This window comes from Muntiacus reevesi, chromosome 18 (genome assembly GCF_963930625.1).
Source record: "Muntiacus reevesi chromosome 18, mMunRee1.1, whole genome shotgun sequence".
Lineage (NCBI taxonomy): Eukaryota > Metazoa > Chordata > Mammalia > Artiodactyla > Cervidae > Muntiacus > Muntiacus reevesi.
Window position 1 is genome coordinate 18852589 of NC_089266.1, and position 70845 is coordinate 18923433.

The window sequence follows — 70845 nt, forward strand, 5'->3', positions numbered from 1 at the left end:
CAGAAATTCAGGCTGCCTGCGTGCCAGGAGCCTGCTGTTCCAAGGAGCCCTGAGAACCTATTGAACCAGACTGCATTCTGGGAAACATGCAAAGCATTTTTAGCTTAAGGTCAGTGGTTATCAGCCCTGCAGCCTACTAGAAGATTCTACTCTATTGGTCTGGGATGGAGCTTGGGGATTAGCATTTTGCAGTAGCTCCCCAGGCATTATTATATGAAACCAGGATTGAGAATCTCTGGTTTAGGTGATGCAGGTCTTGTCTACCCAGAAATCACAAATAGCTGGTAATAGTCTTGGTTCACCTTACTCCCCTCAGCTTTCAACTCAGTTTAAAATACACAAGGATCAGGAAAGACATCTTGACACTCTCCCCTACACACTTACACACAGAGATACTCAAACACTCATCTTTCCTTGCATACACTCCTTTTGTAGCCCTGATCATACTGCGTAATTATTTGCATAAATGTCCCCTCTCTCTGACCTTGTGTTTTTTGAGGTTAGGAAATATACATCTCATTTCACCTCTGTATTCCTGGTGCTCAGCAAATATTTGCAGAAACAATTTTAAGAATGCTATATTAAAATCCCAGTTATCATCACCATTTTACAAAAGTGCTTTCCTGTGACAAACTCTAAATAGAACTCCAAAGAGTCTCTTAGGGAAGAAAAGTTAGCTCTTTAACATTAGAGAAAAGTTCTTATTTGGGGTGGTTTTCTTTCTCCTTAACATGGTCTCTTTGGTCATCCCTCAGGATAACTTTCCTTAAGTATGCCTCTAGTATTAAAACCCAACAAGGGGGAAGCCAGTTTTGACTTTCAGAAAATGAAATGAAGAGAAATAATACTACCTCTTGGAAAAATATTCGTTCCAGCAATCCACCTTGGCGGGGCCTCGGTGGGCATTGGCGATTTTTTGACACAGTTGCTTGTTTTCGTATTCAATTTTGTCGATTCTCTTTTGTTCACCCTGGTGAGAAACCCCACCCCACCATGGTGACATCATCGCTGCTACATGATGCTCCCTCTCACAATGGTTGAGCATCTCCCCCTCCTGTGGGATTATGCGAAAGGGGCAAACTGGGGGCCACAGTGGAGACTGGGAGCAGGGCTGAGGAATCCAGGGGTGGTGTATGGAAAGGAGGAGGAAGTGGTGGGTATTTAGAAGGCTCTGGGAAACTGGACCTCTTTGGGACATAGATAAGGTACATCTGCAGATGGCAAGAACAAATACCTGCAGTTTGCTCAATTTTAAAATGTGATGTGTGTGCGCTGCTGGAGGTTTGGTATCAACAGTAGGCTTCACTGGAGAGGAAGGAAAGAGAGAAATGTTACATCACAGGTATCCTCTTGGTAGCCTTCTAGAGACTCTGCTCACATTCTACACAATGACACTGATTAAAACATTTCTACACAATGACACTGATTAAAACATTTCTACACAATGACACTGATTAAAACATTACAAATTTGAATTCTGAACCAATTCAGTTCAGGGATTCTGGTTTAGTTGACTTTCCCAAACTGACATCTTTTGAACAGTTTTGAGCAGACATGAAAGCATGATAAGGGCTGAGAAAAATAAAATTTACAGACATAAATGTTCCTTGAAACTAATAAAAGAGACTTTCTCCCACCCTTTCCCAATATGACTAGCCTGGCTACTGGATACTGCAGTCTCATCCTCTGTCTAGATTTTTGGCTTTAAAGTGCTTAAATGAGTGTTTCCATCAAAGGAACTCCCTGGCGGAAGATAAATTTTGTCACTGACGCTAATGTCCTCTTGACCAGACTCAGCAGATAAGGCCATATCATTGCAAAGCTGTGTACTGCTCTGGTTTACCATCAATATCTCTAAGGTGAGCCCTTTCAGAATCCTAGACATAGTGTACAGTTTAAATTGCCCCACATACCTATTTGTATTCTATTCTTATGAAATGCGTAGTGGCCAAAATCCAGCTTCTTCCTGAAGGATGTACTCTGTCTATGATTAGAGACAATTACAGGGTATGCCAGATAATCCAGGGAATTGTTCATCTTCTCTTCCTAGTCTCACTTCAGAAATGAGGCATCCAGGCTCCTTCCTCTGTGAGGTACTTAGCGGTCCATGATGGGTTGTCATAGTTACCCAGTTATGACATCAGGGACAGGTCCCCAGAGAAGAAAGGGGCAGTGGAGCATGCCTGGTTGTCCCTAGGCTTCTCTTTTGAAAGTTAACCTAGGTTCAAGTCAAGATGAGGACCAAGGCTCAGATTTCCCACCTACCTGGAATGCAGGTGCTACCAACGGCAGCAGGAAAAAGTGTGTTGTCTGGAAGGGGTGGGAAGGCACGGGGAGGAGGGGTGGGAGATTGGAGAAAACCAGCCTTGGTGATACACCTTGGGCTGTAAGTTTAGTCTCCACTGCAATGGTTTCCCTGAAGGTGTGAGACTACAGCTGTTGGGAGATATCAATAGAAGATCCTTAATGATAATTTGATTCAATGTCTTCATTTTGCAGATGAGGAAACTGAAGTCCAGAGCAACAACCAAACTGCTCTAGAGAAAGTTAGTGGCAGAACTGGGCTTGGGATGTGGGTTTCCTGAATTCCCAGCACCACAGTTGCTCTTTGGAGGGTGGGGACATCTGCCATTTTCATGCCAGTGGAGGAGGATGGTCATTTGCTGGTAGGGGGACCTCAGTAAATGATGAGTTGCTGACATCATGTGGCTTGTAGTGGGCTGGCAGCTGCTCTAGGAGGTGCAGCACCTAGTGGGTGCGCTACACCGTTTGCTGATGAAGAGAGGGAGAACACCTCCCTAGTGCTCACTCTGTAAAGTTGGGCGCTTTCCTGGAATGTTATATTTAATCTTTCACAAGGCCCTAGGAGGTAGGTGCTTTTATTACCTCCATTTTTTTTTTTTTTTTTTTTTTCATAAACAGGCTCAGAGAGGTTAAGTCACTGCCCAGGGCCAGAATGCCATGTTTGTCTGCAAGCCCAAGCTTTAGGCACGATGCCGACTCCCATTGAAGGCAGGAAGAAATGTGTCCCCGAGTTGGGCTTCTCAGCCTTTAACCTTCGTAGGGATCCCGGGCTTGTAAAATGCACATCCTCACTTAGCAGGTCTGAGCTGGGGCGGAGATTTGGCATTTCTGACCAGCTCCCGGGTGAAGCCAACGCTGCTGGTCCGCAGCAGGCAGAGCTCACAATCGGAACCCGGTTGTCCCTGTAATCCAGAGAAAATTAAGCGACACTTGGGTGTACCCTCGGTCCAGAAAAACTTTTATTGCGCCCTGCATTTAGTCCAGTGGAGTTACTGAACGTCCATGCCTCAACGGGGGGTGGGAAGCGGACTTTCGGAAACTCCAGGGTGGCAGCATTCCGTCCCGGACTCAGGCCCAGAAGTCTTTCCCCGAGTCCCCCGGGTGCCAAGCAGCGCGCATACTTCCCTGAGCTGAGCGCGCCTGGGCGCCCGCGCTTCGCCGCTTCCCGCGCCTTGCGGGCCCGCCTCCGGGGCGGGACGGGGCGGGTCCCGGCTCCGGAGCCCCCGCCCAGCTGACCCGGCCGCTCTCCCCTCGCTCGCGGCTGCCCGGGCGTGCAGGGCCCTGCCGCCGCCATGTCGGGCCCGTTCGAGCTCTCCGTGCAGGATCTCAACGACCTGCTCTCGGATGGCAGCGGCTGCTACAGCCTCCCGAGCCAGCCCTGCAACGAGGTCACCCCCAGGATCTACGTGGGCAACGCGTGAGTCGCCTCTCCCGGGCCCCGAGACGCCCCTCCAGCCCCTCCCCGGGGCGCCCCGCCCACCCGAGGGCTGGGGTGGGGGCGTCGGCCGGCGCGGGTGGGGGGAGCCGGGGCGGGGTCGCTCCTCCGGAAGCCGGGGCCGGGGCTGGGCGGGGGCTGGAGTCACCGCCCACCTTTAGTGCGTGGGGCGGAGGGGCCGGACCCCGCCCCATCCCCGCTCTGTCCTTCCCTTCCCTGGGTGGTGGAGACCCGGGGCCGCTCGGGCAGCCGGCGTCCGGCCCGAGGCCTCCACCCTCTAGGTGCTCGGCCTTGGGCGGTGTCGGGGCGACCAGGTTCACTTAACAGGTGGCCCTCTGTCTCCCGACCGGTCTCCGGCCCGCGCGTCATGTGACAGCTGCCTGGTTCTGCAGTGAGGTCACCGCGGAATGTCTGCCTTCGCTGCCATGGCAACGGGCTGACGTCACAATTCGGGCGTGGAATTTTCCCGGCGAGGCAGGCTTAGATCGGAGAATTGACATATCCCAAACTTGGGGGTTCAGAGATCTGGGCCCAGGTTTCCTCGCTCCTCCCCCTACCTTCCCCTTAGGGTTTGATTTACCTACAATTCTAGAACGACCCAATGATAAAACCCCTGAGAACCTGAGCCATCACTTAGCAAAGGCTGCCGACCTTCTCGCCATCAGGAAATGCATTTATTATTTATCACTCAGGAGTTCTTACCAAATCGATTTTCTCATTTTCTCATAGTCAAACTACTAGTAAGAATTTCTCAGCAGCAGGAGAGAACTAGTGATAGCCATTCTGAGAGGTGTTGAAATCTAAGCCAAAAGTTAAAAATAGATTCCCATGCCTGTGTAGCCTCCGGAGGGCGCAGGTTGGGTTTTCATGAGACCCTGAGGCCCTAAGCTCCATGGGCCCAGAGACCACATGTCTAACCCGGTTCTCTCCTTTTTCACAGGAAGAAATGGTGGCCCAGAGCAGGTGAGGGCTTGTGAGGTTAGGGTTAATATCTTGTTCATGTCTGTATCCCAGGTCCTGGACTAGGACCTGATGCTTACTTTGCCAAGGACTGCTGCAAAAATGGGGGTCATCACAGAACTAGGGGGGGTCTAAAAGGCAGGTCCCAGTTTCATGGGGGCCAGCCGCATTCATCCATCACTCATTCACCATATGGAGCATCACTGGTGTCAGGCACTGAACAAGGTTCATTCACTGTGTGTTAATTGCTCAGTCGTGTCTGACTCTGCGCACCTATGGACTGTAGCCCACCAGCCTCCTCTGTCCATGTAATTTCCCAGGCAAGAATGCTGGAGTCAGTAGCCATGCCCTTCCCCACAGGATCTTCCCAACCCAGGAATCAAACCTGGGTCTCCCGCATTGCAGGCAGATTCTTTACTGTCTGAGCCACCAGACAAGCCATCATTCGCAGTAGCGATGGTAAAGTTGTTGAATGTCGACTTTATTCGAGAAGGAAGATGAATGGCAATGACTCTTCACAGTTAGTTATTTTAGAGCCTTTTTAATGAGCCACTACTTTACAGTTGCGTGCAGTGTCCTGATAGCTAACTAAGGGTACCAGAATCTCATCCAGAGTCCTCAGTAATTGCCGAGTTCTGAGAATAAGCCCCTCTCCCTCCACCCAAGCAGCAAGGGGCCTTGGCACTCTTGGAAACCCTGCTCTCTTGGGCAGTTTGGCTCAGTCAGCTGTCACCACTTACAAGGTGGAAAACAAAGATGTGGACGTCTGGTGGTGGTCCAGGGTGGCACGTGCCAATGGCCACGGTAGAAAACACATCCCTTGCCTTTAAGCAAGTCTGACCTTGACACAGACAGGGGCATGGGGAGTGCTCCACAGGGAGGATTGACTGAGTACCTATTTCTCCCCCACCCCTTGCAGTCAGGAGTGCTTTAACAAAATCAGGGCCCCTGATCAGGGCTCACAGGGCAGAGTGAAACCTGGAGGAGCCCTGTTTTCTGCCTCGCGAGATTTGTGGTTGATGTGGGCATGAGAAGCAGAATGAGGGGGAAGATAGAGCAGGCCTTGTGTCGGGAGAAAAGAGGCCTCCTCCCAGCCCTGCCATACAGCAGCCCTTGAGAGCATATGCATGTCTTTTGTCTGTCCTGTCAGGCCAGAGTGGAAGCTCTGTCCTTCCTTCCTCCCAGGGCTGATGTGACAGGCAAACAAGATCACGCAGGAGAAGGCCTTGTGTAAAGTGTAAACTGCTGTTTGAACTGGGATGTTGTTGTGAGATGAAATAAAGCAGCCCTTTGACTATTCAGATTGAATGTTTTGTAACCTCCACTGGCTCCCCAAGTGCTTACTCACCCAGGAAAGCTTCAGAGACGTGGCTAGTGGACTATGGCAGGAAGCATCCCTCTAGGGGATGGAAGGGGGCTGCTGCACTCTACAATCCAAGGAAGAAGGCTGCTGGGCTGTGCTGATTTCATTCTTCACTGATTCACCACAAATTCCTTCAGTACCTACTGTGTGTGCCAGGTACCAGAGCACGTGCAGGGCATACGGACATGAAGCAGACATGGTTCCTCCATCAGGAGCTCACAGCCTGGACATCTAAACAAATAAGCACAATTAAGCATTAGGGTAGTGGCCCTGACCACAGTGTCAGACTCTGTCTATAGAACAGCTCATTTAACACTAACAACAGCCCCAGGAGTAGGTACTGTTATCATCATCATTTTATAGACAGGGAAACTGAGGCATAGAAAGGTTAAGTGACTTGTTCAAGCTGAGTAAGTGACAGGGCTGTCTGGAGTCTGGCTCCATTTTTAGCCTCTTGGTGATACCACCACCACAGTATCGAGAGCATGATGCTGGATGAAGGGGAGATCAGGAAATGCTGCCAAGGGAGATGAGATATGAGAGGGTGCACCTTTATGAAGAAGGTGGAGAAGGGCATTCCAGGTAGCGGGAACAGTGTGGGCATGAAAGCACCCAGGCTATTTGTGGCAGGTAATTGGAGCTAGCTGGAATGAGGGCAGAGGGTCATAAGCTGAGGCTGGAGAAGCCAGCAGGGGCCAGAGCACAGAAGGTTCCGTTCTGAGCCAAGAGGCTTAGGGTCTCTCTTCTCCATCTTCCTCCCCTGAGGGCTGCCAGGTAGTCAGTTGATCCTCCCCTGCTGCTGTTTCCTGTCCAGGTCTGTGGCTCAAGACATCCCCAAGCTGCAGAAGCTGGGCATCACCCATGTCCTGAATGCAGCTGAGGGCAGGTCCTTCATGCATGTCAACACCAATGCCAACTTCTACAAGGACTCCGGCATCACCTACCTGGGCATCAAGGCCAATGACACACAAGAGTTCAACCTCAGCGCCTACTTTGAAAAGGCGGCAGACTTCATCGACCAGGCTCTGGCTCATAAGAACGGTAAGGGACCTGCCACCCAGGAAACGGTGGGAGGCAGCTTTTTTTAAAATCAATTTTTATTGGAGTCGAGCTTTATTGAGAGGCAGGTTGAACTTGACTCTTTTAGAAAACAAGCACATGACAGGCCTTTTCTTGGAAAACCTGATGTTTTCTGGCTCTTGTGTGAATGGCTGAGAGCTTTGGGTCTCTCTCTGCTCACCGGGCTGCCTGTTAGGTGACCACACGTGACACAGGTATGGCAGCCTCGGGGCCCTTGTGTTTACATTGACTTTGGTTGAGGGTTGATTGCCAGCCCCCCTCCCCTATTCAGATAGCTGCAGTAGTGAAGATTTATTCTTTTCTGTGATAAGAAATCCTGAGGTGACCAGCTCCAGGGCTGGTTGATGCCAAAGCTCTCGTGGCTTTAGGACTCTTCTTCCACCCTCAGTGCTGGGAACTCCCCTGATGATCCCAAGACGGCTGTGGTAGATCTGGTTACCACCTCCCAACAGGATAAAGTGCAGCAATAGATGACGCCACCATCTCTTCCTCATGTTTCTCCCTGTTTTTCTTCTTCTTTTAATATTTACTTCCTTATTTGCCTTCACCCGGTCATAGTTGCAGTATGTAGGCTCTTCAGTCTTCTATGCAGAAACATGGGGTCTTTAGTTGCAACATGTGGGATCTTGTTCCCTGACCAGGGATGGAACTTGGACCCCCTGCTTTGGGAGCACAGAGTCCTAGCCACTGGACCACCAGGGATGCCCCTTCTCTTTTCTTAAGAACAAATAAAGTAGTCCCTAGAAACCACCCAGTGGAGTCCCCCTCACCTCACTGGTGAGAGCTGGGTCATATGTATTGCCTGGCGAGGGGAGGGGGGCAGCCCCGATTGGCTTAGGCTGGGAGTCAGCAAACTTTGGCCCAGTTTTTAAATGCTTCCTGCGGGTCCAGAATATAAGGCAGGACCGAAGTAGAACTGCTGGAGTGCTGGCTGTCAGGTGAGGCATGCCAGAGAGAAATCCTAGAAGGCCAGAGGGCAGACAGCAGCTGAGCAGGCTGGGCTGCTTGCCCTTTCTGCTTTTAGCTTGATTCTCTCAGCATCTGCCTTTACCTTCCTGCCGCTTTCTCCAGCCCCTTTCTTCCTCCCGACCCAAACCTGGCCAGGGGGAGCAACTCCCACTGAGGCATGATCAGCCCTGTCCGCCTGATTCTAGCCTGTCTCTGCTTCCCTGATGCTACTTGTCCCAGCAGCCTCCCCACAGCAGTGATTTCCAGCGGACAGAGTTTACAAGCCACTGGTTATCACACAATTGGGGCCCAGGAGGGAGGTTTGATTGCCTGAGATATCTGTAGTCTTTATCATCAGGCCCGCTGTGGTCCTCCCCAGCCTCGTACACATCACATGCCTCCTCTCCAGCTATACGGAGCTCCGCTGTAGACAAGAGTGAGGGGCCCGGTTAAGGGGATGAATTTTGCTCTTCCTGTATATCCATTGGTCATTCATTCAGGCAACTTAGAGCTCCCTGACGGTTTCCTCTTTCCATGCAACTGGGAACATACTCTGACTTTGTGTGACCTCCTGCCTTAGCCCATGTGGGTTGGGTCATTTGTCTGGAAGGCTCTCTCTGCATCTTCCTGACCCATCCTCTGGCAGACCCTGCCTCATGCTTGAGCCCTGGATGTTGTGTCCATTCATCCATGAAGCCTGCCTGCAGTCTGAGTCCACTGTCTGTTGTCTGTCTCCCTAGCACCTGACATAGATCGGGCATGTAGCAGGTACACTGGAGTACTGAACCAGTGACAGGAAAAAATTCCATGGGTTTTAATGCCTAGTGGAAGTACTTATAGGATTGATTGGTCAAGTGAGCCAACAGAAATACACTGGCCTCCAACACTGTGCAGGGCTCGAGGGAGCTGGGGGCCCATCACTTTGGGGTGGGGGAATTGGCCAGGGACCCTCAGAGAAGGAAGCAGTCATTTCCAGCTGGGAAGATCAAGGGAGACTTCCTGGAGGAGGTGGTGTATGGGCAGCGCCTGGAAGGATGGACTTTGACCTCTCCCCTTGCTTATTGGCTCTATGAGTTCTGTGCATGCTGAGTCTGTTCCAGGTTCTAGGCAATGAGGTAGTTGCTCTGCAGAGGGTCCCATTGCCAGGATGGAAACAGGGAAAGCCCTACTCTGAATACTTTGGATCCATTGGCCAGAGACTGACTGGGCAGAGAAGTAGAGAACCCCCCCCCCCCCCATTTCTACCCTGAGAGCATTGGGAAAATAAGGTTGTGTTTTGGGGCTAGGGTCATGGGAATAGAAGAGACTGTTTGACTCTGGGTCAGCAGGTTTCCTTCACAGTAATGCCCATGCAGAAGTGTTGGTGGGGAATCATTCACTCAGCTGATCCGCAAATATTTATTGAACACTTAGTATATGCTGGGAATTGTAGGGTATCCAGAATCAATACCCTATAGTCCTTGCCTTTAAGGAACTCACACTCTGGCAGAGGAGGGTTGGTCTGTGTGTGACCAGCAGAAACACAGGGCTGGACTGCTATAGAAGAGGATGCCCCAGGTGCCAGCAGAAGGCTGGTAGTGTGGGCTCATATTTATTTATTGAATGTTCATGTCTACCAGGCACTAGTTTGAGGCTCTTATATATCTTTTCCCTGAATCTTCAGGCATCTTGGGCCATGGGTATATTAGCTTAGATGAGGAAACTGAGGCACAGTATTCTTAGGTGGGTCATAGGGTGATAACCAGGGTATTGGCCCAGGTTCTCCAGGAAAACAGAACCAATAGAATATACATATATTATTTATTTTAGGGGATTGGCTCATATGGTCATGGGGCTGGCAAATCTGAAATCTGTCAGGCAGGCTGGAAACTGAGGCAGGACTTCTGCAGACAGAATTCTTTCTTCTCCAGGAAACCTCAGTTTTTTGCTCTTAAGATCTTTAACTGATTTGATGAGGTCCATGCACCTTATCAAGGGTGACCTTTACATAAAGTCAACTGATGGGAAGTGTTCATTACATCTACAAAATCTCTTGTAGACTAGTGTTTGACCAAGCAATTGGGTGTCATAGACAAGCCAAGTTGACACATTTAACCATCACAACCAGCAAGTTAAAATTTAAACCCAGATTCCCATGTCTTCAAGGATTGGGGTTCTCAGTCCCTATGCTGACAAAGGAAATAGTTGAGCTGGGGTCTTAAGGATGAATAGGAGTTTGCCAGGTTTCCAAGAGGGAGAGGGTATTCCAAAAGGAGGAACAATATAAGCGAAGAGACAAAGGTGAGAAATAGCCTGGAAAGGGGTCGGGGCCGTGGGTGGTTAGCCTGGTAAGTGACAATTTGGTGACTATGTTACCTGACTAATGGTGACAGGTCACATTTATATTTGAGAAAGCTCCCTCCAGCTGTTGTGTAGGTTGGTGGAGGATGAGGGTGGAGGGAAAGCTCAGTTTGGAGGCGAAGGGGCACAGGTGAGAGATGAAGACCTGAACTGAGCACACTCTGTGTCAGGAGAGGGTAGGGATAAGAGAAGGCAAAGCTTCTTGCTCAAGGGGCCTCCCCACTTTGATAAAAGATTAGGGGAACCTTGTTGATGATGCTCTGGCCTCTCCTGACCATTCCTTCCTTCCTTCATCCAGTGCTGGGGATACAACAGGGAGCAAAACAGACAGGCATCCCTGCCCTTGAGGAGCTAACATTTTGGGGGGAGATGACAGTAAACAAGTGAAAAAGATGTGTGGCCTGTCAGGGGGTGGGGGAACTAAAGCAGGGAGAAAAGGGATGACGGGGTATAGAGTGGGATTGTGGCTTTAGAAGGTGGGCAGGAAAGACCTTCTCAGGACCCTGGAGCAAACCCCTGGGAAAAGAGGTGTTGCAAGCTGGCTCCAGTCCGAGGGGTCGCAAAGAGTCAGACAGGCCCGAGCAACTAAGACTTTCACTTTTCGCAGGCCAAGGGGCTGGCCGGCTGGATTGCAGGGAGGAGGGGAACGAGGAGATGATATCAGAGGCAGGGAGAGGGGCCGGACTTAGTAGTCTCCCTGGTGGCTCATGCCATAAAGAAGCTGTCTGCAGTGTACGCTGGTCTCCTACATTTGATCCCTGGTTCAGGAAGATCCCCTGGAGGAGGGCATGGCAACCCACTCCACTATTCTTACCTGGAGAATTCCACGGACAGAGGAGCCTGGCAGGCTGCAGTCCTTGGGGTCACAAAGAGTGGAATACAGCTGAACTAACACATACATACATTGTTTTGATTCTCTGTGTTTGTATTTGACATTCATGGTCCTTTTATTTTGAAATAGTTTTGTTGAGGCATTAATTGACATTCCCTAAACTACACATAGTAGAGTTTGGTAAGTTTTGACATATGTATACATCTGTGAAGCCATAAGTACACCCAAGATGGTGAGTTTGTCCATCACCTCACAGATTTCCTTCACGTCCCTTTGAGACCTCTCCCTTCTGCTCCTCTCTCTCCTCCATTCCCAAGTAACCACTGATCTGCTTTCTATCACTAGACACTAGTGTACATTTTTGTAGAGTTTTATGTAAATGGAGTTGCACAGTATGCACGCTTTTTCCGTCTGGCCTCTTTCACTCAGTGTAATTCTTTTGTTTCTTCCGTGCTGTTCCGCGTAGCAGGAATGACTTTTTAATGCTGAGTAGTGTTCTGTTGGATGGACGTTCCACAGTTTGTTTATCCATTTACCTGTTGATGGACATTTGGGTGGTTTTCATGTTTTGCTTTTGCTTGAAATAGAAAATTCATGTAGGTTAGTGCCCATATCACAGTGTGTAGATCAGCGCACTGCACACACCTGTGTTTTTGTTGTTCAGTTGCTAAGCTGTGTCTGACTCTTTGCAACCCCATGGACAGCATGCCAGATTTCCCTGTCCTTCACTACCAACCCCCAGATCAAGAAACTAAACCTGACCAGCACCCCAGAATCTCCACGTGTTCCTCCCAGTGTCACATCTCCCACCTCCACAGCACTATCCAAACTTCTAACCACATAGCCCAGTTTTGCTGGCCCTTTTTGTTTTTTTCCGGTTTTGTCTTTGGCCACACCTTGCAGCATATGGGATCTAGTTCCCTAACCAGGGATTGAACCACTGCCCCCTGTAGTAGTAGCCCCGTGTCCTAACCACTGGACCACCAGCGAATTCCCCTGACTCTTCTACTCTGTGGGATCATATACATCCTGTTTGTGTGTTTCATCCAATTTATATCTGGGAAGTTGTAGACTATTCAGACGTAGTATTTTTCTACTCTTCTGTTGATGGGCCTTTGGGAGTTTCCAGTTTGGGGCTGTTGTGACTAGTGCTGCCTATGACGTCCTGGTGGGATTCTTTTAGCAGACGTGTATGCAGTCCTATCTCGCGTGGATCTGGGATAGAATTGCCAGGCCCTGGGGGATGCACGTGGTCAGCTTGAGTAGATCCCACCACATGGTTTCCTGAAGCTGTGTGCCAGTTTACATCCCCTCCCCCAACCACGGTAGCTCAGCTGGTAAAGAATCCACCTGCAATGCAGGAGACCCTGGTTCAATTCCTGGGTCGAGAAGATCTGTTGGAGAAGAGATAAGCTACCCACTCCTGTATTCTTGGACTTCCCTGGTGGCTCAGTTGGTAAAGAATCTGCCTGCAATGTGGGAGACCTGGGTTTGATCCCTGGGTTGGGAAGATCCCCTGGAGAAGGGAATGGCTACCCACTCCAGTATTCTGGCCTGGAGAATTCCAGGAACTGAATAGTCTATGGGGTCACAAAGAGTCGGACACGACTGAGCGACTATCACTTTCTTTTTCACTTTCCCCAGCCACAGATCAAAGTCCTAGCTATGCTCCACATCCCTGACAGTGCTGTGTGTGTTTTGTATTGATCTTTTTCATCTTAGCCATTCTGGTGGGCCCAGGCTGGTCTGGCAGTGTTATTTGCACGTGCATTTCCTGGCAAGAGTTTTGACTGGAGTTGAGGTGTGGCGGGCCAGCCCCCGCTCACCGCATCCCCGTCTCTCACAGGCCGAGTGCTGGTCCACTGCCGTGAGGGTTACAGCCGCTCCCCGACCCTCGTCATCGCGTACCTCATGATGCGTCAGAAGATGGATGTCAAGTCCGCCCTGAGCATCGTCAGGCAGAACCGTGAGATCGGCCCCAACGACGGTTTCCTGGCCCAGCTCTGCCAGCTCAATGACAGACTCGTCAAGGAGGGAAAATTGAAACTCTAGGGCGCCCCCACTGCCTCTTCTCTAGAGGTCAGACGGGGGTGGGGGTCCCTGGTTGTGATGTCACAGGCTGCCATGTTTAGGAAACACAGTGTACCCTGCTCCCAGCATCACCAGGCACTTGCCCACGCGTCTGTCCCAACACGGCCCTGGGCCGCTTTCCCCTGGGGAGCATATAAAGAAGCTTGCTGAGGAGGGCGTCCTGCTCCCGGGCGTGTCCTGCGCCTGCCGTTTATGACGTCCTCGCCCTGAGGTGGGGCCCAGGGTGAAGGCCTGTGACAGGCGTGCTTCTCCTGGACGACCCAGGGCAAGAGGTCTGTGGAAGTGTGAGGCCTGAGATGCTCACGGGGGCCCCTCCTGACCTCCCCCGCCCCCCACTCCAAGCCCCCACCCCTGGGCCCTTCCTGAGGGGCCTCTGTAAAGGAACTATGCAAATGTGGGCCCCTCTCCCCCACTGTGTCTGTCTCCCCCTTATCCTCACAGCCGTCCACGCCCTGCTCACAGAGACACGTCATGAGGTCTGCAGCTGGCTGGGGTCAGTTGTCCATGGGTGGAAATGCTCATCAAGTAACTGCATTTTGACGATTTCCTTAGGATTAAAGATACCGAAACAACGAGGCCCTTGTGTGGGCAAGCACATCCCCCTCCTTGAAGGACTGTCCTAGATCAGTAGTTTGAAAAATGTGACTCCTTAGAAGGCTTGAGTTCAGAATCCGCCTTTTAGGGATACTTGGCTCTCAGTCCCTTGGTCCGTTAGAAGAGTAGTTCCTTAGGCAGTTTTATTTTTCTTTTTTAGAAAACAGGGTGTTGAAGTCCAGCCTATTTAAAAACCCCACCATTTGGAGAATTACAAGGGTTTTGTCCTAAATTATAGTGTTGGCGAGCCCAAGCCACTCGTGCTCACTGCTTTTTGTCTCAGTTGCTATTCCAAGAACAGGAGGAGGAAATTGGCCAATTATAGCACATGTGTTGTGCGTGTGTGTGTGTGTGTGTGTGTGTATGAGAGCAACATAGCCAGTGGCTGGACAAACGGGGGGTTGAACGGGCCCAGGCTCACACCCTGCCCACTCACAGGTAGGTCTTACAGCTCTCTGCTGCCAGAAAAGGTCCTGGAGCCTTGGGAGCAAAAACGACTCAGCCAGGCAGAAAGGGAACATGACAGAACATCCAAATGGCACCTTTATTGATGGTAGAGCAAAGAAACAAAAAGAAACAGCCTTTGCAAGGACTTTTTAGGATGATGCTGGAAGCTGTGAACACTCACACGTCTGTACACATTTGTCAGAATAGAGGAGTTTTGTTTTGAACACAGTCTTGTTAGCACTTGGCATGATTGTCATCAGGGCAAGCGATGCGGTGCCGTTGTCTTCAGGTTCCCTAATGGCAGAGAGGTGGTCCTCAGCTCTGCACCCTGGAGCTTAGCACATAGACGTCTGATAAAAGTTTGTGGAATTAAACTCTTTTTTTTTTCCCTTGAGCACCAAATATATGCAGGGCGTTGTTCTGGTGGGTCTATCAAGCTCCCAGAAGCCTGACTTGGTGGTAGGATCCCTTGCAAGGATTTGCAAAGGAGTCTTACCTGAAATGAAATATCAGGGACTTTTGTTGAATATTTAAAATTCAGTTTTAAGTTTCAATTCAGGCAGTGGTTCTGACCATGTGGAGGTGGGAAATATGCCTTTTCAAGAATTGACCAGAAGCTTCCAGCTAGGTGGAGGAGAGGCAGGTGTGCCTTGGGGCTTAACACCCAGGGGTAATGATCTCTATCTTGACAGAAGCAGCACCGCCCAGCCTGGATGTCCCCTTTACTCTGTGACTGCAGCCGCCCCAAACAGACTAGAATCTGTCTTCTTTTTCAGATACCAGGCTGCCCCCATAGACCCACCCAAGTGAAACAGCCTTCTTCCCCACTGTGACCCTCACAGAGGCCAAATAACTCTTCCACTTCATCTAACTTGATCCTCACAATAACCTTATTAACTTGGCATCGGGCTCATTCATGTATCGGAACCTTTAAGAAAAGGGACTGGGGTTCAGAGTGATTAGGGGTGGGGTGCTCAGGGCTGCCCAGCTCAAAGGCAGAGCTGAGGTGAAACCAGGCTGACTGCTCTCTGAAGCGGAATTCTTCCTCTCCTATACACTCCTCCTCAAGAAATGAGCCCTTGGGAAGGTCTTGGTGCGCTGTGCATGCTATTGACCCAGCCCCCGTGCAGGAGGGCCAGTTAGCTTTGTAGCCAGAGGACAAAAGTGCAAGCCATGGTGCCGGGGGAGGGGAGGGGGGCCTGCTGCAGGAAAAGGAAGAAATGTGGGTCCCCAATTGGGTTAGAATGTGTGGCTCTTCTTCTCGGAAACACAGAGCATCCTAAGTCAGAGCTTTCTGCTCCACTTCCGGAAGAGGCTCAGGAGCTGGGGCTGAGGTCCCTCTCCCACACCCAGGCAGTGGTCCTCACACGGGACAGCCTCAGCTACTTAGGTCTGCTGACAGGACCTCTTGAAGGCCTCTTTGTGGGGACATGCTGGAGAAAAGGCCATGGGGAGAATTACTGCCGTCACTTTGGGGCTACTTTTCTCCTGATAACTTGGGATTTCTTCATAGTCTTTAGTCCCAGAAACCCTATGTTTCCTTCATGAGCTGTGGCTCCTACTTCTTTGAGTAAAAACAAAATCAACTTCTGTCGTGTAAGAGCCAACACATGCCCATCTGAACAGCTTCCCCCTCTGCCACGGGGAAGTGATGGAACAGGAACTCAGGGTGCCTCTATCCCCTCCTCTGACCTGGCCTCTTTCTTTGACTGGGAGGCCCCCATCTAGACCAGATGAGAGCACCAAATGGTTTTCTTCTCAGTTCTGAAGCAGTACATGTTCCACAGGCTGGTCTGTTTCCCCGCCACTCCAAGTTAGCTGAAGAGCAGAAGTCACCATCTTTCAAGCAAGGGGACTAAACTTGAAGACCTCCAAGGTCCCTTTTGTCTCTGACACCATAGGGTTGTTAACAAGAATCCCCATTTACTTGGACCGCCACCTGGAAATTATAGGGTGTGTAACATGATGACCAGCAGGTGGCGCTATGTTCCACCCATGGTGATGGATGCTTGGGAAAATGTTGGTGCCTTTTGTGTCACAATGTTAAGATGCTAATGTTTTAATCGAAATAAGCACTGATCTTAAAATATGAAGATGTTAGCTTTTCTCACAGGAAATTTTCTGTCATAAAACCGGCATCAAGAATCACTGAAGAGCTGACAATGATGGTCCTTCCAAGTCAAGATTTTATCCTGATTGGAAAGAGAGGCCATCTCCGGTTGAGAGAACAGATTGGTTGGAAGCTTAACTTACCTGCTGTCAGCTTTTAGGGTAATTTGATTGTGAAAGCATCAATTTTCTGGACAGAAAAGGGAAAGGTATTAAACTGGTTTGAAAAAAAATAAGTTTACTGTCTGTCATATCACAAATCAGTGTTAAAACACTAAAACTGTAACCAAAATAAATGTCTTATATTATGAAGAAATGGTCTTTTTTTGTCCTTCTTATCATAGTTGATTTTCTTTTATACTTTTCTGCTTAGCTTTTATGTTTGCTTTTTCTAATGATCATCATTTAAAAATTTACCCTTCTGATCTAGTTATAGGTTCTGTGATGATTATATTCATGCAGTATTTATTGAACATCTTTCCAGTACCAGAAAATTATTGGCTTAGGAATAATCTTTTTATTTAATTTTTAAAAATTCCAGCTTTGTTATTGTGTAACTGATTGGAATATTCTTAATTGGAGTGGCCCACCACCGCCAATGAGGCAGGTAAGATTTATGTTCCTAAGAAAGGGGATAGGGGTGAGTCTCAGGGTCGCCTCACATGAAGATGACTGCGTGGCATTTTAGGAGTTGAGTGATCCTGCAAACAGGCAGTCCCTAAACATCCCCTGCCCCTAGATGTTTTATAAATTCCTCCATTAGCACTAACTCTTTTATAAGAAGCATTGCTTTTTTTCCCCCTCTGAATAAAAAACTGAGAGAAAACTGGGTGACTTTCCTCCAGACAGAAAGAGCCTGGGCAGAAAAAGAGCCTTTCTGATCTCCAGCTCACCATCTACAGCAGGGGGCAATTAGACTAGCTCAGTATTATCAAACCTCTTTGGCAACCTAATCTTCATATTTTGATACAAAAGCACTGATATATAAAATGGGTAACGTTTTTAAAGTGGAACTTAAACATTTAATTAAAAAGCAAATACTGTATAGGAACCGTAATAAATTCAAATAATACAAAAAGGCTTAGTAAACCTTACCCCAAACCTTCAATACCTCTCCCTCAGGGGAAGCCAGTTCTAAGTATATCCTTTTAGAAAAGTACCATGCATGTGTGCCATGCACACGTTTGGATACATGTGTGTATGTTGTTATTGTTTAGTCAACTAAGCTGTGTCTGACTCTTGCAACCCCATAGACTGTAGCCTGCCCGGCTCCTCTGCCCATGGGATTTCCCAGGTAAGAATACTGGAGTGGGTTGGCATTTTCTTCTCCAGGGAATCTTCCCGACCCAGGGATTGAACCCGAGTCTCCTGCATTGGCAGGTGGATTCTTCACCACTGAGCCACCAGGTAAGTACATGTGTGTATGTAGATATCCTTTTCCCCATAAATGGAAAATGTTCTACACTTTGATTTTTTTTGCTAAACAATATAGTGTACCCTCTGTTTCTTATATTCCCATTCATTTTACCAGCTACCTAGCATCCATTGTGTATGGACAAACTGTGATTTCTGTATACTGTCATTTTAAAGGTCCAGTCTGCTTTAATGAGCACCAAATATAAAATGAGACTCATGAATGATAATCACAGTGTTTTATCTGCTTTATATCCAGTTAATTTCTGTTTTCCGTTGGGGTGGAACAGTGTCAGGCACAGCCTGATACTCAGAACTAAGGAAGGATGTTCTGTGCTCCCTTGTTAATTTCATGGGTGTGGAAATGTCCAAGCTAACTTTTAAAAAAAGACAGTCTCAGAGTTATGGCTTTCTGAATTGATGATCCCATTCATAAGAAGTTCAAATGCACGAAGACTGCATTTTTTAAGTTTATATCAAAATGAGTTAATTTGCAGGCAATACGATGAGTGGGTCATCTCCAGTTCATTCAAAGCAGATGCATACCGCATTGTTATAATGTGTGTGTGTATTAATGTTTTTATTTATTTACTTAGGCTGGCCATGTGGTTGTGGGATCTTAGTTCCCCAATCGGGGATTGAACCTGAGCCCTTGGCAGTGAAAGCACCAATTCCTAACCACTGGACCACCAGAGAATTCCCTATTATATTTTTAACTAATTAAAATGTACATGATTTTTAAACCATGAGCCATCTCTGTGGAAGCTGGGGTTCTGGGGGATCTAGTTTGAAGGCCCATGAACCAGAAGACTGCATGTAGCGCCTGGGGGGCCACCCTGAGGAGGAGGAGGAGGGCAGAAAGAAGGGAAGGAATTGCTTCTGAGAGGATAGACGTTTCTGAACACAAAGGGCGACAGAGTCTTCTTTGGTCAACTTTATTAGTCAGGCCCCGCTGAACTCTTCTTCAGCTAGGCCTTCCTTGTCTTTTAGACTTTTATGGTCATCTCTATTATTTCATTTTAGCAAGAATCCTGCCAAGTCAGTTTAGCCTGAATTCCCTATCCTCCATATCTGGTCACCTTCAATACCTGATCAGGTTCCTCACCCCCACCATCCCCAGGTGATGTCTGACCACCCCTGCCTGCCTTCAGCAAGAATCTCGTTAGGTTCCTTTTACCAGAATCCTCCCTCTCCCCGGATGTGTCCTCTTGGTAATTTTCTATTCATTGACCTCCCCACCCTGCTGTTTGGCTGTAAATTCTCACTTTCCTTGTTATATTCAGAGTTGAGTCCAATCTGTCTTCCCCACCACACAACCCCATTGCAGTGGTCCCTATGCCTATTATGATGGTACCCCCACCTCTGTCTTTACCTTTCTTTCTTTTTTTTGGCTATGCTGGGTCTTCATTGCTGCACATGGTCTTTCTCTAGTTGCAGCAAGTGGGGGCTACTCTAGTTGCAGTGCACGGGTTTCTCATTGCAGTGGCTTCTCTTGTTGCATACGGGCTCTAGGTGCACAGGCTTCAGTAGCTGTGGCACATGGGATCAGTAGCTGTGGCACACGGGCTTAATTCCATGGGATTTTCCCAGACCAGGGATTGCACTGAGTCGCTTGCAAAGGATTCTTAACCTCTGGACCATTAGGAAAGTCCCTTATTTATCATTTGAAACTTCCTGCAGGCAGAGGGTGGCAGTTAGGTTCTAGGGATGACTCAGGGCCCCACCTTAAACAGCCTGGTCTGCCAGGCAGAAGGAAGTAGAGGTTTAATCGTGTTGGGGCTGGGGAGCCCTTGGCCTGTTCTAAGCAGGAGGGTAAATGACACAGGCTCTTTAGTGCCATCCCTCAGGAACTGCTGAATCAACAAGTAGATTTCCACCTGTCCGGAGACCCTGCCCTCTACAGAGAATGATTTCTCAACTGTGAATAAAGACAGGGTGATTTGGACTTCCCTCAGGGCAGACAACTGTCTATAAACAGAGATTTCCCTCCAAATACAGATCCTTCATTTTTACCACTGATCTGTGGCAGCAAAATCTGTTTAAAAATACAGCCAAGGGACTTCTCAGTGGCTAAGACTCCATGCTTCCAATGCAGCAGGCCCAGGTTTGATCCCTGGTCAAGGAACTAGATCCCACATGCCACAACTTAAGAGTTTGCATGCCGCAATTAAAGATCCCACAACTAGGAACAGAGATCAAAGGTCCCACATGCCACAACTAAGACCCAGATCAACCAAATAAATCAAAATAAATATTTTTTAAAAGACTAGAGAAACAGATAAGGAAAAAAGATTTTAAAAAATATAAATAAAAATGCAGTCACTAAGAGTCTTCAGTTTCCATGAATTGGAGACGGGGGCTTGGGAACCAAGTAGAAACTGAAACTAACTTAGCTTTGCCAACACTTTCGGATTAAACATTCTACAAGCCTGAGGAGTCAGGAGCATAACTTACTTTCCAAATTTGGCCTGTCCTTCAAAGTCTGGACCAAATGCCACATCTTCCCAGATCCACCCCAGCAAGAAGAGGTTGTTCGTTTCTCTGGCCCCAAACACTTCGTCCTTTTATTTTTTTATTTTTTATTTTTTTCACTTTGTCCTTTTAAAAGAATGTATCCGAACCTTTCCTGAGTGGCACCAATCACTTTCTACTTGGTATTGGGGTTATGTGGATGAAGAATTTATTCCTTCCCTGATCCTGGAGCTCCTGGGTGGGGAGTATATATCAGTTCATTGTGCCTGAGGACTTGCTTCATTAAATGTTTGACAAGTGAACTTAAGAATAGGTAGCTTGATAGAAACAAAAACCAGTAAATCATCATGTAGAAAAACAGCCTTGCTAGAAATTCAACTAATGATAATTGAATTTAAATTATTGAATTCAATTTATGGGACTTCCTTGATGGTCTGATGGTTAAGACTCCACCCTTCCACTGAAGTGGCACAGGTTCAATCCCTGGTCAGGGAACTAAGATCTCACATGTTGCATGATGTGGCCAAATAAATAAAATCAATTAAAAAAAATTTAACAGCCCATACTCAGGGTTGGCAGCCTTGTGGAAAAACATGCTGTTATGGATTAAATTGATTGACTATGAATCCAAAATTCGTATGTTGAATCCAAGGACCTCAGAATGTGACCTTATTTGGAAGTAGGGTTGTTGCAGATATAATTAGTTGAGATGAGGTCATCAGGGTGGGTGATAATCCAACATGACTGATGCCCTTATAAAAAGGGGGAATTAGGACATACACATGCACACCGGGAGAACAGCATGTGAAGATGAAGACAGAGATTGGGGCAAAGCTTCTGCAAAACCAAGGAATGTCAAAGATTGCCAGTGAGCCCCCAGAAATGAGGGGAGAGGCACAGAACAGACTCTTCTTTGAAGTCCTTGGAAGGAACTGATCTTGCTAATGCTTTGATCTCAGACTTCGGCCTCCAGAAACTATGAGACAATAAATTTCCGTTGTTTAAGCCACTCAGTCTCTGGTACTTTGTTTGAGCAGCGCTAGCAAACTAGACACATGCCCATTTGTATGTCACTGTTGAGACTGGGGACTGTTTATGCTCCCAGACACAGCATTCACTTCAGAAATAACCCTCCAGGTAAGAAAATACTTAATGGAATCAGTCATTCAGTTGCTCGGTCATGTCTGACTCTTTGCAACCCCATGGAATGCAGCACACCAGGCTTCCCTGTCCATTACCAACTCCCAGAGCTTGCTCAAACTCATGTCCATCGAATCGGTGATGCCATCCAACCATCTTATCCTCTCTCGTCCCCTTCTCCTCCTGCCTTCAGTCTTTCCCAGCATCAGGGTCTTTTCCAATGAGTCAGTTCTTCTCATCAGGTATCCAAAGTATTGGAGTTTCAGCATCAGCATCAGTCTTTCCAATGAATATTCAGGACTGATTTCCTTTAGGACTGATTACTCAGCAATAAAGAGGAACAGATTGTTGATACATGCAACAGTTCAGATGAATCTCCAGGGAATGAGGCTGAGTGAAAAAATCCAGTCCTAAAAGGTTACATCTTGACTGATTCCATTTATATACCTGAAATGACAAAACTGTAGAAATGGGGAACAGATTCATGGTGCCATAGGGTTAGAAGTAAAGGAGAAGGGCATGATTATAAAAGGGCAACAAGAGGCGTCTTTGTAGTCAGAGTTGTTCTTCGTCTTGACCATGATGGTGGTTACTTGAATCAACATAATAAAGTTGCACAGAACTAACACACACACACACACACACACACACACACATACAAATAAAACTGGAGAAATCTGAATAAGACTGGTAGACTGTATCAATGTCAGTATCCTGACTTTTGCAAGATTTTATCATCAAGAGAAAATGGGCAGAGGGAATAGGAAATTTGCTCTATATTCTTACAAGTACATGTGAATTTACCATGACTCCAAAATAAAAAGTTTAGCTCAAAAGATGACTTTGTCCAAGGATATTCATAGCATCCCTGCTGAGGACAGTGGAACATCGGAAATAACCTAAACTACCAACGACAGAAGTCAGCTAAAACCCTGAGGGTTTAACTCTGGGAAGTACTGTCTAGCTCTGAACAATGACAGGTCTGTGGACTGAATAAATATAAAACTGAATCAGTGTTCAGTGAAAAAGCAGATGGCATCACAGGAGGTTCTCACTGAGCCATTCTGTGAAAAGCATGGCTATACCTTGGCAGAGAGTAATTCAAAAGAATGGAGATAATTTACAAGTTCAAATCTACTGGATCCTTCTTCTCTTCCTTCTTCTTTTCTCTCCCTCTCACTCTCTCTAAAACGTTATTTCAGCTTCAAATCCCAAGCCTCGCCATCCTCTGATCGCTGGCTTCTCCTTCTATCTCCAGCAGATGGCAGAAGTGTTACAAGGATGGTTCCCTTGGTCTCCGTTTCCTAGGGATGAGCTGCAGATCCCAACAGCAGGTGGGGCTCCAGCATCAAGTCCCTCCAGTTCAAGGAATCCAGACATCAGAACTGCCCTCTCCGAACTCCAGGGCAAGAAGTCTGGCCACAATAGGGTTAACGGTCCACATTCCAGAGTCAGGGAAAAGGAGGCTGGAAGGTCACAGACAAGAGGAGAGGGTTCGGAGGGCCCCCTTCTCACAACACAGCCAGCTCTGTTGGGAGAGATAGATCACCCGCAACAATGGCCACAGCTGTTTTCGTCTGCCCTGAAGGAAACTGACTTAGGAAGCAGGTATCAGAGGGGGCCCTTCCTGCAGGGGCTTCTGTCTGGCTTGTAAAACTGTCAGAGCAGCTGCATTTATGTGTCGAGTGATGGATGATGGAAAGGAGGGACAGACGGCCGCAGATGGACAGTGACTTGCAAGTCAAGACAGGTGGCAGAGGCTCTGCAGGTGGGGTGTGCTGATTCATTGCCCGGTGAAAATACCAAATACCACCGTCCACTTCCCAGCCTCCTTCAGGGCCTGGAGCCAGTGTGCCTCCTCAAACAATCCGTCTGCCACGAAAGCTTCCGCGGGTGCTCCTTTCTCTTCCTGCACCTCAGGTGTGAATCTTCCTCCCCCTCCCCAGCCCCTCTTTCTTTTCCAGGGTGTGTGTGTGTGGCTTAGTCGCTCAGTCATGTCCAACTCTTTGCAACCTTATGGACTGTAGCCCACCAGGCTCCTCTGTCCATGGGACTCTCCATGCAAGAATACTGGAGTGGGTTGCCATACCTTCCTCCAGGGGTTCTTCCCAACCCAGGGATCAAATCCAGGTCTCCCACATTGAGGGCAGATTCTTTACTATCTGAGCAACCAGGGAAAGGTAGCAATTCCTTCTGAGCTCTCTGTAGCTAGCTGGACCTGGTATGGCTTCATCGAATACATCCATCCCATGCTCTGCACCGATAAGGTTTTCCACACAAGACTCAAAGCTGGTTTTGAAGAATGTAATGGGCTGGGAAACAAGAAAAAAAAAAAAGTCAGCACTAAAAATGCTGGCTTCCACTTTTGCTAAGAAAAGGGGTTTTGTGCTCTCCACTTCTACCCACAGCCTGGCCCGGGAAATAACTGCCTTTGGCACATCAGCCTGCCAAGAAGTGCCTGTCACCAAGCACAAGATCCCCAAGGAGCCTGAGCTGAGGTTTCCTCCTTGTCTCCATCACCAGAGCCTGTTGACCTCTCACCATGGCCTGGAAACCAGAATCCCTGCCCCCTCGGAAGTGGAAGCCCCTGCTGTGACCCTCCAGATTTCCCTCTTGCCTTCCAGAGGGATGATGACAAGCGGGGCCTTCTTGATCAGGATAATTGATGCTGAGCCACATGTAGCTGCCTTCTGCCTCTGCCTGGGTCCATGAGGGGGGCCAAATAGACACTGCTAGAGGCCGTTTTATTTTGGTGGGGTGATAAATGAACTTGGCCTGAGAGATGGGATCAGCAGGGCTAAGACCTGCGGAGGACTCAGAGCTGTAGTTTGCTTCATTAAGCTGGTCCCGAGTTTGTTTTGAAAAGCCCGAGGGGCCCGGGAAGGTAGAGATGAGGAGCTGGAGCTCGTTTTGATATCCGAAAACTGCAGCCGCCTGCACGTGGGAGGCGCTGAGAGCAGGCTTGCCTCACACGCCCCCCTCACCGTTGGTCACCTGGGAGCACCAGCAGCAATTTGGGAGATTTCTGAGCTCGAGGAGGAGTCTTTGGGGAGGGTTTGCTCGGAGCACACCCCGTTCCCTCCTCCTGGGCTGAGGGAAGCATGGGACCAGCCCTGCCCCAGCCTGTCCTCATTGGCTGGCATGAGGCAGAGGGGGCTTTAAAAAGGCAAACGTGTCCAGGCTGGGGACCGGAGCCTGTGCTACTAGGAAGGCCGAGTGCCCTCCCCCAGCTGGCACGATGCAGCTCTCTCTTGCCCTGTGTCTCGTCTGCCTGCTGGTGCATGCAGCCTTCCGCGTGGTGGAGGGCCAGGGGTGGCAGGCCTTCAAGAATGATGCCACGGAAATCATCCCTGAGCTGGGCGAGTACCCTGAGCCTCTGCCAGAGCTGAACAACAAGACCATGAACCGGGCGGAGAACGGAGGGAGACCTCCCCACCATCCCTTTGAGACCAAAGGTATGTGACGCAGGAGAGTATTTTTAGCATAAGGGTCCTGGGAAGGTTCTCTTTGGGACCGTTACCAGCACCAGTGGACGGACAGCTTTGCCAGGAGGCCAGGGAAAGATGGCATGTCAGCTGTATCCTTGGAACTCAAATGCAAGGGTGTGGGGCTGATAGGGTCCTGGGAGTGAAAGCCCAGAGCAGGAAGGTGCTGAGGGTGCAGCCCTGGGACAGGTTCAGGGGCTCAGGAGGTTTCAAAGAATCCCCTCCTGAGAAGAGAGGAGTAAGGTCCAACTGCTGACACAACTGGGGAGGGGACAGGCAAGGAAGCTTCGCGTCTGTGAGCACCTGCTAGATGCAGACGCTACACGGACTATGCCTGAACCGCACCCCAGGGAACTCCCAAGTTCCTCCTCCCAATGAGGCTTCAGAGATGAAGTGGCTTGTTAAGCCAGCTGAGATTTGAAGCCAGTTTGATCCAATTACAAGACAGCCCTGGCAGGGGACTGCCTGGGGGATGTCGGAGGCCAAAAGTCACAGCAAATCCTGGCAAAGCAGCGAGAAAGGAATGCCAGAGGGGCACCCCTTCAGCCCCTACCACCATGATCTATCCAATGAGCTGGCCCTTGAAGGGAGGGGCGCTGCAGCTACCTGGGTGGGGGCCCTGGAGGGGAAGCAGCATCCTTGGGGCCAGGCGTGGACACAGGTGGCACCCTCTGTCCTGAGTCCCCACCCTAGACTCAGCCTTGCCTCCTTCCTCAGAGGGAACCTGACCCTAGTGGAAGGGCAGAGACCCCACCTGGGTCCCTGGCTGGGTCTGCACAAAGAAGCCTGGGGGGCAGTGTACACAGATGGCTCTGCAGCTGGCAGGAATGGCTGGGGGCGGGGGCCAGAATGATGCTCCAGAGGAAGGCCCTCTGGCTGCAGTCCAGGTGGGAGAGGAGTCCACAGCCCCAGCCCTGGCATCCCATCCTGTCCCACCTCCCAACCAGCTAGGAATGGGGGCTCTGCAGAGGGCACCCCAGAGGAGCCTGCTCCTCCCCTGCTCATGCCCAGGGAAGATCAAGTAAACTCAAGAGATGGGTTGTAAGGAACCCAAGACGTCCACCTCTCTGGGTTCCCATGAAACCCACAGGCGCAGAGGAAGCCACGTGCTCCAGAGTCACCCTATGCAGAGGAAGCACCTCACCTATGGGTACTATTGGAAAGCCCCAAGCCTCCTTCCCTGGGCAAACAGGCCGTCCCCACGCACCACTCCTGCGGGCCTAGGAGCAGGGACAAGGGTGCCAGACCAGACCAGAAACCAAAAGGCTAGCCGAGGGAGGAAGGCAACCCCCTACATCCCCCACTGCTGTGCTTGTTCTCCAAGGTAGGGCATGGGGGACTGGCCTTCTCTGTCTCCTCTCTGGTTTATGGTCATAGGACTATTTTTCATCCCTTTGTGTCACATAGAAACTGACCCTATGAGACCCTTGGGGATCGACAGGTGCTCATATAAGGACCAGCTGTTTAAAAAAGCTCCTACCAGTCTAAGTCCATAGTAGGAGACATGATCAAGCTGTCTTCAGGCATCAAGCCAGACCTTAGAGCCCAGACTTCCCCTGCCCAGGGAGCAGGTCTATGCCACCATTGGGTGTCCACAGAATAGCACAGAAGAAGAGATGCGCCCAGTGCAGTGCCTGGTATACACCAGGTACTTAATAAGTGTTTGTGGCAACTGAAGCTTTAGGTTTTCAGTCAGATCTCGGCCCCCTGATAGGGAAGGAACAGTAGTAAAAGTAATGAAAGGCAGCCCTTTGGCCCCCCTCACCCCTCTGCCCAACATCCCCCGGTGCCCAGGCACACAACTTCCACTTTGCGGGAGCCTGGAGGTGCAGGGGCCTCAGAGGTGCAGAGTCAGGAGACCAGCTCTGCCTTTCCGGAAAGAGCTTTTCCTTCTCTGGGCCTCAGTAATAATGAGGGGGTTGGAGGTGCTGCCTTCGGCTCCTTTCAAGTCTAAGGACTTCAGTCTCCTCTCCACCTCCCCTTCCATCCCTCTCCCCCTCAGTAGCTGCTCTGATTTATTACCGTCAATTAACCCCTACTCCTTTCTCCATCCCCTCTGCACCCTGTCACCCCTCCCAACCTGCTAGAAAAGGAATTTGGGAGAAGTCAGAACCATTCGGAAGGTGTGGCTAATAACTACCCTGTTGAGGCCAGGGGCCCTGTGGGACAGATGTGACTTAAGTCTGGCGAAGAGGGCCCCCTTGGAGAGGAATAATAACTGTAATAGCACCAACACTTCCAGCTCTATGTTCCAGGCAGCGTCCCCTGAATTATATATGTAAAGGATCGGCTCATTGAAACTTCAAGACAACCCATTCTACAGATAGGAAGCGCACAGAGGTTAAGCAACTTGTCCAAGGTCACACAGTCATGGAACTGATATTCGAACCGAAGCAGTCACTTGGCTCTGCAGTTTTAGGGCGAGAGGGTGGACCAGTGATCTTGCCACCAGCTCCAGAGTATCTGGGCCCTTCCCATAATAGACCTCCAGGGGCAGAAGCGACTGGGGAGAGGCAGGTTTGGAAACGGCGGGCGGAGGTGGTTTGGGGGGAGCCGGGCCGGGTAGCCGCCCTCACGCGCGTCTCTCTCCGCAGACGCCTCTGAGTACAGCTGCCGGGAGCTGCACTTCACCCGCTACGTGACCGACGGGCCGTGCCGCAGCGCCAAGCCGGTCACCGAGCTGGTGTGCTCCGGCCAGTGCGGCCCGGCGCGCCTGCTGCCCAACGCCATCGGCCGCGGCAAGTGGTGGCGCCCGAGCGGGCCCGACTTCCGCTGCATCCCCGACCGCTACCGCGCGCAGCGGGTGCAGCTGCTGTGTCCGGGCGGCGCGGCGCCGCGCGCGCGCAAGGTGCGCCTGGTGGCCTCGTGCAAGTGCAAGCGCCTCACTCGCTTCCACAACCAGTCCGAGCTCAAGGACTTCGGGCCCGAGGCCGCGCGGCCGCAGACGGGCCGGAAGCTGCGGCCCCGCGCCCGGGGCACCAAAGCCAACCGGGCGGAGCTGGAGAACGCCTATTAGAGCTGACCCGCCGCCCCGCGGGCGGCCCCCAACCCAGGCGCCCCAGGTTTCCGCCCCCTGCGCGCGGTTTGATCGGTTGGGTTTCATTTTTAATACCTGCAACCCAAGGCCGGGGTGGGGTGATGATCCTTCCTGGCTGCAGGCCTTGTGGATCTCGGGGTCAGCAACCACCCCACCTCTCATCCGCGCCGCGGGGGTCCCGGGGGCAGGGGAGGGCGCTGAGAGTTACAGACACTGAGCCACGCAGCCCCGCCCCGCCGGGGCCGCCTACTTTTGATGGTCCCACTTAAGAGGAGGCGGAAAAGGAAGCATTTCATTGCCCAGGAACTGGTTAAGAGAGTTCGATCCGATTCCCCTTCCCCCAGCTCTCTGCCAGGCAGAAAAGCCTTGAGTGCCTTGCTGTGCCCAGAACACAAGGCTGGGTCCCTAGATGGGGTTTCTAGTCCTGCCCCTGCCCCCAGCGTGCCAGGTGATCTCGGACGGTTACGCTCTTGTCTTCCTGGACTTCGAGTTCCTCTTTGTAAAATGGAAGTGGGGGTGGGATAAGCATCTGGAGCAATCTGCTGTCACGTGATTCCACGGACTCGGGTGCCCTTTGAATGGGCAGAGGAGAGAGAGTTTGGATTGAATCATTGATGGGGTCGCTTCCAGAATTCGGAGTTGTCATCCTCTGATCTGACAGCCAAAGATGAAAAAAGGAAAAGAGTCTATTTATGGTTGACAGACTCGTGGGAAAAGTTGTGGTGTGTCCCAGCCTGGGATCCCAGATGTTCCGCTACCTCCACTTTCCACCATAAAGGACACAGAAACAGCACCATCCTTTGGGATAGAGAGGAAGGTTCCCAAGGGTGGCGGGAGGCACAGAGATTAGTCTCTGTACTCATAGAGCACCTCCCCCACCGTGCACCCATCATGGCCATATTTTATTTAAGGTCACCTTCTGTAGAGAAGCCCAAGGTCACAGCACACTGGGCTTGTGGGCCCAAGGGAGCAGCCACCACCCCTTCGAAGACCAGAGGGTCCCTTTCAAGACCCTCCTCCTGCCTACCACTCAAGGACACATTTCTGCTTGGAAAAGAGCTTCTTACTGCTGTTACATGTGATGGCATAGCTTACATTAAAATAATATTATTGGGGAAAAAATTACAAGTGCTGTATATATGCTGAGAAACCGCAAAGCTTAAGAGCTGCCATCCAAAAATCTTTTGGAAAATCATTTCCAGGCACCACTTACTTTCTGTGCAGTTTTTAATTGCTTAAAAAAAAATTTTTTTTTTTTTTTAAACAGAAGCGCATGCCATGTGAAAGCCTGCCCAGCTGGTTGTTTTTGCAATCTTTTCAAGTGGAATTTGTCCACAAGAATGAAAGTAGCAGTTTTTGTTTTTTTTTTTCCTAAAGAGTTAAGTTACATATTTATTTTCTCACTTAAGTTATTTATGCAGAAGTTTTTCTTGTAGAGAATGACAACGTTAATATTGCTTTATGAAATACCAGTCTGTTCTTTCAGAATCCAGAGGCATTGTTAATAAAGATAACGAATTGTTGCGGAGAGGATGTGGTCTTGTTTTGCCAACCACATGTGGTCATTTCTGTCAACATTAACATTCTTCTCTTGGTCACTAGCGCTCAAACCTGGGAGACACCTTTGACAGTGTTATGGTGGCCCTTGTGGCAATTACATCCTTCCTTTGAAAGGTCATGTTCATCCCTTTCTTTCCAAACCTGGACTTCAGATCCTTTCACTGCAGCCATTGTATTAACCTCAGCCTAGTTTCGCTTCCGCAGCCTGGCCCCCACACTGTCTTTCAAAAACACTGTTCTCCTCATGTCATACCTCTGTTCAAAAACTCCTCGGGACTTCCCTGGTGGTCCAGTGGTTAAGACTTCTGCTCCCAAGGCAAGGTGAATGGGTTCAATCCCTGGTCAGGGAACTAGATCCCACATGCTGCAACTTAGAGTTCTCATTCCATAACGAAAGATCCCGAGTGCCACAATGAAGATCAAAGATCCCACATGCCTCAACTAAGACCTAGTGCAGCCAAATTAAAAATATTTTAAATCCTTCAATAGCTCCTCCTATCCAGGATCAATTTCAGGCTTCTCAGTCTGACGTGGAAGACTGCTTGATCCCCATCCCCCACTCTCCCAAACTCCCTTAATGACTCCCAAGTGGCCCCAGACTGTCCTGACCTGTAATTTACTGCCCTCACTTACCACCCCCAACAACTTCTGTCTTTCTTTGGGGTTCATGTTCCTTGTCACCTCTTCCCTGAACCTTCCAGAAATATTCCAACTCCTGCTGATCCCCTCTCCCCCGATGTCCGGCCCCTTTGTCCCTGTCACTCCTTGGACTTCTGATCCTATGTCTTCCATTTAGCATTCCTTCATGGGTCACCTGTCCCACCCAGCCAAGCCATGTTTAGTACCAGAATAGACACAAAGTCAAGTGTCAGGACCAGCTCACAGGAGTTCAGTCAAGATTTTTCCCAAATGTGAATCTTATGCCTCCGTGATGAAAATGTAAACTCTTCACAAGCAAGGACCATGACTTGTGCTTTTTTCAAAACTCCTGTCTCACTTCATAGTGCTAGGCACTAACAGAGACTCAAGAAATACTCTCCCTTTGCCATAAGAAGGGATGACCCTTTGCAAACGTTTGAATCCAGCCCATCTTGGGGTAACCCCACCCCAAGATCTTCCTCGTAATTTTCCCCCTTAACTTCTAATAATCCCTCCTAAACCCATTATCATCATCCACAAGCCTTTGATAGGTGTCAGTGGATGTTGCTGCCTCCGGGCCCCAAGGAGACCTCAGTGAGACCCTGCAGAGAATTCATGCATCATGAGGAGAGTCCCAGGGCCCAGAACTAGAGCTCAAGTGGGAAATAGATACATCGCCGAGTCCCCCAGAAGCAATGTGTCACAGGTGGGTGGGCAATGGGCTCTGGAGCCAGGTTGGTGTTTGAATATGAGGACATGGAGGCACCAAGGGGTTAAATATTTTGCCCATAGCCAGCCGTGGGCTCAGATACTTACCCTGACACCCACTCGAGCTGCTCAGAGCCTGGTGGGCACGTGGGCAAATAATCAGGTCACACTGTTCTGTACAAAGTGTTATAGGGGCCAAGGATGGCAGCAATTTGCTCTGTGGTGGGTGGAAATGAGGGATCAAGCTTAGGGAAGGATTCAGGGAGGTGGATTAGCAGTTTACCAGGTAGAGAAGGGAGCATGGACATTCTAGGCAGAGGGCACGGCCCTAGCCAAGACACTGAGGCTGAAGGTTCATGGGTGGAGGAGACTCAATTCCTTAATGTGTACTGAGTCCTTGTCACGTGCGAGGCAGTGTTGGGGAACAGAGGATTCAAACCAACCCCCTAACCCTGAGTTAACACCTAGGGTCTGTTTCTGGGACCCAGAGATTTAGGAGGGATGACCCAGGCTATAATCCCATTACCACGAGGGGAAAAAAAACCCAAAGGCTAAATTGTAGGTCAGGTTAAGGGTTATTTATGGAAAGTTATATTCTACCTACATGGGGTCTATGAGCCTGGCGCCGATCAGAAACAGAACAGACAACAGGCTCAGTTGGGAGGGCAGCATTGTGCTGTGGGAGTGTTATGTTCTGGGGGTGCAGCCAGACATGGGGCTTGTATTAATAGTCTGAGAGTCAGACAGACAGAGGGACAGAGGGAAATATTAATAGGTCTCTCTGTCTCTGTCTCTCAGACACACACACTTCTTGCTCTACCTATATCACAGCTACAGACCAGACCACCTTTGCACAAGGAGGTAGAGTAGAAGAAACTCAAAGAAGTCACAGGAACCCGTTTTCCTTGAAGCAGGCAGGACTTGGGCAGCTGGGGAGAGTGGAGAACTTGCAAAAGCCACCTGCATGTGAGCTAAGCTCCCAGATGTGGCAGCTGGAGGCTGGTGCCATATCCCATACCCCTCCTACCTGATCCCAGACTCCCTAGATCCTGATCACTGAGCTCTGGGGCCTGCAGTCCTTCCTGCTCGCCCCTCCCCCTTTCTGTTGCGCATCCTCTGTGTTCTCTCTCGTCCACGGGCAGGCAGAGGGGGTCAGATCTGGCAACTTTGACCAGTAGCCAAAGTGCCTTTAGTGGCCAGAGGGGCAGAAGGCAGGGGGGCTGTTGCTCTTAATGCAATCATGTGCCTGGTTTGTCCAGGACACCTATGGGCTCAATGTAATTATTAATAGCTTCCCCTTTCAGTCTCACAAATATCCCGATTTGGACAATAAACTATCTGGCTCCCCTGCTATTAAGGGACACAACTTTCTGTGGAGTGACTGGGGTTACCCATTTCTAAATGCTGGTCCTTTCCCTGGGCTACTCCCTGGGTTCAGGGACTCTTTTGTCTGGCGTTGCTCCGCAGGGCACCCCCAGTACCTAGCATGCAGTAGGTGCCTCGTATGCATCATGGTTGCATAGTCGTTGTTCAGTTTCTATAGGATTTCTTTCCTCATGAGATTAGGTGGGCTTCCCAGGTGATGCTAGTGGTAAAGAATCTGCCTGCCAATGCAAGAGACCTAAGAGCATGCAGGTTCGATCCCTGGGTCTGGAAGATCCCCTGGAGTAGGGCGTGGCAACCCATTCTAGTATTCTTTTTTTTTTTTTTTAATTGAAGGATAATTGCTTTACAGAATTTTGTTGTTTTCTGTTAAACCTCAACATGAATCAGCCACAGGTGTGTATATATATATATATATATCCCCTCCCTTTTGAACCCCCCTCCCATCTCCCTCCCCATCCCACCCCTCTAGGTTGACACAGAGCCATTGTTTGAATTTCTTGAGACATACAGCAAATTCCCATTGGCTATCTTTTTTACATACTGTAATGTAAGTTTCCATGTTACTCTTTCCATATCTCACCCTCTCCTCCCCTCTCCCTATGTCCATAAGTCTATTCTCTATGTCTGTTTCTCCATTGCTGCCCTTCAAATATATTCTTCAGTACCATTTTTCTAGATTCCGTATATATGTGTTAGTATACAAAATTTCTCTTTCTCTTTCTGACTTACTTCACTCTGTATAATAGGTTCTAGTTTCATCCACCTCATTAGAACTGACTCAAATGCACTCTTTTTTATGGTTGAGTAATATTCCATTGTGTATATGTGCCACAACTTCTTTATCCATTGATCTGTCGATGGACATCTAGGTTGCTTCCACGTTCTAGCTATTGTAAACAGTGCTGCAATGAACAATGGGATACATGTGTCTTTTTCAATTTGGGTTTCCTCAGGGTATATGCCTAGGAGTGGGATTGCTGGGTCATATAGTGGTTTTATTCCTAGTTTTCTAAGGAATTTCCATATTGTCTTCCATAGTTTTCCACTTCAGTATTCTTGCCTGGAGAATCCCTGTGGACAGAGGAGACTGGCGGGCTAAAATCTATAGAGTAACAAAGAGTCAGGCATGACTGAGCGACTTACACACATGCTCATGAGATTAGGTGAATGAAATGGACTGGGATGTCTGGATGATGGTGGGAGGAGGGAGAGGCTTGAACCAGATTATTTCATGTTGGGTTTCTGAGGTTAAGACACAGCTGTTATCCTCAAGCAGTTTCTAACCTTGCTCAGGGTCAAGTGGAAAACGAGGGCACCAGTTACCAAGGTGGAGTATGTGACCAATTGCCACCAGAGTGGCAGAGTTAGGAGGGGGTGGGGGGCTTGAGGAAACCAGGCAGGGGTGGGCTCCCTCCGAGCTCTGAAGGCTGCTAGGACTCAGAGAGGACAGGCAGTAGAAGGCAAAGGAGCTGGGAGGGGAGCGCTGGTGATGCTGGCATAGGACCTGGCACACGGAGGGTTCTGTCTAGCTATGATTATTACATAAGGAAGCAGAAGCCAGGAAGGAGAGAAGGGTGGGGGCAGGGGTAGATGCTGTCTATCATGGCAGGAGAGAGGGGGCATCCACTGGCAAAGGGGAGGGGCTGAGTCCCCATAAGGGTGGCACTGACTCCCGGGAGAAAGCAAGGAGCTGAATTGCAGGTGCCAAAGGGTGCCCCAAGCAATATTCTGTTCACCAGCCTGGCAGTGCTGCTTTGGAGACCAAGTCCTGACTTTCTTACAACCTCCCTGGGCCCCAGTTCCCAATTTCCCTCCAAGCGCCTGGGTTGCCTGAGCTTGGGTCCTGCCCATCGAGAAGGCCAGAGCTGGCAGTGGGCAACTGCAGTGGGAGACTAGTACCCAGGAGGGACAGCAGGAAAGAGAGGTGGGAAAAGAGGAGCCCAGACCGCAAGCCTCCCTTGCTTGACACCTTTCTGAGGGCTGATCCTGCCAGCAGTTTGAAGGCGGAGGCAGGAGAGATGCGGACAGGAGAGGAAGTAGGAGAAAGGAGAAGATGGACATGGGAAGAAGAGAAATAATCATTCATTCATTCCACTGAAATTGACTGGGTGCCGGCAGCATGCCAGGCATCACCCTAGGTTCTGGGCACATGGTCGCCATCATGGAGTCTCTCGAAGTTCACAGTCTAGTGCTGGCAGGGAGGTGGATATTAGAGAACAAGGAAATACATAGCGTGATGCTCAGGAGTGAAAAGTTCTGTAAAGAAAAATAAAGCTGGTGAGTAGACAGAGCACCGTGGAGGTGGCCAGGCCAGGCCTCTTTGAGGAGGTGGTATTTGAGATGAAACCCAAATGCAGTGGGGGAGTGAGCCACACAAGGATGGGGTGGGGCGGGGAGGGATGTGTGTGCCTGGAGGGGAACGGCAAGTGCAAAGGCCCTGAAGGTATGGAGGGGGTGGAGAAGCGACACCACTAATTGCCTTGGGTGCCTTTCAGGCGTCTCCATCCCAAGGCTGCTAACCCCTGATCTGGAAGCCAGCATAGTAATTATAATTATAGTAGGGAGAGGTGTGTGCGTGTGTGTGTATAAAAAAGAGACTCTCTCTTTGTATGTTCTCCTGTCTCTGTATGTTAAAGACCAAGTGACTCCCAGAAAAGAATAATTTGCATATTATTAATAATGTAGTGAATTCTCTAGGGGTCCTGCGGTCTGAGCTTCCCAGGTGAGAGAGTGGTAAAGAATCTGTCTGCCAACACAAGAGATGCAAGAGATGCGGGTTTTATCCCTGGGCTGGGAAGATTCCCCTGGAGTAGGAAATGGCAACCCTCTCCAGTATTCTTGCCTGGAAAATTACAAGGACAGAGAAGCCTGGAGGGCTACAGTCCATGGAGTCGCAAAGAGTTGGACATTACTGAGTGACTGAGCACATACACATGTGGGACCTCCCTGGAGGTCCAGCAGTTTAGACTTCACCTTTCAATGCAGGGGTTATGGGTTCAATCCCTGGTCAGGAAGGCTAAGATCCCACGTGCCTAGCGGCCAAAAAGCCAAAACAGAGAACAGAAACAATATTGTAACAAATTCAATAAATACTTTTAAAATGGTCCACAAAAAATCTTTTAAAATTAATTATTTATTAGTTAATAAATAATTATTAATCAACTATTCAAGTCTATTCAAGTCTTTATTCTTTTTTTTTTCAAACTTTTATTCTTAAAGCATGAGATAGGTTGGATTAAAGTTGTGGGCATTGGACAGATGTCTTCTTTATAATCACACATATGTTATGGAATCCATATATAAGAAAGTCCTCAGCTTTCTTTTAGTGGATGCCGGCAAAATTCAGCTGGGATTGGAAGCAAAGACTAGCTCGGCTTGGGAAAATGCAAACATGTACATGTTGATTATTCTTTCCTGCCATGGCTCTAAGCCAGACATATACATATGTGTAGACATATACATGTTTATTCTGAGACCCTGGATCAGGGGATGGAGATTTGAAGGGGAAATAGGAGTCTAGAAATTAATTCCTTTCCAAAAGATTTGTTCTTACTTCTTGAAACTGGATGAGATCGTTCCCATCAAGGGGCACACTCATGTGGCAGCATCCACTACAAACCCCTTTCCTAGAAAACTGGCATTCACCCATGCTGGTAAGTGTGCCTAGGACACTCTCCTTCCACATCTCTGGTTTAGAAAGTCGTCTTGACCTTCAAGTCTCAAATGCTGCCTCCTTATGGGGGCAGACCACCATGCCATGTACACACCTCATCACAGAACATCACACGGGCTTAATCTGGCTACCTCTTCTATCAAATGTGAGTCTATGGGGGGCAGGGGCCCAGGCTTTGCACATTTGTAGCCCCAGTGTCTTTGCACAGGCTTGGCCAGAGTTGATGCTTAATACTTGTTTACTGAATTAATGGATGTTTGGACAGTAGAGCATCATCCGAGCAGCAATGAAAACTCCAGCATCCTTCCAGCTGAGCAGCAGGCAAGAGCTCTGGGCCAACCTTTTCCAAAGTATTTCCTTCATTCAAGTTCCGTAGCTTTGCAGTGTTGTTGGGGGCAGCAGGGCCCCTCCCAAGAAAACCAAGGCCATGGTTGTTTACCCAGGAAATTATCAAGCATGCAAATTACAGACACCTCTATCACTTGGCCAACAATTTGGTGTTGTGGTGTGAGGTTATTTCTATGTCTGAAGAAAACAGCTCAGCTCTGACTAAAGAAATAAATGATATCATTTTTCGTTCAGGCAACCAGATTCCTTGGTACAAAAGGCTCCCTGGGGAGGAACGCCGGGACAGCGTGGCTCCTCTGAGGCTATTTACATCTGTCAGCTTCTCTAATCTCTGGCCTGCCTTCCTCTGCCTGTTTCCTTCCTTCACACAGAGGTTGGTGTTGAGCCCTGTCCTCGCAAAGAGAATGCTGGGGCCACTGGTCCTTACGTATGCACTGAGGGTGGGTGGGGTGTGAGGTTTTGGCTGAGTGGCATTTGGGGTGTTTTTCCCCCTTTTTCTTAGAAAACAGCTTCAATTTAGATCATGACTCTCTTGGCTGGCTGGTGATCGCTGTTTGAAGGGACTTATTTTTCCCGGTTCAATTTGGCTGGGAGAAATTGGATCTGAAGATTAACATTTTCTAACAATGTTGCTGAGCAGTTTGTAGGGCACCAAGGGATGTTTTCCGGGTCGCCTGTTCATGATAGCCTGGGTGTCTTTGTCTTATAAGAAGAGCTGGAGCTGGAAACAGATTCCCAAGCCTTTTATGACCGATGGGATCAGGATGGTTCTCCAAAATGTCACTGACTCTGCAGTGACTTTAATGGGAAGGGAATTTAAAAAAGAGGGGATGCTTTATACGTCTAACTGATTCCCTTTGCAGTACAGCAGAAGCTAACACAACATTGTAAAGCAACTATACATCAGCAAAAATTAATTTAAAGAAAATGTCACTGAAATCCTGGGTAATAAAGGCCCTGAGAAGTCACTTGGTCCAGATTTGCAGACATATTCCCTTTCCTGCACAGCCAGCTCCCATCTCCTCTCCAGCTGTCCCTCACCTCCACCTGGCCCCCCACTCCACCCACACTGAATTCCTCAAAAGTGCCTGCCCATAGCTTATGACAATACTGTTCCCTCTGCCTGGAATGTTCTTCCTGAATTCTCTGCACTGCAGTCTCAGCTCAGATGCTACCTCCTCCAACGCCTGCCCTGACCTCCCCATCTGGAACAGGACTCTGCTGGTCTCTTTCCCACCCCTTCTCACAACGTGTCATTTTGCATTAGTGTCACGTTGCATCTGCTTTGGCTGCCCAGTTGTAAGCTCTATCAGGCAGGGGCTGAGTTGGCCTCCTCCCCGCCATGTCCTCTGCTGAGACCAGGAGCCTGGCACACAGCAGGGCTCAGAAAATGTTTGCAAATGAATGAACTGGCAAGGGGCAGGGGGACCGCCAGCATACACCCTCTACCACCCATGTTAAGAGGACTATTGAAGGCACTGTTTAAATACCGGATAGCTCACACAGCCTTCCTCCCCAAGAGCGGGTAAGAGACCCAGACCTGGAAAAATGTTTGAAGCTTTTCTATTTCTCATCCTTTGTTTCTTTAGCACAAGATGCTTTCCTTCCCTTAATCACTGTATTTCTCTTCCCCGTTACCAGTACCACTCCTTCATCAGACTTCATTTTATAACAATACCATTTATAGAATCCATTTCATGGTTCTCCTGGTCCTGTGTGCTGTCTGGTGGAGACCCAGGAGTACCCTCTGAAGTCAGGGTGGGGCTCCTTCACTCTGCAGTTTTTGCTTGGCTGACCAGCTGGGCATCTCCAGCACAGACCACTGGAATGTCCCTGCCCACTCATTCCCTCCATCCAACCCACGACCACCATGTATGTGGTTTTTACCTCCTTCTCTAGGCCTAATGGTTCTTGAATCCATTCATTTCTCTCCAGTACCACCCACCGTTTTAGCCACCCTCTCCCCTGTCCCCACCTCCAAGGTTTTCCAGGCCCCTGGCATTAACCTCCTCCAAGTCAGTTATGCGAAGGTGTGGAATCTGATCCTGCCCCTCCTCTACTTACCACTCAGGGTGGTGAGCCCTCACCTCAGCAGGCCCTGGGCCAGATTGATCAGACCTCCCAGTTCCAGCTCCTTCTCTTCCCAAAGCCCGGCAACCTCGAAGGTGCCTCGTTGGGCCCCTCTCAATAACCACCGGACCCACACCCTCTCACACCTCTGGCTTTTACATAGTTGGTCACTCACCTACATGCGTTTTCCTGCATCACCTGCTACTCTTGCCTCACGTACATCACTTTCTCCTGGAAGTTCTCCTGCCACCGAGTTTCTCAACCTGGGCCAGGACACCCCCCCACCCCTGAATTCTCAGAGCAGATCGCACTTTCCCTTCTTGTGTCCTTGGCATAGTGTCCTTTTATGGCCAATTTACTGCTTATTTTCTCTGTTAGACTTGAAGTTTTATGAGGACAGGGGCACATTGTCTTGCTCAGGGCTGCAGAGAAGACCCTGATTTGAAAATTCTGTGACTTGGACGTGCAGGAGCAGTCAAACTGGAAGGATATAAAATTGACCCAGGATTGCCTCGGGAGCCCAGCCAGGAGGCTCTTCTCGCCCAGAATCAGAGTCCTGAGATCCCTGGGAAAGGAGGAGGCCCAGGCATCCTGTCGTCTGCTCTTGTCTTCAAGCAGCATGACCACGTTCCAGGAAGAAAAACCAAGGGAAAGCTCTCTGAGACCTGTAAATAAGACCCGGAGCCGAGGGGCTGGACCCACCTCTCTCTCCTCCTGGCAGCTCTTCTATCATCTGAGTGTGACAGGGTTCACTCCTTCTCTAGCCCTGGATATTAAGAGGTCTACCCCAGGTGATGTGTGTGTGTGTGTGTGTGTGTGTGTGTGTGTGTGTGTGTGTGTGTGTGTGTGTGTGTGTGTTGGGGGAGATGCTTATGGAGATATTTGTTGCTGTTCTTAAAAAGGGACTCATGATAAAGATTGTATTGATCAGGATCCAGCCAAAGAAGCAGCATATATGGGAATAAGGGGTTTATTATAGGCCTGAGATCCCACAGTGGGAGGAGCTGGGGAAATGACGTTCTGAAAGGGAAATTGGACAGTCAGAGAAAATATCACTCACCAGTCTTGCCACCAAGACTGTGGCAAGTTTGAGTGGCTAACAAGTTTGAGCTTGCAGGGAAACTTGAGAAACCAAATATGTCCAGCCACCAAAGGGACTGCGATGTGAGCTAGTGTGGAAGTCAGTGGGAGCCGTGGCTCCACAAGGCCAGTGCTGGGACAAGGATCAGAACCTCTGGTCCCTGTCCCTTTTGTTTCTGACCGTCTCAGTGCTGAGAGTCACTGCCGCTTCACTGCACTTTTCCAAATCTCACAAAATTTTTCCCTTTGACCTACTCTACCCCAGACCCATATGGAGAAAGGGATTCTGGGAAATGTCATTCATTCCCAGACTAACCAAGTTGCCGTAATACAAGCCAGCATAAGGATCTGCCCCTCACCTCCCCAGCTTCCTCTCCTTCACCTCCTCCGGTGCCCTGGCCCCTATTTACATTTCCCCATCCCGCCCCTGCGGTGCCCTTGATCTGCAAAGCCCATGCTTGCTCCCTTCTTGAGCTGGTTCACTCTACGTAGACTGCAGGATCTGAAGATCCCTGAGAAGCTTTTCCTCTCTGAGATGCCTGCTTTCCTCCGGGCTCCCAGAGGACATTGGGACAAACCCATACACTGGGACAAATCCCATCGCCTGCAGTGTCTTCCTCATCCCCAGGTCACCGAGTTTCTAAGGAACAAGAAGCCTGCAGTGTGAGTCTGTGCCCAGCACAGGGTGGGGTGTGGGGGCGCTCCAGGGAGACGCCGGGCACTCCAGCACAGAAACCACTCAGCCACTGGTTGGTTTTGCTGTGCTTCAGAGTAACCTAGGGAGCTTGTTCAAAATTCAGGTTCCTGGTCCTCACCTCCTTGAGTTCTGACTGGGTAGCTTGAAGTTGGGCCCAGGAACCTGCATTTTGTAGCAAACATGGTGAGTGATTTTAATGTTGGCAGTACCACCACATGAGGTTGACTCTTTCTGTTTGGGGTGAGCTTTTTTGTTTTTCCTCCTTTTTGGCCACACTCTGCAACACATGTTGGATCTTCGTTCTCCAACCAGGAATTGAACCTGTGCCCCCTACAGTGGAAGCATAGAGTCTTAACCACTGGACTGCCAGGGACAACCCTGAGTTGTTTTTTAAAAAGAAGTTTGATTTTTTTATAGAGGAAAGTTCTGTCTCTTGTAACAGAAAAATAAACGACTATTACAGAATTTATTAACAATGCGTGTGTTAGTCACTCAATCGTGCGACCCCATGGACTGTAGCCTGCCAGTCTCCTCTGTCCATGAGATTGTCCAGGCAAGGATACTGGAGTGGATTGCCATTCCCTTTTCCAGGGGATCTTCCTGCCCCAGGGATTGTTTGAACCTGGGTCTCCTGCATTGCAGGCAGATTCTTTACCATCTGAGCCACCAGAAAAGCCACTTATTGTCAAAATATTTCTAAGTCCCTACAGGTCATATTCAGCTTTCATTGAAAGCATTAATGCCAGACTACGGGATTTAAAAGTTCCCACATTTCCTAAAGGGTTGGAGATGGGAGAGCCAAGGAAAAGGTGATGGGGGCACATGTAAAGTTTGTATGGAGTCCTACCAGGGTCCCAGCCTGGGCACAGAGGCCCAACAATATCTTGACCCCAAGAAAATCTTCCTACCGACTTGGGAACCGATGCTGAGACATTCAGAGAAGGCATCAGTGGAGAAAAGCTGAGGGGATGGTGGGTGGACTCAGGCCCATGGGTGGGGCCCAGAGCATGTGCCTTAGCAGCTCAGGATCTGAGGACCTCCCCTGCGGGTCTCCCAGGGAGCTGAAACAGGAAGTAAATTCTTTCCCTATCACATCAGGGATAAAGATCTGGTGTCCTGGAAGCACCTTGGGCCCAGTGGCTGGGCATGCGGACATGTGCCGGGTGGAGGCAGCCAGCCTCAAGGCTGCAGAAGATTGACAGTGAAGGAGCTGGCATCAGGGCAGGAACCGGAGCATGCTGGCTCCCACAGAGCCGGGCCTTGCCAGCTTCAACATCTGCCTGGTCCTTCAAAGAAAGTGATTCAGGGCCCCAGGAGAAGGGGAGGGGACTCTCTGCCCTTCCAGACCTTCTCAGCCAGGTGGTGGGAATTTGGTGTGTCCTCGGCTTCTTCCAGGGGGCTGCTGGATGGGATGCTGACTCATTTATCTCCCAACCTGGGCCATTATTTTATTTAAAATACAGAGCAGGGACTTCCCTGATGGTCCCAGCGGTTAAGAATCCACCTTCCAATGCAGGGGACACTGGTTCGATCCCTGGTCAGGGAACTAAGATCCCACATGCTGTGGGACAACTAGACAGTGGGGAAACCACAACAAAAGATCATGCAACTAAGACCTGAAGCAGCAAATAAATAAATTAAATTAAACACAGAGCAAATAACCCCACCCCTCCCACATACAAGCACAGCTTGCATTCAGGTGTAATTCCTTAGTCTTGCTTCTTGTGTATATGTTTTTATGGTTGCAGGTCCGTAAAGTTATGCATTCTTCATGACAATGTAAGCATTTTCCATGTTGTTACAGGGTCTTCTTTTTTAAAAGAATATTTATTTATTTGGCTGCGCCGAGTCTTAGTTACAACACGTGGGATTTTTAGCTGTGGCACACGAACATTTAGTCGCAGCATGCGGGATCCAGTTCCCTGACCTAGGATCAAATCTGGGCCCCCTGCATAGGGAACATGGAGTCTTAACCACTGGGACACCAGGGAAATCCCAATACACAGTCTTCATAACCATTACTCCTAATGGCTGCCCAGACCATTGGGATGGTGGGCAATGGTTTCCTTAAGAATCAACTATTGTCCTCTGACTCATGCATTAGTCACAATGTCCTATCTGTTTCTAGCCCCAAACCCTGGTCCTCTCAATCTGGCCCCTTACCTCCCGACCTCGTCCTGAATTCTCACTCCTAGAGACTTTTCTCTTTATCTCCCAGTTGGTATGTCATGTTCAACCCTCAGAACTGACAACTCAGAGAATGCCATCTCAAAGACTGGAAAAACCTGAATTCCCATCCATTTGAGACTGCTAGTATATTATAAACAGAAGCTATGACACAAGAGGATTATGAAGATTGCCAAGTATTTGAAAGTTTACACTGAACAGATTGATACTTCTATCAGGTAATAATATGCTGGGACACTGTCATGAAACTCACAAGGAATGTACAAATCCATAAGGCATCACAGGTGGTACTGACTGTCCAGGGGTGGAAGACAAGATTAAAGCCAAGTGACAAATGTTCTCTATCAGTCTTGTCACAGTTGCTCTCTGGGACTGAGCATGAAACTGCATTTGAAAATAATAGCAGAAGTCTAAATTTGAGACTTACTGAGAATATTAGACCTTTGACAACAGCTCTCCAGACAGACCCCATGCTCATACACAGTTTAAAAAAAAATAATAAGGTAACTCAAAACGCTTCTCTATAACTGGCCTTTGACTTACCTTCTCAGGCTGACTATGTTATCCATCCTCAGATCTCATGCCTTTTTGCTTGAGTACCTCCCCCATCAGGCTCAGATCCTGGGATGCTGCCTGGGTCACAACTTTGATTGTGCAAGTTAGCATTTGGAACATCTGATACTTTATAATATTTTCATTATTATAAATATGGTAGATGGGATTCTCTGGCCCTGTCAGCCTCTTTCCCCTCTCTGTCGTCATCCCTACTGAAGGGTGAGTCTTTTATTTTTTGTTTTTAAAAAAATTGTTTTTAAGTCATTATTGAATTTGTTACAATATTGCTTCTGTCCTATGTTTTGGTTTCTTGGTCAGGAGATATGTGGGATCTTAGTTTATCAAACAGGGATCAAACCTTCACCCCCTGCATTAAAAGATGAAGTCTTATCCACTGGACCACCAGGGAAGTCCCAGAGAGAGAGTCTTTTAACATCATAGACCATTACAATGATACCTTGAGAATCTACCATAATCAGAGAGTATGATTATGTTGAGGGTCCTCCACTCAGAGGACAGAGGGAATGTAAGGCAGGTGGTCGTGCCCACCTTGGACATTGAACATCTTCGCCCAGGTGGGTTTTTCTCTATTTAGGATTTTTTTTTTTCAGGAGAGGGATATTTCAGTGGTTCCCTGACAGATTGCCTGATTGCTTTCCAGCTGACAGGAACCAGTTTACAATCCCATAACCCAAACAGACCGAGAAAAATGTTCCTGTCCCGGCACATATTAATATGCAATAAATAAATGTTTAATAGCAAGCAGAATGGAAAATCCCACAGGCAGTGGGGCAGCATGCTGTTCCTGGAGAGAGAACATCTGGATTTGTAACCCCTGGGGCCACTTCAAATACATTTGCACAGGATTTAAAGGTCATTAGTAGATGTTGCTAAACAAAATCGATAAAATGGATACGGCACACTCTTCAAAGGTCTTAGAGCAGGGGCAGATGGGGTTTTATTCTCAGAAATCCCACAAGGCCTTGACGTTGATCCTCGTGGCAGGAATTAATTCAGGGCCCTGCCATCAGAAGGCTTCTGTGGCCACTGCTCTCCCCCACTGATGACTTCTTCCGGATTCAAATTCCTGGGGTACAATTCTGATTGCTTTAGCTGTTTATATAAACAAAAGGTAGAATACAATGGAATATTAATCATCTTAAAAAGGAAGGAAATTGTCACACACGCTACAACATGAATGAACCTTAAGGATAGGTTAAGTGAAATAATAAAAGAACAAACACTGTATCATTTATTTGAGGTACCTAGAAGCAGTCAAATTCATAGAGACAGGGAAGTAGAAAGATGCTTGCTGGGGTTCAGGGGAGGTAGAAAATGAGAAGTTATCATTTAATGGGTATAGAGTTTCATTTTTGCAGATGAAGAGCATCCTGGAGATGGATGGTGGTAATGATTGCACAATGATGTGAGTGTACTTAATGCCATAGAATTGTACACTTAAAAACAGCTAAGAAACTTACCTGACAGTCCAGTGGAAGCTCCACCTTCCACTTCCACCCACAGAGGGAGCAGGAGTTCGATCTCTTGGCAAGGAACTAAGATCGTGCATGCCGCAAGGTGTGGCCAAAATGAAAAGAAAATGGTCAAGATGGTAAAATTTATGTTATAGGTATTTCACCACAATTAAAACATTTTAAAAATCGACTGTATATATATGGGTTTATATTTATATATAAGGACTTCCCTCGTAGCTCATTTGGTAAAGAATCTGTCTGCAATGCAGGAGATCCAGGTTCAACTCCCGGGTTGGGAAGATCCCCTGGAGAAGGAAATGGCAATCCATTCCCATTCTTGCCTGGAGAATCCCATGGACAGAGGCCTAGCAGGCTACAGTCCATGGGGTCACAAGAGTTGGACATGACTTAGCAACTGAAAGAAAAAGTGAAAAGTGTGTGTGCCATATGACCCAGCAATCTCACTGCTGGGCATATACACCGAGGAAACCAGAATTGAAAGAGACACGTGTACCCAATGTATGTGAGACAGCAAAAGAGACACAGATGTATAGAACAGTCTTTTGGACTCTGTGGGAGAGGGCAAGGGTGGGATGATTTGGGAGAATGGCATTGAAACATGTATATTATCATATATGAAACAAATCACCAGTCCAGTTTCGATGCATGGGACAGGGTGCTCGGGGCTGGTGCACTGGGATGACCCAGAGGGATGGGATGGGGAGGGAGGTGGGAGGGGGGTTCAGAATGGGGAACACGTGTACACCCGTGGCAGCGTCGTGTCAATGTATGGCAACACCAATACAATATTGTAAAGTAATTAGCCTCCAATTAAAATAAATAAATTTATATTTAAAAAATTTTTTAAAAAGAAAAAGTAGAAAGTGAAAGTGCAATTGCTCAGTCGTGTCCGACTCTTTGTGACCTCATGGTATGTAGCCTGCCAGTCTCCTCCATCCTTGGGATTTTCTAGGCAAGAATACTTGACTGGGTTGCCATTTCCTTCTCCAAGGGATCTTCCCGACCCAAGGATTGAACCCAGGTCTCCTGCATTGCAGACAGACTCTTTACTGTCTGAGCTACCACGGAATCCACTTAGCAACTAAACCACCACATATGGGTTTATAGAAGCTTTCAAAGAAATACTTCAAAGGATGCCTTTCAGATGTACAAGGAAAATGCTATCCTTAGTTCAAAATAAATCACAAGAACACGTCTAAAGTGAAGTTCTAGAACTGTGGTGGTACTTTCTAGAACTTTACTTTCAGGGTTGCGTTCTTGTCACCTTCCCAAGGCCTACCTGTTGGAGACTTGTTGTTTAAAGAGTAGTTTCTGGACCAGCAGCATCAGAATTACCTGGGAGTTTGCTAGAAAATCTTTGGCCACAATCCTGTTGCAATGAATCAGAATCTCTGGGGCTGGGGTACAGGAATCTGTTTCACCAACTCTCCAGGTGATTCTTTGATCACCAAAATTTGAGAGGCAGTGAACTTTTCCTGTAAAGGGACAGAAAGATCATTGATGGAATCAGAGTAAATATTTTGGGTTTTGTGGGCCTAGAGACAAAAATCAAGAATGCTATGTGTGTACTTTTGTAACAAGAAAGTAAACAAATTTTCCACAAATTTTTATTGACAAAATTTAAGATATAATCATAATATTCTGGAACAATTTTTTGTAATACAGGTTTACTAATGAGAAGAATGGATTTTGAGGGGATAACTTTCACTGAATTGGAATTCATCAGATCAATTTCAAATGTTCATCTGTATAAACCATTCTTAGCTCACAGGCTGTTAAAACAAACAAAAAAAAAAAGCAAAAAATAGGCCAAGGCTCAGATCTAGCCTGTGACCATACTTTGCCAACCCATCCTAGCACATGGTAACCACTGGTGTGTTAGTAGTTTGGCTAGTATTGCTTGCTTTCTTCCAGTTTTAATTTTTTTAATTAATTTATTTATTCATTTTTGGCTGCACTGTGTCTTCGTTGCTGCACACAGTTCCTCCTCTAGTTGCAGAGAGGTGGCTACTCTCTAGTTGCTGTGCTCCGGCTTTGAATTCATCTATCCATCTGTCATTCATTTTGTTTATCCATTTATTTTGTCTTCCCATTCTGTGGGGTGCATTTTCACTCTGTGACCTTTGATTCACTTAAATTTTTAATTTTGATGTAGTCCAATTTATCAGTTTTTCTTTGTTGCCTGTACTATTGGTATCATAGCCAAGAAAATAATCATTGCCAAATACAACGTCATGAAGCTTTTCCACAGTGTTTTCTTCTTAGAGCTTTATAGTTGTCATTCTTATGTTTAGGTCTTTGACCTGAGTTAATTTTTGTATATAGTATAATGTGAAGGGCTTCCCTGGTGGCTCAACGGTAAAGAATCTGCCTGCAGTGCAGGAGACCTGGGTTCAATCCCTGGATTGGGAAGATCCCCTGGAAGAGGGCATGGCAACCACTCCAGTATTCTTGCCTAGAGAATCCCATGGACAGAGGAACCTGGCAGCTGTAGTCCATAGGGTTGCACAGAGCCGGACTCGACTGAAGTGACTAAGCAGCTGCAGCAGCATAATGTCAAAGTCCAACTTCATTCTTTTGCGTATGGATATCCAGTTTTCTGGATATCCATAGATATCCATGGAAAAAGATTTTTCTTTCCCCGTTGAATGATCCTTGCTCCCTTGTCAAAAATCACTTGATTATATATATGTATATGAATTTGTTTCTGGGCTCTCTATTCTATTCCATTGGTCTAGATGTCTGTGCTAAATGTCTTTATGGTACTGTTGGATTACTGTAGCTTTGTAGTAACTTTTGAAATCAGGAAATGTAAGACCTCCAACTTTTTTCTTTTTGAAAATTATTTTGGCTATTCAGGATCCATTGGGATTCCATATGAATTTCTGGATGGATTTTTCAATTTCGGGAAAAAAAAAGCTATTGGAATTTTGATAGAGATTATATTTAATCTATGGATTGCTTTCAGTAGTGTTGACATCTTAATAATACTGAGCTTTGCAATCTATGAACCTTAGATTTTTTTAAATTTTTCAGTGTCTTCCCTTCAGCAACATTTTGCAGTTTTCAGTGTACAAGTTCTTGCACCTCCTTGGTTAAGTTTATTCCTAAATATGTTATTCTTTTTGATACTATTGCATTAACTGATTGAGAAGGGTGTCAAGGCTGTTTACTGGGGGAAGAATAGTTGTTTCAACAAATGGTGCTGGGACAAATAGATAGCCACAGGCAAATGAATAAATTTGGACCCATACTCCATGCCATATACAAAAATTAACCTAAAAAACGGATAAAAGACCTAACTGGAAAAGTTAAAAGTATAAAATTCTTAGAAGGAAACATAAATGTATATCTCCATGACCTTGGATTAGAAAATAGATATCTTCTTAGATATTATACTAAAAGCACAAGCAGCAAAATTTTAAAAATAGATCAATCATACTTTGCCAAAATTTAGAATTTCTGTGTATCAAAGAACACAATCAAGAAAGGGAAGAGACAGGACTTCCCTGGTGATCCAGTGGTTAAGACTCTGTGCTTCCTTTGGAAGGGGAACAAGTTTGATCCTTAGTCAAGGAACTAAGATTCTGCATGCCACGTGACACAGCCAAAAAATTAAAAACACACACACACACATTTTTAAAAAAAGAAAATGAAAAGACAAACCACAAAAAATATTTGCGGGCCACGTATTTAATAAGATTTAGCATCAAGAATATATAATAAACTCTTAAAATTCAAATAAATAAACAACCCAATTTAAAACTGAGGAAAGGTTTTGAACAGACATTTTTTTCCAAAGATACACAAATGACCAATAAGCATGTGACAAGATGATCAACATCATTAGACATTAAGTAAATATAAAACAAACCACAATGATATACCATTAGGCACATACTTGGCTCTCAGACAGTAAAGAATATGCCTGCAATGCAGAAGATGTGAGTTTGATCCCTGGGTCAGGAAGATTTCCTGGAGAAGGAAATGGCTACCCACTCCAGTATTCTTGCCTAGAAAATGCCATGGAAAGAGAAGCCTAATGGGCTACAGTCCATGGGGCTGCAAAGAGTTGGACATAACTGAGCAGCTAACACTTTCACTTTTCAAGATGACAATAATCCAAAAAAAAAAAAAAAAAGGATAATAATAAGTGTTTTCAAGGATGTGGAGGAATTAAGACTCACACATTGCTGGTTGGAATGTAAAAGGGTAAACGCAATCACTGTGGAAAGCAGTTTCACAGTTCCCCAATAGAGATTTGTGTTTCTATGGAAGTGTCTATTAAACTTCCTAAGCTTTGCTTTTTATTTAAATTATGCCCTTGTGTCGATGTTCTATTAAATTTCAGTTACGCAAAAGAAAAAAAGAATGTCTACAAAATTTACAGTCATGTAGGGAATTCTCTGGTGGCCTAGTGGTTAGGATTCGTTGCTGTCACTGTGGAGGCCCACGTTTAATCCCTGGTCAGGGAACCATCTCCCATGCCACTTGGCACAGCCAAAATAAAAGAAAATAGTAGTAGTTCAAGCTACTTGCTGGAACCAAAGATGAAACCATATAACAGATAATCCCAGTTAAGTTTCAGCATCTGTGTGTGCAGAGAAAAAAAGACTGGAAGAAAATACACCAAAACATTATGAAATTATAGGTACTCTGTGTTCTTTTCTCTAAAGTCCATTATTTGATAAAAGTATTAAAAAAAAAGACTGCTGCTTCTTTGAGCGCAATTAAACTCTTTCAATAATATCTCTCTCAACTTTTTCTCCCTCATCAAAGTCAATGGGAAAACAGAACTCACGAGAGAAAAAAGACAAAAACTGCTGCTAAGTTAGGACGGAACACGGTCAAGGACACCACAATGGGGCTCTTGGGATTAGTGACCGACCTGAACTGGCTGTTTTGACTGGCTGACTTATCAAGAAGTGAATAATACCAGAGACAATCAAATACCGCATGGAAAAGAATTTATAGCACCTTTTGTGTTTGTGGTTGGAATGACCGCGGATGTGGTGAAGTCGGAATGTGTATCAGCGACCACAAAATAGATTTAGGTTTTTGTCTTGCAAAATCCATCTGAACTTCATGGCTCCAGTCAGGCAGCCCAGGGATTAAGTCATCACCCCAGGTAGGGCTTCAGTGAAGGCTAAATCAGATCCAGAGAGAAAGAGCACGCAACACCGGGGGTGTGCAAGAAATGTCGAAATACAATTTCCCAGTGTTTATTGCTGGAAGGAAAAGCTGGAGAGCACAGGAAGCTTTAGAAAAGGGGCTCCAGATGCCTGATTGTCTGCAGAGGGTGAACCAGGAAGAACCAACTGACCTTTTGTTCCCGGAAGTGAATATTTTCTGCAGCTCCTTGGCTGCCTTCTTTGAGATGGCTTCAATCTTACCAATATATGAGGGATGCTCTCTGGTTGCTCTTTCTCATCTTTGGTGCCCAGGATTACAGGTCATGGTTGAAACTGAATGGCCCAAGGGTCATTGGAGTCAGGGACTGTAGCCAGTCTCCATTGCTGCTGCATTATTCTTCCAGAATCCCAGTTACTCACCCTGTCATTCATTTTCTCGTAAACCTTCATTTTAAAAACTAAAATGAAACAATATGCGTAAAGTGCCTGGAACAGCATCTGGCAAAGAGCAAACACTCATTGCATATTAGCAATTGATTGCCATTAACTGTCATGATGAAATCTTCCTAGATATTTTGTGTACATTTTAAAGAATGTGCCAGGTAAATGATGTCAGCTTTTAAATGAGATTTGAACCCCAGGTTTCCAACAGATATTTGGAAGACCAGGAGAAGCAAGTATTCATAAAACATACAAATGACTCATTATAAATCTTCCCCAAGAAATATTCTATATGAAGACACAGCACAGAAATTTGATTTATTTCTACTCTCTCTGGAAAGGCATTATAACACAAACTCCTGAGAGTTGTTTGGAAGCCCCACTCTTTTCCAGTCCTAGGGGAGACTGTCTCTCCCTCTTTCCACTCTAGGGTATCATCTTCCTGTTTCCTTGTCTGTTTTCAGCCACTGTTTAAAGCAAAGTGCTAAATCTCTCTTAACAGCTCCTTTTCTTCCGATTATTAGTTTCCCAATGCTGTTGTAACAAAGCTAGTGGCACAAAATAACACAAATCTATAACCTGACAGTTCTGGAGGTCAGAAGTCCACAATGGATCAGGATGCCGGCAGGGGAGCTTCCCTGGTGGTCCAGTGGTTAAGAATCTGCCTGCCAATGCACGGACACGGGTTCCATTCCTGGTCTGGGAAGATTTCACATGCTCCGGAGCAACTAAGCCTGTGCGCCACAACTACTGAACCTGTGCTCTGCAATAATAGAAACTGTGCAATGAGAAGCCTGCGCACCACAGCTGGAGAAAGCGCGTGCACAGCCAAAAGTAAATAAATAAATTGAATCAATTAATTAAAAAATAAATAAAATTTTAAAAAGATGCCGGCAAGGCTGTATTCCTATCTGCAGGCGAACACTTTTCTTGCCCCTTGCATCTTCTAGAGGTGGCCTCTATTCCTTGACTCATGGCCCCTTCCCTCTTCAAAGCCCGCAATGGCCGTCTTGAGATTTCTCACATCGCATCCCATGACTCTCACCCTTCTGCTTCCCTCTTTTACACACTGAAGGACCTTTGTGGTCACTTTGGGCATCCTGGATAACCCAGGATGCTCTCCACATCTCTAGATCCTTCCTCACATCTGTAAGTCCCTTTCGCTATGGAAGGTAACATATTCACAGCTTCCAGGCATTAGGATGTGGACCTCTGAGGGAGGGGAACTACTCTGCCAACTACATCCCTTGATCTTGAAATGTTCCCAGTCTCTGTCCAGCCCCACAGTCCTCCTCATCACCTACCCGGGCTCTGCTTGCCCTCGCCCTCTCACCTTTCTGCAGGGTCCGAATGGCCCTTCCTGAAGTAGAGGCACGGACTCCTGAGCTGGTTCTGGAGTGTGGGGAGGAGCAGGGATTCTGAGGCCAGACTGCTGGTGTCTGTGGGCCCCCGGGGAGCTGTGGGCTCTTGGGGACAGCTCTCAACCTCTCTGGGCCTGCTTCCTCACATACACAATGGGGACAAGAGGCGCACCTTCGTCACGGGGCTATGGTTCACAGGCACAGAGAACAGTGCCCGGCACTCAGTGCTGTTCTGAGTTAGGCACTCTTTTGTTTTCTTTTTGGTGGGGAAAGGCCCCCTCAAACCGTGCAGCATGTGGGATCTTAGTTCCCCGAGCAGGGATCGAACCTGCAGCCCCTACAGTGGAAGCTCGGAATCCTAACCATGGGATCTTCAGGCAAGTCCCTGGCTGCTACTATTAATGAGCTCAGAGGCCCACCCTCCTTGGGAACAGCTCTTCTTTCCTCCAGTCTGCCTTTGTAAAGGGTGCCTACTTGTTTTTCACTTTGAACAATTCAAAGACACCCAGAAACTTGGAACATCTTTCTAGCAACTTTGTCAACCAGTGTTTCTCCAAATGTCTACTTGCATCAGAATCCCTTGGGGTGCTTTTAAGAGTACACGTCCCCTGGCGGTTCAGTGGTTAGGACGCAGCACTTTCACTGCCATGGCCTGTGTTCAGTCCCTGCTTGGGGAACTAAGATCCCACCATTAGCTGGTGGCACGGCCAAATAAATAAAATAAAAGTACACTTGATTCTTCTGCACGTTGAAGTTGGAGAACCCTAGTGTGGCATTCCAGAACAGGAGTTTACAACTTGTAATCAGAACAAGTGGGAAGAACCCCAACTTGCTGCCCCATTCCACCCCCTACTGCTAAGAACAGCACTGGCCACAGGGTCAGGAAGAAAAGTCCTCTAGGAAGGATGTTTAGCAAGGCAGGACCTTCTTACGGACCTGCCATTGAGTGCCAGGGATGATCTTGACCCAAAAACAGCACTGAAGGGCAGGAAATAGGGAGAAGGAGGGAGACACTGACCATTTGGCCAATGGTGTTTATCCTTCTGGAGGCCCAGCTGGTCCCTACGTCCATCATCAGAAGGGGAGGAAGCTGGAGCCTCCAGCCAAAGCAGAAGTTGGGAAAACTGGGAAGAAGCCCAGGTCATGTCAAAGTTTCAGGTCACCAGAAGTAGGAATTGTTGTCAGTTCAGCCCCTCTGCTGGGATCCTGCAGCTGATGTTAGGGAAGCTTCCAGAATCTTCTAGAACCTGCAGAAACCCCCCCCCCCCCAGACTTTTCTAGTCAGTGAATGGGAAGAATCTCTTCCCCACCTTTGAGACATTCCAGGCCTTTCCAGAGCCCACCCAAAACTTAAATAAGCACCCCACTGAGATGGTGAGACTCCAGAGCTAAAATAGACTTAAATAATATCCCAGAAAACTGTGTATTTTAGAAACTGGAATGTATGAGGCAGGGTTTTCTCTCCCTCTATTACAGCTTTCATGAAAGGGAAACAAATAATAACGCTCCCCCAGGCTAAAGTTAGAGTTGACGTATAGTTTACACCAGAAAATATACAGTTAGGTGTCAATTTGGAATGCATGTACTTCCAGTGTGAAATCCTCTCTGTGACCACAGGCTCCTTAAAGCCAAAGTCAAGGGCAGGGGCGGCCTCTGTGTGGTCCGAAAGCTCAGGAAGGGAGGGAAGTTGAATTTATTGAACGTTTACTATCTACCTGGCATTTATCTCCTTACAATGTTTTTACAACAAAACTGTGAAATAGGTTTTCTTAACCTCATTTTACAGGTGGGGAAACTGAAGTTTGGAATGGATCAGTAATTTGCCCAATATCATGAATAGAGAGGGATCGTTATCCTGAAACCAGTTTGTCTAATGATTTATTTGCTTAATCACCTGCATGCATCTTTGAGTGTCCTAGTTCTCCCTGTCCTTTGAGTATTCTAAGGGCTTTGTTAAAAACTCATCTCAGAATATATTTCAAAAATAGTCTGCTGATTATTTTTCAAAGCTACTGGGTCCCACTGCTGGTAAGTAGCAGAGTTGGGACTCACATCCAGTCAATCTGAGCTCCCTGCCCATGAGTTTAAGCTCCCCTTTCAATGAAAGGAGGAAGACAGGATTCCCCCTGATATCTGACAAAGCTGGAGTTGGGGCGAGGGCAGAGGCAGAGGCTAAATGACCATACAAGATCCTCCCAGGGGAGGGAAGACTTAAGCCTGTGCTGATGATTGCTTCTCTGGCTTCAGTTTTATCTTCTGTCTGCCGAGGGCACAGGAGAGTATTCTCTAAGGCTCCTGCTGCTGCTGTTAAGTCGCTTTAGTCATGTCCGACTCTGTGCGACCCCATAGACGGCAGCCCACTAGGCTCCTCTGTCCCTGGGATTCTCCAGGCAAGAACACTGGAGTGGATTGCCATATCCTTCTCCAATGCATGAAAGTGAAAAGTGAAAGTGAAGTCGCTCAGTCGTGTCCGACTCTTAGCAACCCCATGGACTACAGCCTGCCAGGCTCCTCCGTCCATGGGATTTTCCAGGCAAGAGTACTGGAGTGGGCTGCCACTGCCTTCTCCAATTCTCTAAGGCAGTGGTCCCAGATGCTGGGGTATGTGTGCTGTGCATCAGAACACCAGGAGGAGCTTAAATCTAGATGCCTGGGCTTCTCTCCAGGCCTACTGAATTCAAATCTCTCAGTAGGGGCAAGGGCAGGGATGGGGAGCCAAGCATTTGATCTGTTCTCCAGATGCTTCTTCCATACCCCAAGGAATGGAACTCACTTCTTTATAGCATCTCCAGGCTTCCCGGGTGGTGCAGTGGTAAAGAATCCACCTGCACATGCAGGAGACGCAAGAGATGTGGGTTTGATCCCTGGGTCTAGAAGATCCCCTGGAGGAGGAAATGGCAACCCACTCCAGTTTTCTCACCTGGAGAACCCCATGAACAGGAGGCCGGCAGGCTACGATCCGTGGGGTTTCAAAGAATAGGACACGACTGAGCACCCATGGTATCTCCAGGAGACTCTGGGTGTTCTGGGTCATCTTCCAATGCTTCCCCCTTGGCTCCTGGTCTCTTGATACTAAGGCATGGGTTGGTGGTCCCAGTTGTTGCCTCTGGATGGTGATACCTCAGTTGGCCATTCATTCCTCATTTAACAGGTGATGAGTGTGGCTGCCCAGGAACTTGAAGGTGATTTAGGAGCCCTCTCCATCCTTCACAGTAGAAGACTACCTCCTGTTGGGAAGATGGAGTGACTCTGCTGGCTTCAGAGGCACCCCTGCCTTCTCAGGGTTGTTGCTGTTCCTTTAGGGGTTGCCAGTCTGAGGGCACTGGCCCAGATCTCTCCCACTTAGCCAGTTGCCTTGGTCATCTGTGCCTCTGCTTCTCTGGCTGGTGAGGCATTTACTCAGGCTTCTCTTCAGTCTGATATCTCCTTTGCTGAGTAGCCTTGGGAAGGCCACTTAACCTCTCTGAGCCTCAGCCTCCCTTTGCAAAAAAGAAATGATAGTAGCCACTTCAAAGGACTTTATGAGGATGAAACAAATCTCTGCCCAACTCTCAGGACACCCCATACTTTTCACTCAAAGTGCATGCATTAAATAATTGTTTAATGTTTGTCTCTTGCTGGACTATGAGAACTGTGAGGCTCCAAGTCTATGTTCATGTCGTAGAGCCCAATGGGGCCTAGCACTTAGCAGTTGTCCATGTTGAATAAATGATATGAGGATGGGCAGGATCAGGAATGGAGTTTGTTGTCAGTGAGTCATTATTCCTTTCCTTTACTTCCCTAAGATACTGCCAGGATCTCTTCTCCAGAATATATATTCTGTCTAGAATATACATTCATTTGTTACCAGCCATACACAGTAACAACTTCATTCACTCAAGTTCCCTAGAACAAGGGTCACCAGCACACACTCACTGGCCTTTTTAATGGCCTTCTGGCAGGTTGGCTTAATGGGTGGTAGAGGCATAGATATCAGAGCCTAGGGGATCCTACACTGTTCTAGTTATCTATGGCTACATACAAAAGCTCCCAAACGTGGTGGCATAAAACAATACCCATTTTATTAGGCTCACAGATTCAGAGGGTTAGGAACTGGATTCCAGCCCAATGGGGTGGCTTGTCTTGGCTCTACAATGCCAATGGCCTTAGTTGGGAAGACTCAAATAGTTGGAGGTGGCTCAAAAGTCTGAGGTCTGAAGTCATCTGGGGGCTTCTCTCACATGTCTGGTTCCTGGGCTAGGATGATTCAGTGATGACAGTCAGAGTGTCTACACAAGGCCTCTTTATATGGTTTGGGCTTCCTCACAACATGGTGGCCTTGGGATAACTGAACTTACACAAAGTCTCAGGGCTACAAACACAAGGGTTCCCTTTCCCAGTTAACAAGGCAGAAGCTGATGGCTTGTGATGACCTAGACTCAGGAGTTACATATCATCGCTTCTCTATACTCTTGGCTGAAGCAATCACAAGCCTGCCAATATTCAAGGAAAGGAGACATAGACCCTACATCTCAAGAGGAAGAGTGTCAAAGAATTTGCGGCCATGTTTTAAGACTCTTGTGCATATCCCATCAGTTGCAGTAGCTTGTGATAGAACCTGGGATGGGGCTTGGTTCAGGAGGAGGGTTCAGAGGTGGTTTACCAAGTCCCAGGATCTTGGCCTGATACCGCTACTCACTCACATTACATGGAATCAGTGTGAGTCTTTCCCACTTTTTAAATCTTCCGTTTGCCCCTGTGACATTCAGGGTATAAAAGGCGTCAGGATCAAACCTCCTCCCTTCTTTGTTGCTGGTGACCCTCCCTTTTATGTGCGGACACAGCTCACAACAGGGACAAAGGTCAAAATGGCGTGTGGGCACCAACCAGTTTGGAAACTACCAGAGCAGAGGGGACTGTGCATCCACTATGTGTTGGGAACCCTGCTTTATCACGGCGTCCAGAGGCAATGGGAGCCTCCCTGGGCCCTGGGGATAATCAGGGGTCACCTGGCTTTCCCAAGGTCCCAAGGAGGCCAAGGGAGATGCTGGGCAAGGCAGTGGTCCTGGAGAGTCTTGTGGGCAAGACTGTGGGAGGCAGAGTTCACGGACTGATGGTCACTGAAAAAAGGATGTGGACTTAGCAGACACCAATGAGGTGGAGTGACCATGCCTCCAGAGCTGATGAAGACAGATACCAAAGGCTGTGGCTCAGCACCGTCTGTCCTCCAGCTCCCTGTCCCAGGCCACAGAAGCCCTTGGAACTAAGGCGCTGCTCTGGGGAGATGGATGAGAAAATCCTGAATAGGTGAACTTAAATCTGAAATTTCTGAGTTCAGCTGAAATTGATTATAAATAAATTAAATTTGCTGCTACCAGGTGGGATGTGCTCTCAAAGAGAGATATAGGAAAATAAAGCTGTGTTTTTTGAAAGCATCTTCCCCTCCAGTTATAGCTAGTTCATTTCTTCTTTCTCTTCAATCAGGAGCTGGTTGAGGTCTCAGGCCTTTCCAACGATCACATTCGCTATGGGTCTGACCTCCCAGACTTCGTGACTTTGTAGCTGCCACTGCTGCTACAGCTGAAGGAACTACCTAGAGGAGCACAGGGCATGTCTAGTGGGCTTTTGCTGGACCAGATCTGGAATGTGAGGCCTTCAGCCAACAGATCCTGTTAAGAAACCACTGTGTGCCACTATGAAAATGATATGGAGGTTCCTCAAAAAACAAGAAAGACAAAGACCACATGATAGCACTTATATGTGAACTTTAAATGTGGACACAAACATATTTATGAAACAAAAACAGACTTACAGAAATAGAGAACAGACTTGTAGCTGCCAAGGGGGAGGGGGTATGGGGGAGGTAAGGACTGGAAGTTTGGGATTAGCAGATATAAACTATTATATGTAGAATGAATAAACAATAAGTTCCCACTATATAGCACAGGGAACTGTCTTTAATATCTTGTGATAAACCATAATGGAAAAGAATGTGAAAAAGAATATATATAACTGAGTCACTTTGCTATATGGCAGAAATTAAACACAATGTTGTAAATCAGCTATACTTCAATAAAATTTAAAAAAAGAAAGAAGACCCCAAGTCCTGGGCTGGGCATCATGCCTCGTTCTGGGGACAGCCAGTTGAATAAGACATAGGCCTTACTTTCAGCACGTTTATAATCTTGTGGCTTCAAACACAGAAGACACTGGCTCTAGGACCTTCATTATGAATTGCTCCTGATTGCTGCTTTTGTGAAGAATTGGCATCAACACATCACTGACTGATCAGTCAACAAGTATTTATTGAACACCTACTATATGCCAGGTTCTTAGGTGCTAAGGAAACATCAATGAACAAACAATAGGAATATAAATAAATGGGCCTTGAAGGCCTCTTTTTTATCTTGGTCCTGGCAAAGCAGGAACTGGTGCTTTGAGCTGAATGACCAGATGTTAAATTTAATTATAAGCATTTCCCACCCCCATATTCACAGCCTGAACTCCCCATCCCCTTTTGATCCCCAGTCAAGGCCAACTTCAAAAATCCCTTGGTAATCAGCTGGGAGCTTGCAGGCCCCAGACAGTCCTTCAGTGACCTGTGGGAATATCCCAAGAGAAATAATTTTTCTCAAAAGAATGCCAAGAGTTTAATTACTGTGTGGCCTGTCTTGCTGATTTCTATTTGACCAAGCAGAGCCCAGAGAGTTCCTAGGAAATCCTGTTGTGAGAGGCTGAGGCCTCCAGGGCCTGCTCTAGCCAGGGCAGGAACGAATCTGTGGCCTGTGCCCTGAGCGGGGGCAGCAAAAATAGTTTGAATGCCTCCTCTGCATGTGGCCTTGGGTTTTACACTGGATACTGGGGGCAGTTTAATTAATAATGTCCACTGCTTGTCATTCATTATTAGCCAAAGAGAAGGGGTAGAGGGTAGGGGCAGCCAAGAGGGCAGGGGAGGCACTCTCCAAACAAGTTGCATCCGTAAATTAAAGTTATGCCCATCCATCTCAGGGGGCAGCTGCCACCCAGCTGCCCCATGTTGTTCTCTTGTTCTGAGGCCAATCTTGTCTTTCTGCCAGGACTTTGCAGCAGCTCGCAGGGGTTTGCATCAATGATTGTGATTCCCCTGTCACATCTCAGCAAAGGATTGTATAATGTGGTACCCATGGGAAGGAGAGAGAACGGAATGTGTCCTGGGTATTGGTTCCCATTGGGGCTGCAAACCGGAACTCTAAAGTGGGTTAAATCGTGCACCTTAGACTCTCAGATCCCACTATGCCCATGGCAGGAGGGCTCTTAGTTTCCTGACCAAGGATTGAATGGGTGCCCCCTGCATTGGAAGTCCTTTTTTTTTTGCAGCATTTTTCTTTTTTTAAATTGCAGTATAATTGCTTTCTTTGGAGAAGACAATGGCAACCCACTCCAGTACTCTTGCCTGGAAAATCCCGTGGATGGAGGAGCCTGGTAGGCTGCAGTCCATGGGGTCACTAAGAGTCTGACACAACTGAGCGACTTCCCTTTCACTTTTCACTTTCATGCATTGGAGAAGGAGGTGGCAACCCACTCCAGTGTTCTTGCCTGGAGAATCCCAGGGACCGGGGGGCGGGGGCGGGGGGGGACCTGGTGGGCTGCCGCCTATGGGGTCGCACAGAGTCGGACAAGACTGAAGCGATGTAGCAGCAGTAGCAGCATTGCTTTCTTTACACTGTTGTGTTAGTTTCTGCTGCACAACAGAAATCAACTATAAAGTGAAGTCACTCAGTTGTGTCTGGCTCTTTGTGACCCCATGGACTGTAGCCCAACAGGCTCCTCCGTCCATGGGATTTTCCAGGCAAGAGTACTGGAGTGGGTTGCCATTGCCTTCTCCAAATCTGCTTCCTCTTGAACCTCCCTCCCACTGCCACCCCCACCCCCATCTCACCCCTCTAGGTCATCACAGAGCTCCGAGCTGAGCTCCCTCTGCTGTATACAGCAGCCTCCCACTAGCTGTCTATTTCACATACGGTAGTGTATACATGTCAGCGCTCCTCCCTCTATTCGTCCCACCCTCCTCTTCCCACTCTCTGTCCACAAGTCTGTTCTCTATGTTTGCGTCTCTATTTCTGCCCTGCATAAAGGTTTTGTCAGTATCATTCTTCTAGATTCCACACATATGCATTAATATGCGATATTTGTTTTTCTCTTTCTGATTTACTCCACTCTGTGTGACAGGCTCTAGGTTCATCCACATCAGAAAGTACTGACTCTTAACCACTAGACCTCCAGGGAAGTCCCACCCCTTTTCTCTTTTGCAAACTCTATGTCAGAGTGGTTACCCAGTGCTGTTGAAAAGATGAAATGGGGTGACATTTGGCAAGAGGACAGCACAGTGCCAAGCACCTGATCAGTGCTCAGCAAACCTTACCTATTAACATCATCAGCCATTCAAAGAACATGGGCTGAAGGTCTGCCCTGTAATATGAGTAAGATGAGATTCCCGATTTTGAGCTGGTAAAGCCAGGGCAGAGAGGCAAAGGCTGGAGAAGCCAAGATCAGCTGGTTTATGCTGCAGTAACACATGATTCCATGGTCCCAGAGGCCTCGTGCATCACAGTCAAGTTCATTTCTCTCTCACGCTTCATGCATGTCATGAGTCAGTTCCACTTTCCTTTGCTCTAGTGCCAGGCTGGCAGCGCGGTTTCTGGATGGGGCATTGCCACCCTTTGCAGCAAAGGGAAAAGAGAGCATGGTGAACCATGGTTAGCCTTGGAAGCCTCTGTTCCTCACTGACTCATGAGTCCCACTTCACAGCCCAGGGCAAGTCACATGGTCAAGCCTGAGTGAGGCCAGTGAGTCAGGGAAGCAGTTTCCTTCTCCAGAGAGGAGGAGGGAATATCTGTGAACAACAGGACAGTGAAGCCCAGGCCAGCAAGCAGATAATTACAGGCTGGGAGAAATAGCATATATTTCTAAACAGTGAGCAAGGGAAAGGGGCTGACTCTGCCTGGAGAGCAAGGAAAACTTCCTGGAGGAGGTGACCTATGAGCTGGATCTTGAAGAATGTGCAAGAGTTCACCTGGCAGAGAAAACAGGAAACATTTGGCAGAGTGGGATTGTGGAAAATCCTGCTCTGGAGGGGGGAGGGGAGGAGAGGGGAGTTGCTAACTGCACAGATGAACTGGGCAGTGGGTAGGGATGCTCTTTGACCATCATGATAGAGATTTGGAACTTTTTCCCAAGGGTGATAGAGAGGTACTGAGCAAGGACATAACGATTTTGGAGTTTCGTTTTGTTTTGGGGGCTGAGCTGTGTGGCATGCAGGAACTTACTTCCCCATCCAGGAATTGAACATGTGCCCCCTGCAGTGGAAGCACAGAGCCTTAACCACTGCATTACCAAGGAAGTCCTGGAGATAAGATTTTGAACCTTCGTGTGGCTGAATGGTAGGATGCTTTCATCCTAAGCGCAGAGAAGCAGCCAAAGAAAAAGCTGCCCTAAATCAGGGAGAACATCCCCACCCTCCCCCCCCACCTTACCCCCAAGAGGCAAGGTTTTCTGTACCGCAGCCCAGATAGGAACGATCTCTCCGGGTCTCCTTTCCTGCTGCCAGAGAGGGGGCACACTTGCTGGCGAATGCTACCAGGGCGCAGTAGGGACCGCGATCCCGGCGGGCTGAGCCCCGCGGACCCGCTTGACCCCGCGCCACCCCCACCTCCCCGGCCCCCGCGCTGGGAGAGAGGCCCCTCCCGGCTTCTGGAGGCCTGGCGTGGCGGATATTTGTCTGTGATACGATTGTAATTTGGGCGCCTTTTGGCCGCAGTAAATTGTCCTGTTTGCACAGCGCCAGGCTGAAATAGCCCGGCGCGCGCGCCCCAGGAAATGAGCTCAGGGCCGGGCCGCCGCGGGGAGCGCGCTGCAGCCGGCCCGGCGCTCTCTGCGCCCCCGCCGCGGCCCGCGTGCGGGCGGAGCGGCTATTTTTTTCATTTGACCGACTTAAACAGGTAATTTGAATTATGATCACGAAAAAGTGCCTCGAGGCTCTGTCTGCCACTGACAGCTCAGAGCAAAGTGAGAGATTCTGCAAACGGAGTCATGGGGTGGTGGGGGCGGCTACAAAATCTTCCTTTGGGGCAGGAAAGGGGGATGGAGGAAGAAGGGCCGGGAAACAAGACTTGGTCTGAGATGGGGTTCTTCGACTACCTCCCATGAGGCAAGAAAGAAAGCCAAAACCCGAAGTGACAAATTACAATTTTTCCAAAATTGACTTCTCAATAGGACTCTACATCCGTGGAAGAGGGCAATGAAAGTACCGTTACACCTGCTGTCCCTTCCTCTATATGCAACACAACAGCTATTAAAACTAAATAAAATATTTATTTAATATTTATTTATTTATTTGGCTGCACTGGCCTTAGCTGCGCATGCGGGATCTTTGGTTGCAGCCAGAGAACTCTTAGTTGCCTGCTTTGAGATCTAGTTCCCTGACCAGGGATGAAATCAGGGACCTCTGAGTCGACAGCACGCAGTCTTAGCCACTGTAATGTCTCTAGCTTGGGGCGAATCTTCGCCCCTACATATACACTTGTCAACTTTGGAATAATCATGGTATGTATACAATCCTATGCTCCTTTTCCCATCCGCTTTTCATTTCTAAACACTGCTTCTTGTGGTTACACAATTTTCCAGTGTACCATCCTTACTGGTAGCAGAATATTTCATTGGATGGATGCGACATCATTTATAGCACCATCCCCCTATGTTGGCGCCAATTTTCCCTATCATAAATAACGTCACAGTAAATGTCTCTGTAGATACAGAATTGTTCTCGCTTCCTGGTGAATTATTTCCTTAGGCTTAATTCCCAGGAGGAAGATTATTGGGCCAAAGGCGATGAACATTTTTATGTCACTTGATGTTATTGCCAAATTGATTTCCAAAAGGGTTGTGTCTGATGATTTACAAGTTCAAAAGGGGGAGCTCACCAAAGGTGTACACTGTGCTTCCTTAGCCACATACAAAGGGCATGACCTTGGGGGTCAGGAAGCAGGTCCCTAGGGGCAGCTGCAGGTGGGGGTGGGGTAGAAGTACAGATGAGGAGTGAGGGATAGGAGCGCCTCACCAGAGTGTAATTTCAGGAAGGGCAGGCTCCTGGATTTTGGACCTTCTCTCCTGCTGTGTCTGTTCCCTCTGTTGGCTGTTCAGAGCTGTCACTCCCAAGCCATCCTCAGTGTCCATCCTCAGAGTTCTTCCCGCCAGGGCCACCTGGGAACTGGCCCAGTTTAGGCCCTGAATCAACATGATTTGCTGAGCCAGCTGTATCATGAGATGGGAGCTGTTTGCACCTTTGGCTTCTTGGCATCTTTGTTTTCTGAGCCGCAGAGCTAACGCCTCTGTGACAGTCTGGGGTGGGAGGGAGCGGGCAGCGGGAATTTGTAGCAGAAACCTCCTATCTCACAGTCCATCCAGGTCCTTGCTGCGTTCAGTGATGGTGGAATCTTCTGTGTTTACAAAGACGAAGAGAGGAAGACAAAACATGTCACCACCCCGACTCTCCAATTTATTGAAGTCATTTCTTCCACGGTCACTTTTGGTGTCACCCCACCTGACATCCTTGCACTGTTTTGTTACATTCCTGGCAACACTTGTAGGGGCCAGTTGGACAAAGGGAAGACAGGCTTGATTTCTTCTCCTCTGAAGTAACCCATGTATTCTTGGGACAAGCCACTCAGAGAACGTGGGTCCCAACTTTTCTGACAAGCCCAAGACCAAGACCAAATTCTGGATGGATCAGCCACATCGTAACTGTCCTTAAAACCCTAAAGTCCTTGACAAAGTATTGTTTATGCTCCGACGTCTTCCTCCCATGGCTGCACCATGGAGAAGCGTGCAGAAGGTGGCCCTGGCAGGAGGGAGGGACCCTGAGGTGACAGTGAGGCAGAGCCTTGGAAGTGACTTAGATATGAACGCCTGACAGGTGAGGGAGAGGGCAGGACAGGGAGTCAGAAAGCTCCCGGGATACACGGTTACCTGCCAGGGAGAGCCCAGATCCAGGGAACACTGTGCTTTGCTCTGACCCTGCAGGTCCGCAGCTCCTGTCTTCAGGGCCTGCTTCCTGAAGGACTGCTGGAAAGTCATCACATTATCCCAGAGGGTGTCACACTCAGAATTACATTTCTTGGCATCCCAGAATGCCAAGATCCAGCTGTGCCTCTGATCCCCATCTCCTCAGGTGAATTTCGTGCTCATGGGCTCACCTGCCTGAGAGGACAGAGGGAAACCATTTTCACTCCAGCTGCCTGGAGTTCACGATGCTGGTACCTCATGGGATCCCACCACGGCTCCTTCCCTGATGATCCTCAGCAAAGCAGAAGCTCACAGACAGGTGGACTCCGTAGACTGGTAATGGGCTCACCCTTAGTCCCTGCTGGGTGAAAATGGGTGTAAACAGGGGACCTGGGTGCTCACTCTTAGGTCAGTCCTTTCCTGCTGTGGGCTGTTTTCCCACAGGCACTGCCTGCTAGCAGGCATCTCTCCCCCTCTGTCTTACTCAGCTGTTTTCAGTCCCTTCAGCTCAAGTCCCCAATCTGGAACGTTGTCCCAGTGTCTCCAGTTCTCACAGTCTAACTCATTTTGTACTCTGTGATGGCAGGCACCATCCAATGAGGACTCAACGTCCCTCCTCCAAATGTCTGAAAGGCCCAGTGAAACCCAGCTTCACTTCCTCACCTTGTTCATGGTCTCATGCATCATCTGTCTCCCTGGGACATCAGGACCCCTGGGGGTGCTGCCCGTGTCTTATGCATCACTTGAACATGGTGCTCCCCAGCCCAGGGCCTGCCTCTTGGAGCATGCACAAAAATGCACATCGATCCATTTCAATTGTGTGTCCATCTCCTTCTGAACCTGACCTGGGTCTTGGTGGCAAGTGATAGAAACTGATACTGGCTAAGAAGCAGCAAAGGAGTTGACTGGAAGAATATTAATGAGCACGGGAGGCTCAGGAAGGCTGGATACCAGGAGAGAATGGGCAAGGGAGGCCAGAGGAAACAAGCCAGCATCACACCTCAGGAACTGGGGTTAGAAGGGTACTGCCCAGTTACCACCCCTACTGGCCACTCCTGTCACCACTATGGAAGTCACTGCCAAGTGTGAATTCTGGGCAAGATGGAGGGTCAGAGGGGGTTGGATTGGCTAAACCTGGGTCACATGTCCAACCCCAGACAGAAGTAGGGGGATGTGGCCTCCCCAGCTTCTGGGGTGGGATCCCTGATTCACCCTACCAGGCCTACTCCATAGGACACTCCACCCACCAATGTGGGATGCTGAGCAGCATGCCAAATGACAAATGTCTAAGTTACTAAGGGCTTCCCTTGTGGCTCAGCTGGTAAAGAATCCTCCTGCGATGTGGGAGACTTCGGTTTGATCCCCTGGGTTGGGAAGATCCCCTGGAGAAGGGAAAGGCTACCCACTCCAGTGTTCTGGCCTGGAGAATTCCATGGACTGTATATAGTCCTTGGGGTCACAAAGAATCAGACACGACTGAGTAACTTTCACTTCAAGTTACTGAGAATCTGCCAAGTGTTACTCTGGTGCTAGAATATGGACATGAGGAAGCCAGGCACCAGCCAGGCAGGGAGGCTGGTGGGAAAGTAAACCCAGATCTGTTAGTCATTTATGGGCACCCACTCCATGCCAGGCACTGTCCATGGGCTTTCTCAGACATCATCCCATTTAATCCTCACTGTGGTCAGAGCTCAACTAAAGGGGCTAAGGGTCAAGGGAGCAGCAGGTTGGCCAAGCTGTGACGACAGCCTCACAGAGAAGCTACCATCTAGCTGGGTCTAATATTCAGTAGGTAGACTCAAGGCAGGGAGGAGAAAGGGAAGGGCATTCCAGACAGAAGGAACAGCATGTGTTAAAGCACAGAGGCAGGACAAAGTCAGAGCATGCGCAGGTCATCATGGCTGCCTGGTGTGGGAGGAATAAAGGGCACGCAGGTGGGCTGGGGGCTGTGTCAGAGATGAGGAAGCCTCGAGTCATATGGCAATAAAAATAGCTGCTCTTTCTCAAAAACTTAGTAAATGACAATCTTTATACAAGACCCTTCCTATTTATTGGTTCTTCCCTGGTGGCTTAGACAGTAAAGAATCTGCCTGCAGTACAGAAAACCCATGTTTTCTGGGTTGGGAAGATCTCCTGGAGAAGGGAATGGCTACCCACTCCAGTATTCTTGCCTGGAGAATTCTATGGCAGGCTATAGTCCACGGGGTCACAAAGAGTCAGACACAACTGAGCGACTAACACTTTCACTTTTTCACTTCATATTCATTATCTCCTTGAATCATCACTTTTGCTTGAAGAAACTGAGGATCGGAGAAGTTAAGTGATTTGCTCAAGATTACACAGCTAGGGAACTGGTAGAACCAGGACTTGAACCAGAGCCCATGTATCCACCACCGAAGCTGCCAGAAGTAGCACGCATGTCCTGCCAGTGATTATCTTCCACAAGGACTTGTGGGAAGTCCTTGTGGACCTGTCTACTCCATCTTCCTGTCCCATGAATAGTGACCTCCATAGTTCATTGGGTGTGGCTTGTCTTACCCTTTGCTCCATCAGGTCACATCAAGGAGGCTCCAGTAGAACTCATTCCTTTGCATCATGGTATTAGAAAGTCACTTTCCTATTATCACTTCTTAGTTCTGTGTTCAAGGAAGAGGAACTGCCCACAGAAACTTTTGTGGGGAGGGGGGATTCTTGAAAGGAGAAAATACAGCCTCCTGCTTTGGTTGGGTCCTTTCAAGGCCCTTCCAAACAGAGACACAGATGTAGAGGGCATCTATCATGCTGGTTTTGTGCTAACCCAGCCACCTCATTTAATAGTATCATGACCATAGGCAAGTGGACTTAACCTCTGTGCCCCAATTTCCTCATTTATAGAACAGAATATAAAACAGACAGTATGATTTAATGCACATCCAGTGTTGTTACCTCTGTGCAGAGCATGGCCAGAGCCATGAGAGCAAATCTGTAATGGCCAGAAGAAGGACAGGTCTGCCCTGGTTGAGGAATCAGGAAAGTTTCCTCGATAAAGTTGAATTTGGGCCCAGCTTTCAAGAACATGTAGGACTGTAAAATTCTGAATGGGGAAACATCAGTTCAGGTGGAAGAAATAGCAGATGTCAAGGGCTGGAGGTAAGAGAGGGGAGAGCCCTTTTGCACCTCAAAATAAGCCCTGATCATCTGACAGCCTCTAAATCTCTTTCTTCCTGATGCTTCCTGACAGCTGTGTGTTTGAACATAAAAAGATCAGCGAAGTTTCTTTCATTGACAGGCTGGTCTTATGAGTTGGGTGAGGGTAGCAGCCCTTCCATCCTGAGGCTTTCTCACCCAGGCTGACATCTGCATGAGACTTCACAGTACTGTATAAAGATGCTAATGTCAAGTACTGCCCTGGAAGAGTCCAGACTGGGGACTGAAGGGAGGAAGCCATTTCCTAGAAGAGCCATGGATCTAAGTCTCCACTCTTCTCCTCACTGTTCGTGTGAACTTAAGCAAGTGGCTTCACAGCTCAGAGCCTTGGTTTCCGTATCTGTAAAATGGGGATGGTGAGAATTGTGCCTAGCATCCCAGTGTGCCCTCACACTCTGTATTGTCTTGAGGAGTAGGAAACCCAGGTGCCTGCCCTTTAGGAACCTCCTCTTTCTGCCCCCTACCCCGTAGAGCCAAGGGGCCTCTACAGCTCAACCGGGGTCTTGAATGGCAGCCCAGGGATGGGGGAGGCAATCAGAGTGTTTTGGTTCCTCTGGGGCACTCAGGAGAATGTAATGAGCAGTTCCAGGTCCTGAGGCCCATGGCGCTCACTGGGTCTGACTACTCAGAGCCTCTTCTCCAACTTCCCTCACCATTCTATGAACTCCCTTTTGCCCTTCCAATAAGTTTCTGGTTTGCTTAAGTTCACTGGATCCCAGGTCAATGACTTTCAGTCAAACAGTCCCAACACAGCACTTTTATCCAACTCATGGATTTTTCATAGAGATTAAAGATGAATGCAAATGGCTGGCACATCACAAGGGGACATCACAAGTGGTTGTTGTCACCATGCTATTCTCAGTTAATCTCCATAATAACCCAAACATGAGACATGGGAGTATACCCATTAGACAGATGAAGAAACAGAGGCTCAAAGAGATGAAGTGGCTATCCTGAGTTTCCTCTCTAAAAGGTAGAGCAGGGACTCAATCTCAGAGTGTCTGATTGCAATGTCTCTATGCCATATACTGTCCTCCACTGCCCCTGGGCTCCTTCTGTGCTGGTATACCTCACCAAAGTATCGATATTACCCATCAGCTGAAACGACATTGCTTCCCAGAATGCCTATTACAGCTCAGGTATTGGCCCAGCAGAGCTTGGCAGGCTCCTAGAACATCGCTCTGGGGGGGCGGCCAAGCCCTCCACGTGAGTGTCCTGCAGCCCGGGGCTTGTCCCTGCTGTCTCAGGTAAAACTTTGGAAACCTCAACCCTTAATTACCTCCTGGCACAGGGCACCCAGTGGTTTCCGGGTGACTTGTATTGACTCGCTCAGTCTTCATTGGACATGGGTCTGGGCTAAATTTAAACCCTGTCACAGACAATTTAACAGTTTTCTGTGGAGGGGGTAATTTAATGGTAAACCATAATTACCGATACAACTGATACCTTAATTCCCAAAACAATCTGTGGAGGTGTGTGGAATTCAAATCAGTCCAATTAGAATTTCATCTTCTCATAATAAAATACAGCATAATTGCTAATTGCCCCCTGGCTCACCATATTTTAAGGCAGAAATTTGGGGTTGTTTTTTAATATGGCTTTTATTTTAAAGTGTTTGTTTTCGATTTTGGACCATTGCCCATGAGAGGAAAAAGATCCAGGTTGCTGTACTCGGGACTTCTGTGGGGCCTCAGTGCTTATTCCTTTGGCAAGAGCAAGAGGCCTAGGAGAGGGCCAGGACACACAGGGCTCCAGGGATATCAGAGGTCCAGGTCTTAGCAAGGCTGAGGGAAGCTCTGTTGACATAAGCCACTTGCGTTTTAGGGCACTTTTGAGTTGACAAAGCAACCTGATGAACACTAGAGTCAGGCATGCAGAGGTTCAAAGCCAGACCATAGGATGTGGGGCAAGTTATTTACCCTCTGAGTGACTCAGGTTTGAGATCTGTAAGATGGGTATAATTGACCTTCCTTATGGAGTTGTTGTGAAGACTGACATGGCATCTGGCACATAGTAAACCTTCCAGAACTGGTAGTTATATTGTTATAAATTCATTCGTTTGTCCACTCAACACAAACATGCTGAGCTCTACAGGTGCCAGGCATGGTTTAGGTGATGATATAGGATATAATGGGTCTTCCCAGGTGGTGCAGTGGTAAAGAATCCACCTGCCTATGCTGGAGATGCAAGAGACTCGGGTTCGATCCCTGGAACAGGAAGATTCCCCTGGAATAGGAAATGGCAACCTGCTCCAGTATTCTTGTCTGTAAAAGCCAGTGGACAGAGGAGCCTGGCAGGCTAAAGTTCATGGAGTTGCAGAGTCAGACACAGCTGAGCACATAAACACAAACACACAGGATATAACAGTGAAAGTACCGGTCAAACTGCTGCCCTTGAGTAACTTCCATTGTAGTGAGAAGACAGCTGGTAGGGTGCAAATAAAGATAAAACAATCTGACCTCTGCAAGAATGATGGCTTGGGTTCACACAGTGTAGTCAGGGAAGACCTCACTGAGGAGGTGGTATCTGAGGTTATCCACCCTCCCTAGAAAGCTGAAACGGAGGCTTAGAGGTGAAACCCTGGGTGGCTTGGACATCCCCCTAAATCTGGGAAAGATGAGATGGGAGGAGCAATTTCTTAGTGAAAAGGAACTAGGTAGTCAGACTGCAAAGGCCACGGAGAGGTGGCGAGGACCTGAGGTGCTGAAATCTCAGTTGGAAGGTGTCCTCAGGATCACCTGGAGGTCACTGAGGAGGAAAAAGTGCTCAGGCAGTGGAGTCTGAAAGACCTGGCTTCAGATCCTGGCCCTCACTGCCCAATTAGCTGTGTGATCCGTGACCACTGCTTCATCTCTCCCAGGCAGCATCCACTCCCCTATAAACTGAGAACAAGAAAGCTGTGTCACAAGCCTTTGTGGGCAAGGGCTTGTGTGGGATCGTGCATGTCGAGAACATGGTACATACTGGACACTTAAGAAGTTCCAAGTCTGTCCCCCTACTTTTTAAAAAATTATTTATTTATTTACTTCTTGCTGAGCTGGGTTTGTGTTGCTGCTCGTGGGCTTTCTCTAGTTGCAGTGAGTGGGGGCTACTCTTCGTTGTGGTGCATGGGATTCTCATTGCAGTGGCTTCTCTTGTTATGGAGTGCAGGCTCTAGAACACGGGCTCCAGTGGTTGTGGTACCCAGGCTTTAGTCGCCCATGTCATGTGGAATCTTCCTGGCCCAGGCCTCGAACCCATGTCTCCTGCATTGGCAGGTGGATTCTTATCCACTATACCACCAAGTGAGTCCCCGTCCCCCTACTTTTAAAAACTCAGGCCCAGAGAGGGAAAGTGACTTGCCCAAGATCACACAGCAAGTTGTGGCAGAGAGTAGACAGGTTTTAGCCTGGTGTTCTCACGTTTCCTGACAGCCTGGAGGCAGCTTCTCAGTGGCCCGGGAGAGGGTCTTTACAGGGCAATTGCTGACAGGCAGAAGGTCAGAGAAAGTTTCAAGGAAGGGAGAAAGAGGATTTAGCCAAGAGGCAGCCCATTCTGACATGTATCAGAGTTAGTACAAAATAAGCCACCCTGATTTTGAATTCAGGCATTTGCTGGGTGTGTCAGAAACACCGAGGAGGTGCAGAGCCATCTTCTGGGTTTGGAGGAGGTTGGAGGGATGCGGGGGGACTGGTCTGGAATGGAGACATATTGCTCCAGGACGACCTCCTTCTGCTGAGAAGCCCTCTGGCATTCCCAGACGGGCTCTCCCCTCCCCGAATGACAAATCCACTTTCCAGCTGAGATGCAAAGGGCCTCCAAGATTAAAAACCTGGTCACCCACTGGTTGTGGGGCAAATGGCTCCTATTACGAGAGGGCTCCAGGGGCCTGGGAACCCAGCAGGGTTTGGACAGGCACCTGCTGACACCGTCTTATCCAGGGCCAGGGCCATTCACTGCCCACATGGAGGTGGGGGTCTGGGGGATCCACCTCAGCTCCTGTACCTTGGCAGTAATTACCACTCTTGGGCTGGCCACTGCCAAGACCACCCCATAGATGGGAATGTGGGTCTAGGCCGAACAGGGCTTGGCCTACAGCTTGGGGGCTTCCCTTCCCACAACTAGGGCCTGGGGGATGGGGTTGGGGGGAGCAATTCAGACTTCCAGCAGACCATGGGAGAAGCAGTGAGACTGAAGGACAGGGTCTCTAGAGACAGGGTCTGAGAGGCTGGGAAGACTCATGGGGTTTCAGACACAATTTTAGCCTAGGGACCCCCTC

General features: G+C 48.2%; 3 protein-coding genes across 3 annotated transcripts in view; 2 read left to right on the plus strand and 1 right to left on the minus strand.

Annotated features, from left to right (window-relative positions):
* The window catches only part of CFAP97D1 (CFAP97 domain containing 1), a 2810-nt gene extending 773 nt beyond the window's left edge, over nt 1-2037 (minus strand). Inside the window, exons 1-3 of the mRNA XM_065908635.1 lie at nt 1914-2037; nt 1235-1305; nt 852-970 (exon numbers count right to left, since the gene is read on the minus strand). Coding sequence (XP_065764707.1) covers nt 852-970; nt 1235-1305; nt 1914-2037 — 314 coding nt within the window. The remainder of the gene's footprint in view (nt 1-851; nt 971-1234; nt 1306-1913) is intronic.
* A 1413-nt stretch (nt 2038-3450) lies between these two features.
* DUSP3 (dual specificity phosphatase 3) lies at nt 3451-16819 on the plus strand. Its single transcript, XM_065908587.1, has 3 exons — nt 3451-3721; nt 6877-7103; nt 13109-16819. Exons 1-3 carry the CDS (start codon nt 3597-3599, stop codon nt 13312-13314), a joined length of 558 nt encoding a protein of 185 aa, XP_065764659.1. The 5' UTR covers nt 3451-3596; the 3' UTR covers nt 13315-16819.
* A 7895-nt stretch (nt 16820-24714) lies between these two features.
* On the plus strand, nt 24715-29089 carry SOST (sclerostin). The gene is made up of 2 exons (XM_065908586.1): nt 24715-24983; nt 27608-29089. The coding sequence occupies exons 1-2, from the start codon at nt 24767-24769 to the stop codon at nt 28027-28029; spliced, it is 639 nt and encodes a 212-aa protein (XP_065764658.1). The 5' UTR covers nt 24715-24766; the 3' UTR covers nt 28030-29089.
* Nucleotides 29090-70845: the final 41756 nt, after the last annotated feature.

Excerpts from the sequence above, each read along its gene's own strand:
- SOST (XM_065908586.1), top strand. The coding sequence starts at position 24,767 with ATGCAGCTCTCTCTTGCCCTGTGTCTCGTCTGCCTGCTGGTGCATGCA. Across the intron at positions 24,984-27,607 it reads CCATCCCTTTGAGACCAAAG|ACGCCTCTGAGTACAGCTGC; the intron begins GTATGTGACGCA and ends CTCTCTCCGCAG.
- DUSP3 (XM_065908587.1), top strand. The coding sequence starts at position 3,597 with ATGTCGGGCCCGTTCGAGCTCTCCGTGCAGGATCTCAACGACCTGCTC. Across the intron at positions 3,722-6,876 it reads AGGATCTACGTGGGCAACGC|GTCTGTGGCTCAAGACATCC; the intron begins GTGAGTCGCCTC and ends TTTCCTGTCCAG. Across the intron at positions 7,104-13,108 it reads GGCTCTGGCTCATAAGAACG|GCCGAGTGCTGGTCCACTGC; the intron begins GTAAGGGACCTG and ends CGTCTCTCACAG.